Below are 72,089 nucleotides of genomic sequence, written 5' to 3'. Positions count from 1 at the left end.
TGAGGTTACATTCTGCGATGTCAGAGTGCTAATGAGACACGGGTTGTTCGGTTCGTTTGATTAGGCTAATTGCAGTTTGAGTAGAGTGAATGACTCCCGGGAATGGTTCTAATGGGTTCAAGATTTTCATGTAATAATTGAAGATTTTCAGGTTGTATTTTTGGCTAGAAACCGAGGTTTGAATTTGGAGGGTGTCAAGACTTATGCCATTTCCATATCAATTATGGGATTCTAAACCTCAATATCTAGAAGGTGAAGGTAATGGCTTTAGATTCGCAGGAAGTCTTTTCAGGGTAGGTATTTTGAATGTGGTGCTTTTGGGAATATCTAAGAAAGTATTCAACGGCTTATGGGCCTTAGATGTTGTGGTTTTATGCTTGGGTCTCCTGGGGTGAATCTGTGTTAAGGAATGGTGGCATTTTAGCAAAGAGAAGTATCAAGTTAAAGGTAAATCAGAAGGGACTTGGATAGATGGGATAGCTTGGTAGTAGGCTAGATCGGTATGGTAAGGATATGATTAGTTCCTTGGGTGCTTATGAGGTAATAAGTTTCTACAGGTGTTTCACAGTAATGCTCATGGGCTTAGTGGCATGCGTAACTTGGTTGAGTTAGAAGGATTTAGTCCTGACAGGTTTGTTTTTGTGCAAAAGGGAGTCGGGGAGTTCTTGATGATTTCTACCACAGTTAGAGGTGTATATTTTCCACGAGTGTGAGGAGCATGGGATGTATAGTGATTTTCTTCTAGATGGGCTCAATGAAAGTTCTTGGTTGGTGGAGTACATAATTGCTTGTGGCTCGGAAGGGATATGGAGTTCTCTTGTTATTCCAGGATGGTATGGTATATGCGGTATATTGTGGAAGATTGAGATTGCGTGGGTAAGGTTACGATTCAGTTCTGAAAGGAAGGTCACAAAACTCTTAGGCAGCGGGCAGCTTTAGATGATTAGAGAAATGAGCTTCAAATGATTAGATAAATGAGCTTCAGATGATTAGGGAAATGATCTTCAGATGATTAAGGAGATGGTATTGCTAATTGGAGTGATTTGATGAGGGTATATGTTTCATAAAAAGGCAATGTGATTAAGTTAATGGTACTTCGGTAGTTTTGCGGCACTCTCTTGTTAGATCGACTGTTGATATTCAAGTTTTCCCTGTGTCACAGAAGAATTTTAGAGTATCTCCCGTGGAATGATTAAGTGTTGGAGATATGGTATGTATTCAGACGGCGGAATTGGGATCAGGTATGATGATTCGTGTGCTATATAGAGTTGGAGACTGGGAGTTCTCATATTCAGGCTATGTTGTGGTTGTGGGTCATGTGTATCGGCACTGTGTAGTGACTATCGGGGTTTAGAGACCCGAGTGGATCTTTCATTGCTTGGTATAATAGATTTTATTAGGTACAGACTGGTTGTTTCAGCTTTGTGTCATTATAGGCGATTGCGCTAAGGCGGCGATGTTGGCTATGATGGGAATGCCACGGATTAAGTGGCGAGGTTCATCGGGTTATGCTCTAGTAGGGTGGTTTTGTATTTCGAAGACCCAGCGGATGGTTGGGAGGAATTGTCTCTCTTATTTGGGCTTTCATGATGGATGTCAGTGTAGAGACTCCTACCATTAATTTAGTTCTAGTGAGGATGGACTTTTCCGAATGTGTTTCCTACTACCGGGCATGTCGCTAGACATGGTTGGTTATTTCGATATGGATTTGGTACTAGGTACCGTATCGTATAGCATCAGCAGAGTTAACGGAGTTAAATGAGTTGAAGGAGTAGCTTCAGAGACTCCTTGAAAAGGGGTTCATGGGTAGGCCAATGCGGATGTGTGTTCTAATTTGAGTCGGCTTAGTTGACTCCGAGTTGTATTATTGAGGGATGTGTTGATTCGATTGTTGTTGAGATTATTCGTGACCTGGGGAGATCTATGAGTTACCCTTACGTGTTGCCAGGCGTTGGGATTGGTTGGTTACAAGCACATGTGGTGCGGTTTTAATTGGGGTCTCTCAGTAGAATTCAAGCGGGAAGAGTAATGGGTATTGTTCGGGGGATGGCTTATTGGTTGTGTCCTTTCAGGTCTGTGTAACGTTATGTCAATTACTTCGCAATAGTTATGACGAATTGCTTTGGTTCTTGAGATCAAATTGCACGTGGTTGTCGATTTTAAGCATAGTGGCTTGAGGTGTTTCATGTGGGCTAGTGTTTGGATGAGGTCGCGCATTGGGGAGACGTGTTCTGTTTCTATGATGTGAGACGTGTTCTCAGCCTTGTTTGTGGCGGTACTAGTGAGCTTGCGGTACAGCTCTTTCATTTGAGTCATTTTCATGATTTAGGTATGTTCGGATAATTGTTTATCGGTGTGCGGATTGCACAAGTTGTGGCTTTAGTCGGTATTGATGTGCCATGTCACCAGAGTAGTGTGTTGGATTAGATGAGATCGTTGGAATCTTTAATGAATATGAACGGATTTGGTTTCAGTATGTTGGAATGATAATGTCGAGGTTCGGCTCAGAAATTTGCTATGGTTTTTGCCAAAGGAGGAATGACTTTATGAATGGTTGATTTGAGAAATGGTTATGGCTTACTGCATGTTTTATTTATCATTGGCAGTATACGAAAGTGTTGGAATGAGACTTTAGTTGATAAGGGGTTTTCCACCAGTATTCGGTTGTTGTGTGCAGCTACTGTGATTAGAAGTTATCGCTACAAGTGTTTGGGTTATGTGGTATATCATATAATTGCACCTGAGGTTGCAGGTATGGGCTATTACAGCTGGTTTGGGTTTATTCAGAGTATATATGTGAGATTCTAATCTTGTGGATGATTCCAGGAGTGGAAATGTGGTTCTAAGGTTAATGGGTTAGGTTGGATTGTGAAATTTCAGTCACATTGTCTTATCGGACCCATGTGAGATAGGGTAGCGTGGGATCACCCCCGGGTATGGGCGTGGTAAGGTTATTCAACGATTGGTTGGCTTTTGGAACAACTCTGGGCACGTTCGAGGATGAACGTATGTTTAAGTGGGGGAGGATGTAATGACCCGATTGGTCGTTTTTAGCTTTTGCACTTTGTTCGTCAAGTTTCGGGCATGACTTGCCCTATGTGATGTATTACAACTTATGTAAAGCGTTGGTTTTGGTTTTCAGGGTAATCAGAATGAATTTAGAAGAACAGTTCTCAGTTTGAAGCTTGAAATTTAAATGTTTAACCAAGGTTTGACTTGTTTGTATATGATCTCGGATTGGAATTTTTATGATTTGGTTAGCTCCGTTAGGTGGCTTGGGACTTATGAGCGTGATCGGAATGCATTTTGCAAGTCCGTAGAAGGTTTAGGCTTGAATTCGCGAAATTGAGATTTTGGCTTTTTCTAGTTGATGGTGAAATTTTGATATAGGGGTTGGAATGGAATTCCGAAAGTTGCAGTAGCTCGGTTATGTCAATTGTGACGTGTGTGCAAAGTTTTAGGTCATTTGGATGTGGTTTGGTTGGGTTTTTGATCAAAAGCGTAATTTGGGAGTTCTTGAAATTCTTAGGCTTGAATCCAATGTGATTTTGGTGTTTTGATGTTGTTTTGGACGTTTCGAAGGTTGGAAAAAGTTTTAATGAGGTTATGGGTTATGTTAGCATGTTTGGTTGAGGTACCGAGGGCCTCGGGTGAGTTTCGGATGGTTAATCAGATCAATTTTGGACTTTGGACTTGGCAGTTTTTGCTGGTTTTGTGTTGCAGACAATTTGTTCTTCGCGTTCGCGGTCAGGGACTCGCATTCGCGAAGGGTGTTTTGCGTGATGATATTTTTGTTCTACATGTTCGCGAGGATGAGAACGCGAACGCGAAGGTGGAGGATTCATGTGCATCGCGGATGCGAGACTGGGGTCGCGTTCACGTAGAGGAGTGAGGTTGTTGGGCTGCCCAGGCCCATGTGCTATGCGTTCGCGAGAGTTGCATCGCGTTCGCAAAAGCCTAATGTGGTGAAGCATCGCGTTCGCATGGAATTGTCCGCGTTTGCAAAGGGAAAAGTGGTGAGGAAGTGAATTTGGTCTATGCGAACGCGAGAGGCCGGTCGCGTTCGCGATGAAGGTAATATTACCTGGGGCAGAATGTTTAAAAAGGTGAGTTCGCGATTCTTGGTCTATTCCCTCCATTGTTGAGCAATTTGGGAGCTTTTGAGAAAGATTGTAGAGGGAATCGAAGGGAAACACTGAGAGGTAATATTTTTTAACTCTATACTCGATCCTATGTTGATTTTTACTTGTTTAATCATGATATATGTGGAAATTAAAGCCAAACAATTGGGGAATTAGGCTTGAATTTGGAGAGTGTAAATTGGAAATTTGAGGGGGCAATTGAGGTCCGATTTTGATGTTCTTGGTATGTATAGACTCGTGAGAGGATGAGGATTCCATTGATGTTAATTTTGTCGGATTCCGAGAAGCGGGCTCGGGGGCCGGGTTTGAGCAATTTCGGAATTTTTGATGTAAAATAGATATTTTCTAGTGGGCTTCGTTCCCTTAGCATATTTTAATGGTTATGTACTGATTGTGGCTAGATATGGAGCATCCGTAGGTCGATTCGTGAGGGCAAAGGCATCGCGGACTAGAGTTTGGACCAGATCGAGGTGAGTAATGATTGTAAATGTTGTCCTGAGTATATGAAACCCCGAATTGCACAAAGTTGTGCTATATTGAGGTGACGCACACGCTAGATGACGAGCGTGGTGTCGTGCATTGTTGGGGATTGAGACTTAGTCCATCCCGAATGACTGTTTTACTGCGTATTTGATTGAAAACTATTTGTTATCATCGTGTTTTGGGTTGAATGCCATATTTGGGCCTCGTGCCAACTATTTGAACCCTTCGGGGACTTTTATTGATATTTCCTTACTGTTTTGACATTATACTTGAACTCAGTCCTGATATATTTCACTGTTTTCGTACTCAGCCACGTTTACTCTATTTTAACACTTAAATGATCTTTTAAATGATATTTTGGCTTGAGCAACATGTTTTACTGTTGTCCGAGTGGCTTATGTGATTTTTGACTGAGTAAGGCCGAGGGACTGTGTTGTGAGGATAATTTTGGGTAGGGTTGCACGCCGTAGTGGTGATACACTGATTTAGATTATGAGGCCAAGGGCCTGAGATATGTATGCCATGAGGTGGCTTGTTGATATGAGGCCGAGAGTCTAGAGATGATGCCACGAGATAGCTTGATATTGCGCTTGGGCCTTAAGGGGCCCCTCCAGGAGTCTGCACACCTCTAGTGAGTGCGGGTACCCATTGTGGTGTTAGATATAGCCCGAGAGGCTGGTGTTGTTCCGGGTTGTTGGCCGAGGGGTGGATTTGTTGACACTGTTCCCGAGGGGTGAACATTTATATGCTATCTTTCTTATTTGTCTACCATTTACCTGTTTAATTGTGTATTTATTGCCCGAGAGGCGGTTTTTCTGTGCTTATCTGTTCTAGTTGCTTTGCATTCAATTACTTAACTGTTAAAAAGTCATTTTTAAAGAACTTTAAACTGAGCTAAGATGCTTTAAGAGATTTCACAGCTTCATTGCTTTCTTACTTATTTTGTACTGCTTCTATACAACATGTTGATGCACTTTTCGTGATTTCTTATCGCCCAGTCTTTATTTATGATTATTACTCACTGAGTTGGAGTACTCACTTTACTCTCTGCACCTTGTATGCAGATTCAGGTATTTCTACACCCGGTATCGGGTATTGGTTGAGCAGAGGCAGAGTCATTGGAGTTTAGCAAGGTAGTTGCCCGACGTCCGCAATACTTATTTACTCCCTCTTGATGTTATTAGACTATATTTAGTATTTCTAGAATTTCCGTTGTGTTTTAGACCTTAGTAGATGCTCATGACTTGTGACACCCCGATGTCGGACTGTATCTATTTCCGCACTGTTCATTTAAATTTACATTATTCAATATCTGATTAATTAGAAAGGCTTAAATTGATCTATTAAAATTGTTGAAATGGATTTGGGGATTGTATCGGCTGGCCTTGTCTTCACGAGAGGCGCTATCATGACCAAGTCCAATTTGGGGTCGTGACAAGTTGGTATCAGAGCCTAGGTTACATAGGTTTCACGAGTCATGAACAGGTTTAGTAGAGTCTCGCCGATCGATATGGAGACGTCTGTATTTATCCTCGAGAGACTGTAGAACCTTTAGGAAAATCTTCACATTCTCTAGTTCTTTTCGTGCGTCCTTGATTCAACTTGAAAAGTAACTCTTTGAATTCCTTCCACGCGTTCGTATGCGCGCATGAGCACTCGGTATCAGATGTGCATCGATGGCTTGTGGTTCCCTGATCGAGGGGCAAAATGTGATCTCTGTATGTTGATGTTGGGCCAGTCTGGAGGACTCGAGGACAGATTTTTGCCTATAGCTTGAGCACCGAGGTGCTGATTGTGTGTACACGTGTTTTTGAACTGATATGTTCGGAAATGTCCCTATTAGCAGAAGGGATGGCTGGATGGCCATGCGATGAGTATGTTACGACTGCGAGAAGTGCCCATATGATTTGGAAGCGACGAAAAGTGTCTGCTGGAGGATAGAAGAACTACTATGTGCTTGATTTCTATCTTGATTTGAGGTATAGCCCAAGTTATGGGTGTGTGAAGAATCTTTTCATGTTTCCTAGTTGGGAGTGGAGTAAATTTCATGTTGCGGTCTGAGTTCAGACTCGGGAAGTTTAAGTGACTACGTAATGTTTATAATGGTGGGAGGTATGCAGAAATGTTAGTTTGAGGCAAAGCAGGTGGGTTATCTCCTGCGGAGTGTTCTCAAGTTTGTGCGACCCTTATATTTTCTGTTAGAAGATCTCATTTACAAGTGAAAGATATGTGTTGCAATTTAAATTGGGTTGCTTAAGAGAGTGGGTTTAACTGTTGCGAGAGTGAATGCGAGAATTGTAGAAAATTTAAAGTACTAGATGATCTGTGTTTTCACAAGCTTACAAAGGATTTGAGTTTAATCTCAATATGGTATTATGGCAGTAATAGAGTATACGCATTTTGAGTTATTGAGTGAATTGATCTATGGCTTTGAGCCAAGTGGGGGAGTTTGCTATTGATTAGTTAACTGCACGGTTATGTGCTATGTTGGTTCTAGTTGAGACGTACGGGTGAATCAGTTATGGCCTATGGAGATTGAGACCGAGGATGGTTTGAGTAAAGGAAAATTCTTAACAAAAGTTATACTATGCTTCATAGGTGTGTGAGAATCACGGAATGTCTTGAGTTGTTGTTGGTAAAGGATGCTCAGTGCATAGAGCAGGAAGTTGCTTGGTTGTACTGGAATGAGGTTACATTCTGCGATGTCAGAGTGCTAATGAGACACGGGTTGTTCGGTTCGTTTGATTAGGCTAATTGCAGTTTGAGTAGAGTGAATGACTCCCGGGAATGGTTCTAATGGGTTCAAGATTTTCATGTAATAATTGAAGATTTTCAGGTTGTATTTTTGGCTAGAAACCGAGGTTTGAATTTGGAGGGTGTCAAGACTTATGCCATTTCCATATCAATTATGGGATTCTAAACCTCAATATCTAGAAGGTGAAGGTAATGGCTTTAGATTCGCAGGAAGTCTTTTCAGGGTAGGTATTTTGAATGTGGTGCTTTTGGGAATATCTAAGAAAGTATTCAACGGCTTATGGGCCTTAGATGTTGTGGTTTTATGCTTGGGTCTCCTGGGGTGAATCTGTGTTAAGGAATGGTGGCATTTTAGCAAAGAGAAGTATCAAGTTAAAGGTAAATCAGAAGGGACTTGGATAGATGGGATAGCTTGGTAGTAGGCTAGATCGGTATGGTAAGGATATGATTAGTTCCTTGGGTGCTTATGAGGTAATAAGTTTCTACAGGTGTTTCACAGTAATGCTCATGGGCTTAGTGGCATGCGTAACTTGGTTGAGTTAGAAGGATTTAGTCCTGACAGGTTTGTTTTTGTGCAAAAGGGAGTCGGGGAGTTCTTGATGATTTCTACCACAGTTAGAGGTGTATATTTTCCACGAGTGTGAGGAGCATGGGATGTATAGTGATTTTCTTCTAGATGGGCTCAATGAAAGTTCTTGGTTGGTGGAGTACATAATTGCTTGTGGCTCGGAAGGGATATGGAGTTCTCTTGTTATTCCAGGATGGTATGGTATATACGGTATGTTGTGGAAGATTGAGATTGCGTGGGTAAGGTTACGATTCAGTTCTGAAAGGAAGGTCACAAAACTCTTAGGCATCGGGCAGCTTTAGATGATTAGAGAAATAATCTTCAAATGATTAGATAAATGAGCTTCAGATGATTAGGGAAATGATCTTCAGATGATTAAGGAGATGGTATTGCTAATTGGAGTGATTTGATGAGGGTATATGTTTCATAAAAAGGCAATGTGATTAAGTTAATGGTACTTCGGTAGTTTTGCGGCACTCTCTTGTTAGATCGACTGTTGATATTCAAGTTTTCCCTGTGGCACAGAAGAATTTTAGAGTATCTCCCGTGGAATGATTAAGTGTTGGAGATATGGTATGTATTCAGACGGTGGAATTGGGATCAGGTATGATGATTCGTGTGCTATATAGAGTTGGAGACTGGGAGTTCTCATATTCAGGCTATGTTGTGGTTGCGGGTCATGTGTATCGGCACTGTGTAGTGATTATCGGGGTTTAGAGACCCGAGTGGATCTTTCATTGCTTGGTATAATAGATTTTATCGGGTACAGACTGGTTGTTTCAGCTTTGTGTCATTCTAGGCGATTGCGCTAAGGCGGCGATGTTGGCTATGATGGGAATGCCACGGATTAAGTGGCGAGGTTCATCGGGTTATGCTCTAGTAGGGTGGTTTTGTATTTCGAAGACCCAGCGGATGGTTGGGAGGAATTGTCTCTCTTATTTGGGCTTTCATGATGGATGTCAGTGTAGAGACTCCTACCATTAATTTAGTTCTAGTGAGGATGGACTTTTCCGAATGTGTTTCCTACTACCGGGCATGTCGCTAGACAGGGTTGTTGATTTCGATATGGATTTGGTACTAGGTACCGTATCGTATAGCATCAGCAGAGTTAACGGAGTTAAAGGAGTTTAAGGAGCAGCTTCAGAGACTCCTTGAAAAGGGGTTCATGGGTAGGCCAATGCGGATGTGTGTTCTAATTTGAGTCGGCTTAGTTGACTCCGAGTTGTATTATTGCGGGATGTGTTGATTCGATTGTTGTTGAGCTTATTCGTGACCTGGGGACATCTATGATTTACCCTTACGTGTTGTGAGGCGTTGGGATTGGTTGGTTACAAGCACATGTGGTGCGGTTTTAATGGGGTCTCTCAGTGGACTTCAAGCGGGAAGAGTAATTGGTATTGTTCGGGGGATGGCTTACTGGTTGTGTCCTTTCGGGTCTGTGTAACGTTGTGTCAATTACTTCGCAATAGTTATGATGAATTGCTTTGGTTCTTGAGATCAAATTGCACGTGGTTGTCGATTTTAAGCATAGTGGCTTGAGGTGTTTCATGTGGGCTAGTGTTTGGATGAGGTCGCGCGTTGGGGAAAGTCTATGTGGAGGTATGATCGTTCGGGTTAGATTCATGTGTTCTGTTTCTATGATGTGAGACGGGTTCTCAGCCTTGTTTGTGGCGGTACTAGTGAGCTTGCGGTACAGCTCTTTCATTTGAGTCATTTTCATGATTTAGGTATGTTCGGATAATTGTTTATCGGTGTGCGGATTGCACAAGTTATGTCTTTAGTCGGTATTGATGTGCCATGTCACCAGAGTAGTGTGTTGGATTAGATGAGATCGTTGGAATCTTTAATGAATATGAACGGATTTGGTTTCAGTATGTTGGAAGGATAATATCGAGGTTCGGCTCAGAAATTTGCTATGGCCTTTGCCAAAGGAGAAATGGCTTTATGAATGGTTGATCTGAGAAATGGTTATGGCTTACTGCATGTTTTATTTATCATTGGCAGTATATGAAAGTGTTGGAATGAGACTTTAGTTGATAAGAGATTTTCTACTGGTATTCGGTTGTTGTGTGCGGCTACTGTGATTAGAAGTTATCGCTACAAGTGTTTGGGTTATGTGGTATATCATATAATTGCACCTGAGGTTGCAGGTATGGGCTATTACAGCTGGTTTGGGTTTACTCAGAGTATATATGTGAGATTCTGATCTTGTGGATGATTCCAGGAGTGGAAATGTGGTTCTAAGGTTAATGGGTTAGATTGGATTGTGAAATTTCAGTCACATTGTCTTATCGGACCCATGTGAGATAGGGTAGCGTGGGATCACCCCCGGGTATGGGCGTGGTAAGGTTATTCAACGATTTGTTGGCTTTTGGAACAACTCTGGGCACGTTCGAGGATGAACGTATGTTTAAGTGGGGGAGGATGTAATGACCCGATTGGTCGTTTTTAGCTTTTGCACTTTGTTCTTCAAGTTTCGGGCATGACTTGCCCTATGTGATGTATTACAACTTATGTAAAGCGTTGGTTTTGGTTTTCAGGGTAATCAGAATGAATTTGGAAGAACAGTTCTCAGTTTGAAGCTTGAAATTTAAATGTTTAACCAAGGTTTGACTTGTTTGTATATGATCTCGGATTGGAATTTTTATGATTTGGTTAGCTCCGTTAGGTGGCTTGGGACTTATGAGCGTGATCGGAATGCATTTTGCAAGTCCGTGGAAGGTTTAGGCTTGAATTCGCGAAATTGAGATTTTGGCTTTTTCTAGTTGATGGTGAGATTTTGATATAAAGGTTGGAATGGAATTCCGAAAGTTGCAGTAGCTCGGTTATGTCAATTGTGACGTGTGTGCAAAGTTTTAGGTCATTTGGATGTGGTTTGGTTGGGTTTTTTATCAAAAGTGTAATTTGGGAGTTCTTGAAATTCTTAGGTTTGAATCCAATGTGATTTTGGTGTTTTGATGTTGTTTTGGACGTTTCGAAGGTTGGAACAAGTTTGAATGAGGTTATGGGTTATGTTGGCATGTTTGGTTGAGGTCCCGAGGGCGTCGGGTGAGTTTCGGATGCTTAATCAGATCAATTTTGGACTTTGGACTTGGCAGTTTTTGCTGGTTTTGTGTTGCAGACAATTTGTTCTTCGCGTTCGCGGTCAGAGACTCGCATTCGCGAAGGGTGTTTTGTATGATGATATTTTTGTTCTACATGTTCGCGAGGATGAGAACGCGAACGCGAAGGTGGAGGATTCATGTGCATCGCGGACGCGAGACTGGGGTCGCGTTCACGTAGAGGAGTGAGGTTGTTGGGCTGCCCAGGCCCATGTGCTATGCGTTCGCGAGAGTTGCATCGCGTTCGCAAAAGCCTAATGTGGTGAAGCATCGCGTTCGCATGGAATTGTCCGCGTTCGCAAAGGGAAAAGTGGTGAGGAAGTGAATTTGGTCTATGCGAACGCGAGAGGCCGGTCGCGTTCGCGATGAACGTAATATTACCTGGGGCAGAATGTTTAAAAAGGTGAGTTCGCGATTCTTGGTCTATTCCCTCCATTGTTGAGCAATTTGGGAGCTTTTGAGAAAGATTGTAGAGGGAATCAAAGGGAAACACTGAGAGGTAATATTTTTTAACTCTATACTCGATCCTATGTTGATTTTTACTTGTTTAATCATGATATATGTGGAAATTAAAGCCAAACAATTGGGGAATTAGGCTTGAATTTGGAGAGTGTAAATTGGAAATTTGAGTAGGCAATTGAGGTCCGATTTTGATGTTCTTGGTATGTATAGACTCGTGAGAGGATGAGGATTCCATTGATGTTAATTTTGTCGGATTCCGAGAAGCGGGCTCGGGGGCCGGGTTTGAGCAATTTCGGAATTTTTGATGTAAAATAGATATTTTCTAGTGGGCTTCGTTCCCTTAGCATATTTTAATGGTTATGTACTGATTGTGGCTAGATATGGAGCATCCGTAGGTCGATTCGTGAGGGCAAAGGCATCGCGGACTAGAGTTTGGACCAGATCGAGGTGAGTAATGATTGTAAATGTTGTCCTGAGTGTATGAAACCCCGAATTGCACATCGTTGTGCTATATTGAGGTGACGCACACGCTAGATGACGAGCGTGGTGTCGTGCATTGTTGGGGATTGAGACTTAGTCTATCCCGAATGACTGTTTTACTGCGTATTTGATTGAAAACTATTTGTTATCATCGTGTTTTGGGTTGAATGCCATATTTGGGCCTCGTGCCAACTATTTGAACCCTTCGGGGAGTTTTATTGATATTTCCTTACTGTTTTGACATTATACTTGAACTCAGTCCTGATATATTTCACTGTTTTCGTACTCAACCACGTTTACTTTATTTTAACACTTAAATGATCTTTTAAATGATATTTTAGCTTGAGCAACATGTTTTACTGTTGTCCGAGTGGCTTATGTGATTTTTGACTGAGTAAGGCCGAGGGACTGTGTTGTGAGGATAATTTTGGGTAGGGCTGCACGCCGCAGTGGTGATACACTGATTTAGATTATGAGGCCAAGGGCCTGAGATATGTACGCCATGAGGTGGCTTGTTGATATGAGGCCGAGAGTCTAGAGATGATGCCACGAGATAGCTTGATATTGCGCTTGGGCCTTAGGGGCCCCTCCAGGAGTCTGCACACCCCTAGTGAGTGCGGGTACCCATTGTGGAGTTAGATATAGCCCGAGAGGCTGGTGTTGTTCCGGGTTGTTGGCCGAGGGGTGGATTTGTTGACACTGTTCCCGAGGGGTGAACCTTTATATGCTATCTTTCTTATTTGTCTACCATTTACCTGTTTAATTGTGTATTTATTGCCCGAGAGGCGGTTTTTCTGTGCTTATCTATTCTAGTTGCTTTGCATTCAATTACTTAACTGTTAAAAAGTCATTTTTAAAGAATTTTAAACTGAGCTAAGATGCTTTAAGAGATTTCACAGCTTCATTGCTTTCTTACTTATTTTGTACTGCTTCTATACAACATGTTGATACACTTTTCGTGATTTCTTATCGCCCAGTCTTTATTTATGATTATTACTCACTGAGTTGGAGTACTCACTTTACTCTCTGCACCTTGTATGCAGATTCAGGTATTTCTACACCCGGTATCGGGTATTGGTTGAGCAGAGGCAGAGTCATTGGAGTTTAGCAAGGTAGTTGCCCGACGTCCGCAATACTTCTTTACTCCCTCTTGATGTCATTAGACTGTATTTAGTATTTCTAGAATTTCCGTTGTGTTTTAGACCTTAGTAGATGCTCATGACTTGTGACACCCCGATGTCGGACTGTATCTATTTCCGCACTGTTCATTTAAATTTACATTATTCAATATCTGATTAATTCGAAAGGCTTAAATTGATCTATTAAAATTGCTGAAATGGATTTGGGGATTGTATCGGCTGGCCTTGTCTTCACGGGAGGCGCTATCATGACCAGGTCCGATTTGGGGTCGTGACAAGTTGGTATTAGAGCCTAGGTTACATAGGTTTCACGAGTCATGAGCAGGTTTAGTAGAGTCTCGCCGATCGATATGGAGACGTCTGTATTTATCCTCGAGAGATTGTAGAACCTTTAGGAAAAACTTCACATTCTCTAGTTCTTATCGTGCGTCCTTGATTCAACTTGAAAAGTAACTCTTTGAATTCCTTCCACGCGTTCGTATGCGCGCATGAGCACTTGGTATCAGATGTGCATCGATGGCTTGTGGTTCCCTGATCGAGGGGCAAGATGTGATCTTTGTATGTTGATGTTGGGCCAGTCTGGAGGACTCGAGGACAGATTTTTGCCTATAGCTTGAGCACCGAGGTGCTGATTGTGTGTACACGTGTTTTTGAACTGATATGTTCGGAAATGTCCCTATTAGCAGAAGGGATGGCTGGATGGCCATGCGATGAGTATGTTACGACTGCGAGAAGTGCCCATATGATTTGGAAGCGACGAAAAGTGTCTGCTGGAGGATAGAAGAACTACTATGTGCTTGATTTCTATCTTGATTTGAGGTATAGCCCAAGTTATGGGTGTGTGAAGAATCTTTTCATGTTTCCTAGTTGGGAGTGGAGTAAATTTCATGTTGCGGTCTGAGTTCAGACTCGGGAAGTTTAAGTGACTACGTAATGTTTATGATGGTGGAAGGTATGCAGAAATGTTAGTTTGAGGCAAAACAGGTGGGTTATCTCCTGCGGAGTGTTCTCAAGTTTGTGCGACCCTTATATTTTCTGTTAGAAGATCTCATTTACAAGTGAAAGATATGTGTTGCAATTTAAATTGGGTTGCTTAAGAGAGTGGGTTTAACTGTTGCGAGAGTGAATGCGAGAATTGTAGAAAATTTAAAGTACTAGATGATCTGTGTTTTCACAAGCTTACAAAGGATTTGAGTTTAATCTCAATATGGTATTATGGCAGTAATAGAGTATACGCATTTTGAGTTATTGAGTGAATTGATCTATGGCTTTGAGCCAAGTGGGGGAGTTTGCTATTGATTAGTTAACTGCACGGTTATGTGCTATGTTGGTTCTAGTTGAGACGTACGGTGAATCAGTTATGGCCTATGGAGATTGAGATTGAGGATGGCTCGAGTAAAGGAAAATTCTTAACAAAGGTTATACTATGCTTCATAGGTGTGTGAGAATCACGGAATGTCTGGAGTTGTTGTTGGTAAAGGATGCTCACTGCATAGAGCAGGAAGTTGCTTGGTTGTACTGGAATGAGGTTACATTCTGCGGTGTCGGAGTGCTAATGAGGCACGGGTTGTTCGGTTTGTTTGATCAGGCTAATTGCGATTTGAGTAGAGTGAATGACTCCCAGGAATGGTTCTAATGGGTTCAATATTTTCATGTAATAATTGGAGATTTTCATGTTGTATTTTTGGCTAAAAACTGAGGTTTGCATTTGGAGGTTGTCAAGACTTGTGTCATTTCCATGTCAATTATGGGATTCTAAACCTCAATATCTAGAAGGTGAAGGTAATGGCTTTAGATTCGCAGGAAGTCTTTTCAGGGTAGGTATTTTGAATGTGGTGCTTTTGGGAATATCTAAGAAAGTATTCAACGGCTTATGGGCCTTAGATGTTGTGGTTTTATGCTTGGGTCTCCTGGGGTGAATCTGTGTTAAGGAATGGTGGCATTTTAGCAAAGAGAAGTATCAAGTTAAAGGTAAATCAGAAGGGACTTGGATAGATGGGATAGCTTGGTAGTAGGCTAGATCGGTATGGTAAGGATATGATTAGTTCCTTGGGTGCTTACGAGGTAATGAGTTTCTATAGGTGTTTTGCGGCAATGCTCTTGGGCTTAGTGGCATGCGTAACTTGGTTGAGTTAGAAGGATTTAGTCCTGACAGGTTTGTTTTTGTGCAAAAGGGAGTCGGGGAGTTCTTGATGATTTCTATTACGGTTAGAGGTGTAATTTTCCATGAGCGTGAGGAGCATGGGACGTATAGTGATTTTCTTCTAGATGGGCTCAATGGAAAGTTCTTGGTTGGTGGAGTACATAATTGCTTGTGTCTCGAAAGGGATATGGAGTTCTCATGGTATTCTAGGATGGTATGGTATATGCGGTATGTTGTGGAAGATTGAGATTGCGTGTGTAAGGTTACGGTTCAGCTTTGAAAGGAAGGTCACAAAACACTTAGGCAGCGGGCAGCTTCAGATGATTAGAGAAATGAGCTTCAAATGATTAGAGAAATAAGCTTCAGATGATTAGGGAAATGATCTTCAGATGATTAAGGAGATGGTATTGCTAATTGGGGTGATTTGACGAGGGTATATGTTTCAGAAAAAGGCAATGTGATTAAGTTGATGGTACTTCGGTAGTATTGCAGCACTCTCTTGTTAGATCGACTGTTGATATTCGAGTTTTCTTGGTGGAACAGAAGAATTTTAGAGTATCTCCTGTGGAATGATTAAGTGTTGGAGATTTGGTATGTATTCGAACGGGGTAATTGGGATTAGGTATGGTGATTCATGTGCTATATAGAGTTGGAGACTGGGAGTTCTCATATTCAGGCTATGTTGTGGTTGCGGGTTATGTGTATCGGCACTGTATAGTGACTATCGATGTTTGGATATCCGAGTGGATCTTTCATTGCTTGGTATGTTAGATTTTGGATGTGATATCGGGTACAAACCGGTTGTTTAAGCTTTGTGTCATTTTGGGCGATAGCGCTAAGGCGGCAATGTTGGCTATGATGGGAATGCCATGGATTGAGTGGCAAGGTTCGTCGGGTTATGCTCTAGTAGGGTGGTTTTGTATTTCGAAGACCCAGAAGATGGTTGGGAAGGAATTGTCTCTCTTATTTGGGCTTTCCTGATAGATGTCAGTAGAGACTCCAACCATTGATTCAGTTCTAGTGAGGATGAGTTTTCCATATGTGTTTCCTGTTGTCGGGCATGTCGCCAGACAGGGTTGCTAATTTCGATATTGATTTGGTATCGGGCACCGTATCGTATGGCATCGGCGGAGTTAAAGGAGTTAAAGGAGTTGAAGGAGCGGCTTCAAAGACTCCTTGAAAAAGGGTTCATAGGTAGGCCAATGTGGATGTGTTTTTTAATTTGAGTCGGCTTGGTTGACTCCGAGTTGTATTGTTGAGGGATGTGTTGATTTGATTGTTGTTGAGCTAATTAGTGACTTGGGGAGATCTATGAGTTACCCTTACGTGTTGCAAGGCATTGAGATTGGTTGGTTACTGGCACATGTGGTGCGATTTTAATTGGGGTCTCTTAGTGGAATTCGAGCGGAAAGAGTACTAGGTATTGTTTGGAGGATGGCATATCGGTTGTGTCCTTTCGGGTCTGTGTAATATTATGTCAATTGCTTCGTAATGGTTATGATGATTTGCTTTTGTTCTAGAGATCAATTGCGCATGGTTGTCGATTTTGAGCATAGTGGCTTGAGGTGTTTCATGTGGGCCAGTGTTTTGGATGAGGTCGCACATTAGAGCAAGGCTATGTAGAGGTATGATTGTTCAGGTTAGATTCGTGTGTTCTCTTTCTATGATGTGAGATGGGTTCTCAGCCTTGTGTGTGGCGGTACTGGTGAGCTTGCGGTACAACTCTTTCATTTGAGTCATTTTCATGATTTAGGTATGTTCGGATTGTTGTTTATCGGTGTGCAGATTGTACAAGTTGTGGCTTTAGTCGGTATTGATGTGCCATGTCACTAGAGTAGTGTGTTGGATTAGATGAGATAGTTGGAATCTTTAATGAATACGAAAGGTTTCGGTTTCAGCATGTTGGAAGGATAGTGTCGAGGTTCGACTCAAAAATTTGCTATGGTATTTGCCAAAGAAGGAGTGGTTTCATGAATGGTTGATCTGAGAAATGGTTATGGCTTACTGCGTGTTTTATTTATTATTGGCAGTATATGAAAGTGTTGGAATGATACTTTAGTTGATAAGGGGTTTTCCACCGGTATTCGGCTATTGTGTGCAACTATTATGATTAGAAGTTATCGCTACAAGTGTTTGGGTTATGTGGTATATCATATAATTGCACCTGAGGTTGCAGGTATGGGTTATTACAGCTGGTTCGGGTTTTTTCAGAGTATAGATGTGAGATTCTGATCTTGTGGCTGATTCCAGGAGTGGAAATGTGGTTCTAAGGTTAATGGGCTAGGTTGGATTGTGAAATTTTAGTCACATTGTATTATCGGCCCCATGTGAGATAGGGTGGCGTGGGATCACCCCCGGGTCGTGGTAAGGTTATTCAGCGATTGGTTGGCTTTTGGAACAACTCTGAGCATGTTCGAGAATGAACGTATGTTTAAGTGGGGGAGGATGTAGCGACCCAACCGGTCGTTTTGATCTTTTGTACTTTGTTCGTCAGTTCTCGGGCATGACTTGCCATGTATGATGTATTACGACTTATGTAAATCGTTGGTTTTGGTTTTCAGGGTAATCGAAATGAATTTGGAAGAGCAGTTCTCAGTTTGAAGCTTGAAATTTGAAAGGTTTGACCAAGGTTTGACTTATTTGTATATGATCTCGGATCGGAATTTTATGATTTGGTTAGCTCTGTTAGGTGACTTGGGACTTAGGAGCGTGATCAAAATGCATTTTGGTAGTCCGAGGAAGGTTTAGGCTTGAATTGGCAAAATTGAGATTTTGGCGTTTTCCGGTTGATAGGTGAGATTTTGATATAGGGGTCAGAATGGAATTACGGAAGTTGCAGTAGTTCCGTTGTGGCATTTGGGATGTGTGTGCAAAATTTTAGATCATTCGGACGTGGTTTGGTATACTTTTTGATCGAAAACGTAATTTGGGAGTTCTTGAAATTCTTAGGCTCGAATCTGATGTGATTTTGGTGTTTTGATATTTTTTTGGGCGTTCCGAAGGTTGGAACAAGTTTGAATGAGGTTATGGGTTATGTTGGCATGTTTGGTTGAGGTCCTGAGGGCCTCGGGTTATTTTCAGATGGTTAATCAGATCAATTTTGAACTTTGGACTTGGCAGTTTTTGCTTGTTTTGTGTTGCAGACAATTTGTTCTTCGCGTTCGCGGTCAGGGACTCGCGTTCGCGATGGGTGTTTTGTGTGATGATATTTTTGTTCTATGCATTCGTGAGGATGAGAACACAAACGCGAAGGTGGAGGATTCATGTGCATCGCGGACACGAGACTGGGGTCGCGTTCGCGTAGAGGAGTGATGTCGTTGGACACCCCAGGCCCATGTGCTATGCGTTCGCGAGAGTTGCATCGCATTCGTGAAAGCCTGATGTGGCGAAGCATCGCGTTCGCGAAGGGAAAAGTGGCGAGGCAGTGAATTTGTAGACCTGGGCAGAATGTTTAAAAAAGTTTAGTTTGGGATTTTTGGTCTATTCCCTCCATTGTTGAGCAATTTTTGGAGCTTTTGAGAAAGATATAAGAGGGAATCGAAGGGAAACACTTGGAGGTAAGATTTTGGAACTCTATACTCGATCCTATGTTGATTCTTACTTGTTTAATTATGATATATGTGGAAATTAAAGCCAAAAAATTGGGGAATTAGGGCTTGAATTTGGAGAGTGTAAATTGGGAATTTGAAGAGGCAACTGAGGTACGATTTTGATGTTCTTGGTATGTATAGACTCGTGAAAGGATGAGGATTCCATTGATATTAATTTTGTCGGATTTCGAGACGTGGGCCCGGGGGCCAGGTTTGAGAAATTTCGGGATTTTTGATGTAAATTGGATAATTTCAAGCGGGCTTCGTTCCCTTAGCATATTTTAATGGTTATGTACTGATTGTGGCTAGATATGGAGCATTCGGAGGTCGATTCGAGCGGGCAAAGGCATCATAGGCTAGAGTTTGGACCGGATCGAGGTGAGTAATTATTGTAAATGTTGTCCTGAGGGTATGAAACCCTGGATTGCACATCGTTGTGCTATATTGAGATGACACATGCTAGATGACAAGCGTGGGGTCGTGTACTGATGGGGATTGAGACTTAGTCCATCCCGAATGACTGTTTTACTGCGTATTTGATTGAAAACTATTTGTTATCATTGTGTTTTGGGTTGAATGTCATATTTGGGCCTTGTGCCAACTATTTGAACCCTTTGGGGACTTTTATTGATATTTCCTCACTATTTTGACTTTATACTTGAACTCAGTCATGATATATTTCACTATTTTCGTACTTTTACGCGGCAATTCTTGTTGTCGAGTCATTTCGGAAGCATGCCTCGGGACTCCGAGGATGGGAAGTCACGACCGATTTTCCAACCTCGGGGCTCGTCGAAGCTCAACTCAGAAGAAACAGAGACCGGAGCCAGGACAGAGGGGGAAGCTCCCAAGGCACACGACTAAGTCTGACAGGGCCGGCCTATTCAGAGCCTTGAGGCATCATGTCAAGCCATTCCTTCTCCATACTTTGTAATTAATCTCCACATACTTGTAGCCGAGTCCCCTCTCCTATATAAAGGGGACTCACCCTACCTTGTAAGGGACTGATGTTGCTCCATTTCTCCACAAGTGCAATAATATCTCTCTCCCTCTCTCTCTCTCTCTTTTCTTTCTAGCTTGTTCGTCCTCACTGGCCCGAGGCCGCTTTAACTTATATCATCCTCTTACTTGTTCTTCAGTATATAGCTCAGTATTGGCCGAAACGAGCCTTGCTTAATTGTATCCTTAATTGTTATCCGGCGGGTCCTGCATCCGGGCAACAGGCCCCTTCGGTTTGATTACTGCCTCGTTTTAGCTCGCACTTCATCGTTAAACTTCACGTTCTTAGCATCATCTGCTCTAACAACTAGCTCGAGAATAGATCACGTATTTTTAGAATCCCACTAACAAATTTAATTGTTGTTACCATTTTCATGGTAAACAGTTTGGCGCCCTTCGTGGGACTAAAAATAATAGTGGTTATTTTCTTGCTGGTTTCATTGCACAAATACACATTATCTTTCATACTTTTTCTTGTCCAAGATCCTTTGATTTTAGGTTGAAATGTCCGGCTCGTTAAGCAAAGTCGAGAACGACTACCCCGAAAATCATGATGGAAATGGTGTGGCTGTTCCTGTGGCTGGCGCGATGCCGCAGTACCCCGATAGTGCATTTGGATCAATTCAAGCGGACGCGGGCTTGCAAGGCGCGCAACAGGTCGACGATGCCTCGCGCACCGATGGTAGCATACAACATATCGACCAACAGGAAGCTCAAAAAACCCCGGCCCGGGAAGAACAGGAAGTTAGTCTTCATGTTACTTTTGAAATGTTGCAGGCACAGCAGTTGGCTGTCACTCAGCTGCAAAGTCACCCGAAGAATCCCAGCGCAATAGCGCCGGAAACATCTCCCTACGCCGAGCGAGTACCCGGGAGATCAAGCAACAACGGATCGGTAACCGATCCCACCACAGTGAGGATGCTTGGAAATCTCTTCAAGAGGATCGAGTCAGGTTCGTGGAAGTTCTTACAGCAACAGTCTCCCGAGGAAGCAGTCCCGGAACTCGCTTCATGGAAATTCGGAACGCCGAAACTCCCTAGGTACGACAAGACCTTGGATCCCTGCGAGCGCACCACCGCTTACACGTGCTCATTAAAAGGCAGTGACCTCCTAAATGATGAGTGCAAGTCCGTCTCGTTGAGGAAGTTCGAGGAAACACTCTCGAAAGAAACCTTAACGCAGCGCCGCAGCCTGGCACATGTCCTCGCAAACATGCTTAGCATATTAGCAGACCCCTTCGCGGTAGCACACACCGATGTCATCGAAGCAGTAACAAAAGGGCTCGACACACCTGGGGCCAGACAAAGAGAGAGTGAAGCACCCCAGGAAGTCGCATCTCGTTCCCTGATAGGAAGAATGAGATCGCTCCCAGTTTCGGATGACTATACAACCCGGGCCTCCGCCCGAAGGTTAAACCAAACATGCCCGATGACTCCGGGACATTTCAAACAAAGCCTGATCAGATACCCAGTCGAGATCTGGTCAGATACCCGCACCCAACACCAGCCACAGAGCAGGGCCGTGGACAACCGTCTGGGAACTTCCTCGGGTTCGGTATGTCCAAACAGACTACCGACAAAGAAGCTAATGCCAAACAGATGGAGGTACCATCCATGCGCCGCGAATGGGAGGAACGACATGAGATGTAACCTACCTCGCAACGATAGAGAAATAGCTCGTGGGCAATATACCCGAGAAATCTCCAGTGGAACCAGATTCGACAAGGCACAGCCGGTAGGGCAACCCCGCTCAGCTGAGTACGATTTTAGCATTGCTTTACCAAACATTGTGATCACCTTAAATAAGAACGCCAGGCGACTCAGACCTATTCGACCAAGACCCCTTCAAATTAACCATAGCTCGGCGCAGGAATCGCAGGGCGCGCGTGGCTGCGGAGTTAAAAATGGCCACCGGCTCAAAAGAACGACAATCGTGCTATTCAATAAAAATCACCACTGAGTATCATGGAGCAGTCAGGCTCGAATCCAGCTCCAAAGGAGGAAGGATACCAGGAAGAATGAAGCTGACAAGCCACGACGTATTACCACGACAGTGAAAGGGCGGCGGCATCCTTCAAAGGTCCATAAAATGTAGAGTGAAAATGCTCGTCGCCGGGGAAACACGGGTCCGGGGAATATTCCAAAGGACACCTTTGCTTCCAAGGAAAGGGACGTTGAGACTTCGCCTGGACCTCGTATTGACGTTTGGCTACCCTCTCCCTCATTTGACGTATTCCAAATAAAACATGTGTTCATGAATACAGGTGGTTCAATCAATTATACCGATGATGTCAGACCAAAGCCAATAGGGAGATTCGGACTAACGAACCAAGTCACTCCCACATCTCAAATCTTTGACGGATTCCAAACATCGATCGCCACAACAATCAGGAAGATTTCTCCCTCTATACAGCCTGTCTCAGCTCGAACTGGAACACCGAGCCCATAAGGCACAGACGTCTTATTCAGATGACAACAGGCACGTTGCCCGGAGAAAACTTCGACCTCACTCCGCCAAAGGGATGAAACCCCACGACAAGGGTGGGACTAAAGTATTTGATAAGGAGCTGCACACGATGAGAGGAAATCCCTCACCATGTAACGCATCGCCGGCATCGACACCTCCGCCCTTAAAGGGATCAAAGGGTAAGCAGGACTGCATCTTCGGCCAAGCCTGGTTGAACGCAGCAGAAAGCTGTATTAGGGCTCGTGACTCAGAATGGAAGAAACATCCCGAACCTCGAAATCTTACCTACACATCCCGTGGTGAGGAAGAACTACTTCACTCCTTCATTTTTTTTTCACTAACCTATATGCAGGCAATCAGCCGGCGCATTCGAAAGTTCTAACTCCACCCGGAGATTCAAGGCCTTAGCAGGGCCCGTCGTGCTCTCTTCCCTCGATCGGACTTCGGACCCAAAGAGGGTCCTGCCAACAAGATTATTAGCGGAGCAGCGTACCCCCAAAGAGGGTCCCACCAGGGGATCTGACAAGATTACAGACCTTATTCTACAATTGGACGACGGGCGATGATCTTCTCTCAAGGGCACCATTCCCTCGGAAGGACCAAAAATAGTAGACTGAGTTTCAAGAGGGAACCTTGTAACGAATCAGATGGTCCGAAGAGCCGTACCTACACGGGCCGAGCTCACAACGACGAGACAATATGCATTTACAACATAAATTTACGCCAAGCAATGAAGAATATCTTTTTGGCATTTCGTACTTCGGAAAAGGGGATTTCAGCATACTCGCGCCAAGGGCCTCTCCGCTGAAGGCGTCCCAAGATACTCCGAGACTTAGCATCAGCAATTCAACACCCGCACGACCCCAGGGTCGGAATTCCGAGCTCAAAAAGCCCTCACAAGGCAATTCCGAGCTTATGAGGAGCGGTCTTCAAGCTTAAACAAACTCGATGACTCGGAGACTGTCATTAATCGCCATATGCTGGAAAACCCGAAACTGTAAGACCCCTAGCGGGCAGCCTTGGCGTAACCAGATCTATTCTACATTACATAAACTGTAAGACCTCAACAGGCATGACAAACTGTAAGACCTCAACAGGCATAAAAATCCCGAAGATTAGGTTATACGTCGCATTTGTAAGAATCCCTAAAAGGCATACCCTCAGCGTAGACACCTAAACTATCACTCGGGATAAAAAAATGGCTACGGCCAAACGCACATGACTATATACAAATGGCTGATACAGCCAAAATAACGCGACTCGGGGACGCTCGACTGTCGCTAAAATCGCAGGCCACTACTCCTAATATACTTCGGAAAGAACCAGTTAAAACAAGCTTCCCTCAACAGGCAAAAACCAACTCTGACCATGTCAGCTCCAAATCACAAAAGCATCGATTTCTATTGACCCACAAGCTATGAACCTTCCGAGGTGCTCAAAACATCACCGACAACGACTTGAAATCGAGGTTCTTCTAGAACTGATGATGGGTCAGGCAAAAATATTCCAAAAAACCTTAACGAACGGAAAACAAAGCCTACAAAAAAAACCACGGGCAAAAACAGTGTAAGATCCTTTGTCGCCAGCTAAGCAAGCCTCCGGGCCACATATTAAAAGGTCTCTACGACTATTGTCGCCAGCTAAAAAATTGACAACTTGAGGATTAAAATAAGCTCGAATCGTAACCCGATTCGGAGACTGGATCCAAAATAGTTAACTATGAAAGCCTCCGAGCCACATATTAAAAGGTCTCTACGACCAAACAGCGTAAGATCCATTGTCGCCAACTAAAAAATTGACAACTTGAGAATTAAAATGAGCTCGAATCGTAACCCGATTCAAAGACCGGATCTAAAATAGTTAACTATGCAAGCCTCCGGGCCACATATTGAAAGGTCTCAACGACCGAAACAGTGTAAGAGGCACTATCGCCAGTCTAAAAACCAGAGGTACTTAAGGGTCAATTAAAGCTCAAGTCGCAACATGACTCAGAGACTGGACCCGGAATAGTTAAACCGCAATATGTCTAAGGGCACGACATAAATGCCACTATCACTAGCCGAACGAATCTTTGGGCCGTGCGCCTGTAAGGTCACATCGATCCGGAGCACAAAAGGTCGTCATCATCCGCCCATGCAGGCAAGAAAGAGCTTGAGGGTCAATTGAGCAATGCGACTCAGAGGCTGGATCCAAAATAGTTGAAACGGCAAATGCCCAAGGGCAAGAATAAAAACAATTACTGCCTGACCGCGCGGGCATAAAAGATTCAAAGGCAAGAAGGCACAAGTCGAAGCCCGACTCGGAGACTAAGCCTAAAACAGCCGGGCCAAGCACGGAGGCCCCAACACCTGCTCACGTCAAGGATCACACTTAAGAGCCCCCGGGTCTATCCGACCAGTTCCGGATCAACGAGGATCCTGCCAAACACCAAAATCGTCCTGCCCGGTCGAAAAGCAATAACAGAAAAAAGGTACAGGAGAAATAAAGCTTCAAGTTTCTTCCTACATATTATATGCGCGAAAAGGGCGCATTCTCCATCTACAAGCATGCTTTACATATATAAAAAACAAAGCGACAAAACGGCGAAATCTACACTCCGCACTAAAGGGCTACAGCTTGTCAAATTTTCCCTCTGCGACGTCAGCAAGAAGTGACCAAGCGTCACGCTCATCCGCCCTTGCTCGAGCTAATTCTTCCGAGAGAACGAAACCCTGTGCACCTCCTCAAGTACCTCTCTCCGGGATCTGCAACGAACATACTCCTCGATCCTCTTCTCCCGATCGAGGGCACGCTTCAGCTCAGCTTGGGCATCAGCAATATCCTTCATACGAATCGCCATCTCTTGATCAGCCTTAGTCCGGCTTAGCGCCGCTTTAGCCCGGGCATCAATTATTTCAGCTCTGACCTTCAAGAGATCAGATTCGAGTTTCCCAATCATGTCCTCTTGAACTTTGACGTTATCATGAGTCAAGCAGAGTTGGGCCTCGAAGGTAGGGACCCTGGCCGAGGGCACTTATCTCCTCCAAAGCTTGAGCCTGCACTTGAGCCCTTAGCTCCCCACAAGCAACTCTGACGTGGTTGACGTCGCCTTTGAGGTACTCCAAGGCCTCCGCCTTTTTCTGCAGCAGATATAACAAAAGGGGTTAGCCTTAAGGTTAGAAAGGAGTGAAACACGTAATATAGGAGGTTACCTGCTCCATCAAATAGCTCTTATAGTTTGAGCTCTGCATCGCCTCATATTGCCAACGGGCCAACTCAGCCTCCTTCTCCTCGCTAAGGAGCCTAAGGGACTCGCCCTCATTTAGGATTTTCTAGAGCCTGGCCTCTTGACGAAGCAGCTCAGACATAAGCCCATCACAGGCCTGCGCAAGGAAAACTCAATAAAGGGAGGATCTAAGTCAGAATACACTCCTGTTGATCCTGCCTCTCTGGCCCTAGGAGAACCAACCTTGGGCAGAGCATATTCACTCGGAGGAACCGCCGCTCAGGAATTTGATACTCTGGGAACATCAGGTTCAGATGATGCCCTCTAATCAAATATTTGGGCCCGCCCAACGCCACTAAAAGCTCTATCACACCGCAGGTGCCGATCCCCCTTATCACTATCGTCCCTCGGCTCGGAGGCCGACGACTCCTTCTTCTCTTCGGAAGAACACTTCCTTATCCCAAAAAACTGCCCTATATCTGCAAACGGCGAATCCAGTACAAATGAAAGGGGAAAATATTACCCCGAATATACGAAGGCCAAGGCAAAGGCAACATATGCACATACCTTGGTATTTCACTCCCCATTTGGTACGAAATACAGCTCGCCACCTGCGCTCGTCACAGGTCGAATGGGTCGCCAGCTTCCGAACCCAGCCGGGCAGGTCGAGGACTTTGCCCGGCATCCACGAAGTTGCTGCAACAAGGGAGACAACATTATTACTCAACTAATTTTCGATATAAGAAAAATCTGAAAAAGCACCAGACGCCCCACACACGCGCATGATTCCACCTTTTAGGAAATGGAAAAAGCCCTGCTGGGATAATGTCAGCTGTCCGGACCCGGATAAATCAACTGGCCCACTCTTGGTCCCCGTCTTCTTCGTCATCGACAACAAAGGGCACAGACTAACGGCACCTCAGAGTTAGCAGGCCTTGATGATAAAAGGGCTGGTATAGCCTAACGAAGTGATTAAGCGTGAATTCGAGCCCAACCTATGTTACGCCCCGCAATATTACGTCAATATTATGTCCCCCAGTATTATATTACGACGATGATATGCCCTGCAGTATTACATTACGTTATGTTACGCTTCGCAGTGTTAAGTTGCGACAATGTTGCACCCTATAGTATTGTGCGTTGAATTTGTTGTAAGGTAATTGGCATCAGTCCACGGAAAAGATTATTTGGAGATTATAAGGATTGTAAGTGATAAGTAAACTCGTGAAGGTAAAAGGGCAAGAAAGTTAAAGAAAATGAATTTTCGTTCATGTTTGGCATGTTGAGATAAAATACGACTCAAGTTAAAATACTCGGTATTTATGGACTAATACCATTAAAGGTACCACATGGCCATGATAGTAAGGTGTACAAAATATATTAAAAGTGAGTAGAATTTATGTAATTTGAGATAGTTCTTAATTATGTGGGTAATTAGTTAATTATTGGATAATGTAATATTATCTAGTTAATTAATAATTAGTGGTGGATTAATTAAAGTATTGGGATAAAGACTAAAGCAAAAAGAGATCATTAATATTGGATGACTCTTGATCATTGTTGAATTAACGTGGCAACTTCTGAAATTATGTTGGCTTAGTCACCAACTTTGCAAAGCTTAGTCATTGATATCTCATTCTTTTAAAAGAATGGATGTAAAGTTGTTTAGCAAAAAAAATAACGTACAAAAATCCTTTACAAAGTCTTAAAAGGAAACATTTATCTTCTTCAACAAACTTTTACATTGTAAGTAAATAATTTCAAAATGGACATCAGCTTCAATCCATCAAGATCTCAACGAGATATAATGAAACCAAAAAAAAATTGAACGAGATTTCTTAGAACTTTAGCAATATGAGATTTTGCGAATCTAAAGGAGTTCGGTGCAACCTTTTCCAAGAATATCATACGGATGTTTCCCTACTCCAGGTATGTTAAGGCCTCCCTTCTTTCTTTTGGCATGATCTATACGATATGAACGAAACGTGCAAAGGCACAGACTCCATAAGTGACTCTACTCATAGAAGTAATAGAAATATCTATGTTCTTTAATTCCCATGTGTCATAATATTTTATCATCTATTCATGGGTCTCAGAAAAATACGAAAGTTGAAAAGATGTTACTTTATGATATTGCTCAAGAGGCAAAGTGGTCTTATGACCTTCCAAATGATTTTATTGACGTACTTTTCATGCATTGCATTCACGTTAATTGACCCATGACCAGATGGCGTTATATATGCGTATATATGTAAATATATGTATATGGGATATGGAAAAAGGTTACGGCATTATATATGCACCACCACCTGATCAGCTGGTATATGATGATGATGTTGCCCACAGTGGCCGAAATATAATTCAAACAGCGTTATATACGCATATATATGTAAATATGATTCAAATGGCGTTATATACGCGTATATATGTATGTATATATGTATATGGGATATGGGAAAGGTTATGGCAATATATACGCACCACCACCTGATCAGTTGGTATACAGTGATGATTTTGCCCGCAGTGGCCGATATGATATGATGGGATGCCCTCAGAGGCTGATGATGTTATGAAACATGTACCTATGCACGACATGACATTCATACGCATATGCATGACGCTAAAAGTAATTTATGATTTACAAAGTTATTCAGACTTACAAGTTGAGTCATGTACTCTATATGTCTTTCATGTCTCTTATGTATTTATTTATGTGCCTTACATACTCGGTACATTATTCGTACTGACGTCCCTTTTTCCTGGGACGCTGCGTTTCATGCCCGCAGGTCCTGATAGACAGGTCGAGAGCCCTCCATGTAGGCTATCATCTCAGCGGAAGATGTTGGTGCGCTCCACTTGCTTCAGAGTTGCTTGTTTGGTTAGTATGAGTTAGACGTATATTGTTTGGTATGGCGGGACTCTGTCTTGACCTTTATGATGTTTATGTATTCTTAGAGGCTTGTAGACATATGTCGTGTACGTGAAAGATTGTACAGCCTTGTCGGCCTATGTTTTGAGTTTATAAATGATTATGTTGGCCTATTGGCCCGTATGTCACGTGTATATGATGATGTAATAAGAAAGATGCATTACGTTGGTATTCGGTTGAGTAAGGTACCGGGTGCCCATCGCGGTCTATCGGTTTGGGTCGTGAAAAAACTAGTATCAGAGCAGTTCTGTCCTAGGGAGTCTACAAGCCGTGTCTAGTAGAGTCTTGTTTATGGGTGTGTCGTGCACCACACTTATACGCAGGAGGCTACAGGGCATTTAGGATTGTCACTATTTCTTCTTACTCTAGATCGTGTGGTAGAGCTCAGTTGCAAGAACTCAATTTCCTAAACTCTACCTTATTCATAATACAATGATGCTTACACCCAAAAAGACAGGTGGTAAGAGATATAGTTATGTGAGAGTTGATTCAGAGGAAACTCGACTTTGCATCATGTTTATGATAAGTAAATGTGAGGTCTCCAGCAGATTATGTGTGTACGAAGAGGTGTATGCCTCTTAGTAAGGATCTTGAGGAAAGAATACATATCCACCTTAATGGTGAAATACAATGAGAGATTTAGAAGGTAAATACAAGTGTCAATAAGTAAAAGAAGCAAGATGAAGGAGGGTACAAGGCGCCCAGTTAATGAAGGTTAACGGCGTTTATAATTGAGGCAGAGGAACAAGCTTTTTGAGTTATATTAAACAGTAATAAAGGTATATACAATTGGTCACACCCATTGCAGTTATGCCGTGTGGGGGCTAATAGGTATAGTTAAGATAGGGATGGGATATCAAGATCCGGTTGGGGTTAGAGTAACCCAAATTGGTAAATGGATTACTTTTATTTGTTGGCATTTCCGAAGGGTATTACAAATGTGCCAATAGATCTTTTTGTGAGATCCAGATGGTGCACCCTAGAATATTACGATTAGATGTGAATACTAGCATTCAGAAGATAGGCACTGAAATCCTGGATGGGATAAATATTACCTTAAGCATGGCTCTCATCCCTAGAAGAGCGAGGATGTTGAACAACCCAAAGAGCCATTGGATGGAGCAAAGGGAAGCTAAAAACGAACAAAATGTCGTATTGAAGTTTTCACAAGAAAAGGGATATGCAGAAATATTAGCAGAGTAATAAGAAGAGAGATAAGAAAGCATTATGAATAAGGTGTGATACATGGATGAAAATGGTAGAGTGTTATAAAACCTATAGTCAAATGAAGGAAGAGACGAAAGGTGATGGGCCTTAAGACAACGAAAGAGTATAGGCCATAAGGTTATATCCTCATTTCGAGAAATAAGTTCGTGACTCCAACGCGACTACCAAAGGGGAGAGTTAATCCCCAGAGTAACAGAAATCAGTATGGACTGGTACACAAGATAAACTAAAATATGAATTAGGGACTGAATGATTGGAAAGTACTTGGCATCGTGGGAATTTCATATTTCGTTCCGACGGTAATAGAATGGACCACAAAAGGAGATTCACGATGAATTAAGAGAATAGTCATTCATGGAGACGCTTCCCTAGAGCAAGCAATATGAGCAAAGTTAAGCTTAAGAGATTGTATGTGTCAATTACGCTAAGTGTCACCCTCGCGAGTAAGGGAATTTGTCATCCTTGGTACAGAAGAATTACCACAAGGCGAGTAAGGATCATTGATGTTGAGAAACGATGCCAAAAATGAAGAGGCAAAACATCTATAGGTAAATCCTCATGGCTTCAGCTTTTAGTACAACCCTAAAGGGGGGAATATGGAATAATGTGGCATCAAGCCAGAATTAAGTGGTTCTAGTGACTATGGAATGGTAAAGGAAGAACACGATAAATGAAAGAGGAATGAGATGGCACTTATCCAAATCTTACAGATACACTACGATTCAAGAATATTGTATAAGAACAACGTCAAGGAGAGGAAGTAAAGGTTCTTGCCTGAGCTGTTATTAATAAATAAGGAGCCAGTGCGAGACATAAGTTAAAACAAAGTAAATAACCCAAGAAAGATTACGAGGAATATTGATACGAGAATGGGCCAACGAGTAGTTAGTAATTGGTCAGCAAGATCCCAGTTATGGCTAAACAGGAGGTTACAGACGAGTCATCAGATCGTGTAAGATAAACATAGTAGAAACCAACATGGAGAATTCAGCCTCGCAGTAATATCATTATAATACATGAGATATATTCAAATAGGAGTCTGGGTAGTTGAAGGTACCGTATGAGTGTTGCGGGGATAAAAGAAAGTGCCACTGGGAAGGCAATCAAAATATCAATTCAAAAGCAATCCTACAAGTACAAGGGCACGGAGGTAAGAAACTACAGATAGTTATAGGCAAGGAAGGACATCAAAAAGTCTATAATAAGCTCAAAACTTTATGAGGGCCAAGGGTTCTCCCTAAGTACTACAACGAAAGACTAGCTGAGCAAACAAGGAAGAAGGCTTCAACTTAAGCACAACAACCTAAAGAGGAAATGGTCGTGTAACAACGGTCTCACAACAACATTATAAGCACTCCAAAGGAAAGTGGCACTTACCGTGACTAATAAACGGGAAGTAAAATTAAAAGTAATATTCGAGATCATATGAGTTGCCCGAAAACTCTGGCATGTGTGGGCACTAGGATAAGTTATGTATGGACGCAACAAGGGGGCAAAAAAACCAGGAAAAGTAATAGCTTACGTTGAAAGAAATCTATGATGAAACGAAAGAATTATTCGATCAATGATCCAGAGTTAGTGCATTATGGATACACTCAAGATTTTGGAGCATTATCCAGGCAGCATATTTGTTGACAATCATACAACCATATAAGACTCCGGTATAAGTTAAAAATAAAGAATTGAGCGTAGGGCATAGACAAAAGATTGAATTGTTAGAAGAATGTGTCATGGATATTCCATAATGCCCATGAAAGGCTAAGGTAATAACTGATACCATGAGCCATAGATCGGAAGATAGCTTAAGCCTACGTAAAGGCTAATTAGAAGGAAGAGGAAACTAAAGAATTACATCACACAAGTAAATCAGGAGTCTGATTATTGGACCTAAAAAAAATATAGAAGTTGTGCATGAGAACGTGACAGAATCACTCTTAATATCAGATTTTCTAGAGAAATAACACAACAACCATAATCTATAATGGCTCTACAAGGAAGCCAGTTAGAAGAAGTACCAGCCTCATAAGAAGTCGGTACGAAGCTCCCACCAGATTGTGTATGTACCAGAGGTACGAGTATTATAATAGAACCTAAAGTTATGGATATAAATTACACCTAGGTGGAAGGGAGGTCAAGAAAGAGATAGAAGATACGATGCGAGATTTTAAGGTAAGTAAGGTAAAGGTGAATAACGTACGAGATACTCAAAGACAGAATATGTGAATAGTCCATACTTCGGATAAAAGGTTAGAAGTGCTGAGATTCCATATCCAGGAATGATAGTGCCATCATTAGTAGCATATCTTCCAACCTATGGTCTAGGTATCGAAAAGCTTGACTAAGAGAGTAAAGAAGAATTAGAGACGATGCGATGTCTCGCTTGATGTTCCAAATGACATAAGGAAATCTATGATGCAGGCAAGTTGAAAGGTTGCAAGTAATATAAATATAGATGTGTAGGTCAAAAGTTATTGTATGGTGAAGCGATATAGTTCTATAAGGCAGGAACAAGGATAAGTATATGCGAATGGGAAAGTAACAAAATTGATAAGTCATCGGGATTAAGTCCATGAAAACAAGAGAGATAATGGTTTCTCTAAGTTATTGAAAGTTCAGTATAACCTGAATGAACTCGAAGGAGTCTATGATTAATAGCATTTAGAAAGAATGAAATGCTGACCTGGTAATAAAATGAGGGTATAATTGTGACAGATAAAGGATGACATTTGGGCCTTCGTTTAAATAATGATTTGAAAAAAAGATGAAAGAAGAAGAGAAGGAGAAAAGATTTCATCGACAGCACGAGATTAGGACACCCCCAATAAGGCGAATCACATTGAGACACTATGAAATATGATTATGGAAATCACTTCAAATATTCCTTAATGCAACGTAAGCCCTACCGGCAATGTATTACGTAAGAAGTTTCAAGTCTTCTAGTGGATGATTGTAGATCCACTTTGAGGTTAATCAACAACGGACAGATACAAGTTACAAAGTATGACATGATATTACACCATCCTTGTTAAGATGAACGGTAATGAAGGAGCATTAAAGGACTAAGATTTATACATATGGAATAAGCAACGAGAGTAAGCTGGGATTTGGTAGCAGACCTCAGCAACGATAAATCAAAGTAAGAGTTATGGTATAATATGACTTACCGAAGTGCAGTAAGTCATATAGATGGATAACTAGGTCTATGAAATAAGATATATCCTTATTAGCAAGTTCTACAAAGAACCGAGCGAGGAACTTCAGTACACATATAGATGCCTAGAGAGGCATCCTATTAAGCATTGTAAATATTTACAAAGTAAGTCCTAGAGATTGGCTAAAAGCTTAAAGGAAAAAGGAAAAAGGAATCGCGTAAAAGCACTTACAAATCTAGGGTCATACAGGCTGCATGACAGGAGGTAACAACAGTTGCAAGATTAGGAAGATTTCGGCCACAGGTCATGATATGAGCAAAAAGACTAAAGGGGAAATACCCTAGATTTTGGATTTATTCACAGAACAACTGCTTAAATGGCAAGAAGAGTAATAAGGTATTCACAAGAGCTATAAGTTACGGAAATGACAAGAGTATCAATCAACATTCGAGGACGAATGTTCCAAAGAGGGGAATGATGTTACGCCCCGCAATATTACGTCAATATTATGTCCCCCAGTATTATATTACGACGATGTTATGCCCTGCAGTATTACATTACGGTGATGTTACGCTTCGCAATGTTAAGTTGCGACAATGTTGCACCCTATAGTATTGTGCGTTGAATTTGTTGTAAGGTAATTGGCATCGGTCCACGGAAAATATTATTTGGAGATTATAAGGATTGTAAGTGATGAGTAAATTCGTGAAGGTAAAAGGGAAAGCAAGTTAAAGAAAATGAATTTTCGTCCATGTTTGGAATGTTGAGATAAAATACGACTCAAGTTAAAATACTCGATATTTATGGACTAGTACCATTCAAGGTACCACATGGCCATAATAGTAAGGTGTACAAAATGTATTAAAAGTGAGTAGAATTTATGTAATTTGAGATAGTTCTTAATTATGTGGGTAATTAGTTAATTATTGGATAATGTAATATTATCTAGTTAATTAATAATTAGTGGTGGATTAATTAAAGTATTGGGATAAAGACTAAAGCAAAAAGAGATCATTAATATTGGATGACTCTTGATCTTTGTTGAATTAACGTGGAAACTTCTAAAATTATGTTAGCTTAGTCACCAACTTTGGAAAGCTTAGTCATTGATATCTCATTCTTTTAAAAGAATGGATGTAAAGTTGTTTAGCGAAAAAAATAACGTACAAAAATCCTTTACAAAGTCTTAAAAAGGAAACATTTATCTTCTTCAACAAACTTTTACATTGTAAGTAAATAATTTCAAAATGGACATCAGCTTCAATCCATCAAGATCTCAACGAGATATAATGAAACCAAAAAAAAAATTTGAACGAGATTTCTTAGAACTTTAGCAATATGAGATTTTGCGATTCTAAAGGAGTACGGTGCAACCTTTTCCAAGAATATCATACGGATTTTTCCCTACTCCAGGTATGTTAAGGCCCTCCCTTCTTTCTTTTGGCATGATCTATACGATATGAACGAAACGTGCAAATGCACAAACTCCATAAGTGACTCTACTCATAGAAGTAATAGAAATATCTATGTTCTTTAATTTCCATGTGTCATAATATTTTATCATCGGTTCATGGGTCTCAGAAAAATACGAAAGTTGAAAAGATGTTACTTTATGATATTGCTCAAGAGGCAAAGTGGTCTTATGACCTTCCGAATGATTTTATTAACGTACTTTTCATGCATTGACACATGACCAGATGGCGTTATATACGCGTATATATGTAAATATATGTATATGGGATATGGGAAAAGGTTACGGCGTTATATACGCACCACCACCTGATCAGCTGGTATATGATGATGATGTTGCCCACAGTGGCCGAAATATAATTCAAAAGGCGTTATATACGCATATAAATGTAAATATGATTCAAACAGCTTTATATATGCGTATATATGTATGTATATATGTATATGGGATATGGGAAAGGTTATGGCGTTATATACGCACCACCACCTGATCAGTTGGTGTACGGTGATGATTTTGCCCGCAGTGGCCGATATGATGGGATGCCCTCAGAGGCTGATGATGTTATGAAACATGTACCTATGCACGACATGACATTCATACGCATATGCATAACGCTAAAAGTAATTTATGATTTACAAAGTTATTCAGACTTACAAGTTGAGTCATGTACTCTATATGTCTTCCATGTCTCATATGTATTTATTTATGTGCCTTACACACTCAGTACATTATTCATACTGATGTCCCTTTTTCCTGGTACGTTGTGTTTCATGCCTGCAGGTCCCGATAGACAGATCAAGAGCCCTCCATGTAGGCTATCAGCTCAGCGGAAGATGTCGGTGCGCTCCACTTGCTTCGGAGTTGCTTGTTTGGTTAGTATGAGTTAGACGTATATTGTTTGGTATGGAGGGACTCTGTCTTGACCTTTATGATATTTATGTATTCTTAGAATTTTGTAGACATTTGTCGTGTATGTGAAAGATTGTATGGCCTTGTCGGCCTATATTTTGAGTTTATAAATGATTATGTTGGTCTATTAGGCCCGTATGTCACGTGTATATGATGATGTAATAAGAAAGATGCATTACGTTGGTATTAGGTTGAGTAAGGTACCGGGTGCCCGTCGCGGCCCATCGGTTTGGGTCGTGACAGCCTACTCCGCAAAGAACCTCATCATCAACACCATTCACCAAAACGATAGATGAATATGTGCCATAGTAACCCAATACTTCAAGCAAAAATCAAGCACAACCCTATCAAGGGGGCAAATGCGAAAGGGTATAGGTATATGCTCAAAAATCCATTAGTGGAGTCTGTAATACCCTCATCTGGAGAAAGCACCTGCAGTGTTACCCCCTCGATCCACCCGCACTATCTCCTCACCATCTCTAGGTGTTCCTCTATTATCAAGAATGCCATTTTAGAGCGGACTCCCTCGGTTCCTGAGGGCTGGGAGAACTACCCCTCGTTCCCTGCCGGACCGGCCCCAAAGTGGTTTCCATGACTATGGTAAAACTAACAGGTCAAAGAAAGGGCGTGCACCAACACTTTTTGCGCCTGAAGAGATGAAGTACCCTATGCCAAAGCAGGAAAGCGACTATCTAAAAATAATGAGGTCTTGCGAAGAAGCCGAAGCCACCCCACATATATGCGAGAAGCAGCAACGACTCGCCTACCCGATGCGAGCCATGGGAAGCCGACAACCTCGATACAAATCGACAGATTGATACCTGGTCCAGATAGAATCCTTCAACGAGAAGTCAAGACCCGAGGGGCCGTCCATATTATCTCCAAGCTCGAGACAGCATCCTACCTCTAGGATCCCCAACCCAAAGAAGTAGGACTTCGGGAAGTTTTTTAATACCAGCACTCGACGCAAGGGAAGTACCTGGTCTAGTGATTCCCTCTTTCTAAAAAGAGGAATAAATACAGGAAGCTCCGATCGCGAAATCTCCACGAAGGTCCGAGGCAGAAAGCAACTCCTCAGTAGAAGTCTATCCTATACGCTTTAAAAAAAGGGGGAGGGGGCTAGCTACATCAAGATCAAAAGGGACCCTCGGGTACCCGAAGGCTCCGGAATTTGATGCATTATCTCCATACAACTCGGAGGGCCTCGGTAGCCCGGGTCTATCAGATCAATCCGGGATTGGTCCGAAGTACGACGATGGGTTCGAATGAGAGCCATGTCGATCGGCAGAGGATCGAAAAGAACGCGCGTGCCCAAGTCAGATATCAGCAGTCAACGAATAAAAGAAGGCATTCAAAGGGCCTTGAAGAACATGAGATCATACAAAAACAAAGAAAAGATCAAAAGTTGAAGTCAATGGAGTATATTCATATTCATAAAAAAATCCATGTACAACAGCCCTCGAGGGGACACTACATACAATTACAAAAGCCTACAAGAGTCTACACCTAAAGCGGATGAACAGAAGGATGTACATGTGAAGAAACTCGGGCGCCCGGTCCGCCCTCGAGGATCCATCTCCATTATCAGCATCCCCGAGTGCCGCACCGTCGAGCACGTTTCCTTGAGGGTGATTCCTTCGACCTCCACCTCCCATAGGTTCCTAGCTCGACGGCCCGACTCCCCGTCCATCATCACCTCGGGCCAACAACAGCAGCCACAATGAACATGTTAACGACCACAGCAGTAGCGGGACAGCATGGTTATGCTCGACGAAGCGAAGCCCCAACAAAAGGCCATGACACAGTCTAAGGAAATTCCTCCAAACGGCCTTAAGGTCATGAGCCCCTAGCATGATGTTCAAGGATGAAAGAAGATGATAAGAAGAAATAGGCAAGCAAGCCATCAGAGGCACTGGGATAGGAAAAGCAAAGCCAAGGCACCCCCATTTATAGGGGGTTACGACACGGTCATCTAGGGTTTGGAAAATTGACCGACGGGCGCAGTCAATGCATCCATGGAAAACTGAACCGATGGCGGTACTTTCACCTTGGGAAGCGAGAATCAGGAGTACAATGAATGAGGTCGAAAAGCACGAGTATGTGGATGTCCGGTTACCGCAAAGTTGACGCCAGGAGTCGCATCATCAATATGGCGTCGCCGAAAGAAGCTCGAGGAGTCGAGTGTCAAAATCATTTCCCATCACTTCATTATGGAAAATGCGGTGACAATCTATACACGGCAAAATCAGAAGACTTGATTTCTCGCTGTCGAGTCATTTCGGAAGCATGCCTCGGGACCCCGGGTATGGGAGGCCACGACCGAGTTCCCGACCTCGGGGCTCATCGAATCCCGACTCAGAGGAAACAGAGATCGAATCCAGGACAGAGGGGGAAGCTTCCAAGGCACACGACTAAGTCTGACAGGGCCGGCCTATCCAGAGCCTATGTTGAGGCATCACGTCAAGCCATCCCATCTCCATACTTTGTAATTAATCTCCATATACTTGTAGCCGAGTCCCCCCTCCTATATGCACCCTACCTTGTGAGTGACTGATGTTGCTCCATTTCTCCACAAGTGCAATAATAGATATATATGTGTATGTATGTGTGTGTCTATATATATATATATATATCTTTTTCTTTCTAGCTTGTTCGTCCTCACTGGCCCGAGGCCGCTTTAACATATATCGTCCTCTTACTTGTTCTTCAGTATATAGCTCAGTATTGGCCGAAAAGAACCTTTCTTAATCGTATCCTTAATTGTTATCCCATTCCCGGCTGCCCCCGATAGCTCAAGCCCGACTCAAATCCGACCCCGAGGTCCTCTCCGACCAGTCCTGCATCTGGGCAATAGGCCCCTTCGATTTGATTACTACCTCATTTTAGCTCGCACATCATTGTTAAACTTCACGTTCTTAGCATCATCTGCTCTAACAACTAGCTCAAGAATAGATCACGTATTAGTTGAATTCCATTTACAAATTTAATTATTGTTACCATTTTCACGATAAGCAGTACTCAGCCACGTTTACTCTATTTTGACTGAGTAAGGCCGAGGGCCTATGTTGTGAGGATACATTTGGCCCGGGCTGCACGCCACAGCGGTGATACACTAATTTTGATTATGAGGCCGAAGTCCTGAGATATGTACGCCACGAGGTGGCTTGTTGATATGAGGCCGAGAGCCTAGAGATGATGTCACGAGATGGCTTGATATTGCGCTTGGGCCGTAAGGGGTCTCTCCAGGAGTCTGCACACCCCCAGTGAGCGCGGGCAACCATTGTGATGTCAGATATAGCCCGAGGGGTTGGTGTTGTTCCAAGTTGTTGCCCGAGGGGCGGATTTGTTGACACTGTGCCTGAGGGGCGAACCTTTATATGTTATCTTTCTTATTTGTCTGCTATTTACCTATTTAATTGGGTATTTATTGCCCGTGGGGCGGTTTTTCTATGCTTATCTGTTCTAATTGCTTTGCATTCAATTGCTTAACTGTTAAAAAGTCATTTTTTTAAAGAACTTTAAACTGAGCTAAAATGCTTTGAGAGATTTTACAGCTTCATTGCTTTTTTACTGATTTTGTACTGCTTCTATACATTATGTTGATGCACTTTTCGTGATTTCTTATCGCTCACTCTTTATTTATGATTATTACTCACTGAGTTGTAGTACTCATTTTACTCCCTACACCTTGTGTGCAGATTCAGGTATTTCTGCACCCGGTATCGGGTATTGGTTGAGCAGAGGCAGAGTCATTGGAGTTTAGCGAGGTAGCTGCCAGACGTCCGCAACACTGCTTTACTCCCTCTTGATGTCATTAGACTGTATTTAGTATTTCCAGAATTTCCTCTATGTTTTAGACCTTAGTAGATGCTCATGACTTGTGACACCCTGATGTCGGGCTGTATCTATTTCCACACTGTTCATTTAAATTTACATTATGCAATATCTGATTAATTATAAAGGCTTAGATTGATCTATTAAAATTGTTGAAATAGATTTGGGGAGTGTGTTAGCTGGCCTAGTCTTCACGAGAGGCGCCATCACGACCGGGCCCGGTTTGGGGTCGTGACAGTGAAGTTGTTGCTGCACCATTTAAAGCCTCCTCACCAACCCCAATGTTTAGACTAGCACTTGCTTCAATGGTCTCATCCCCTTTATTAAAGGTTGAACCAAATTCCTCTACACCTATGTGCTGGACATATACTTCCAAAATAGCTCCATTTTGTAAGAACTGCGCAATTCTTGAAAGCTCCTTGTCATTGTTTATATTTTCTATAATGCCACAGTTAGGTGGCCTAACACTAAATGTGCAACTGCTGTTATACCCCAATTCTTTAATATAGTCCACCAACTCAAAATAAGATAATGTATCAACATCAACATTCGCATATTATGTTATTACCCCACTCACATATCTTGGTTCCCTACTTTCAACCTTAAGACCCCACCATGAAATTCCAAAATCACAAATATAAACACACCCATACCTGAATACAAATAAAAGGGAAAAGGTAAATTCAAACAAATCCCCAACAACAAAATTATTCTGTCGAAAATAAGGAAGCACTAAAAAACTTACCACCAAGAACACATCAAAGTAAAAATACGAAAAATCAAAATATAAGTATCCTAATCAACATGCAAACCCCTCGGTTTCAAAATCAAAATCTCATAATTTTTTACAGTGACCGATTTTTTACAAAACCCTAAACTACCAAAGATCAATTGAAGACGGTAAAGAACTAACCTTTAGTCTTGGATTGTGACGAATAAATAGATAATAGTTCTGCGCTGACCTTGATTGTAACACCACAGTATCAAATTAAATCCTAGATTGTAACTCCCTACTGAAATTGAACAAAACAAACCATAAAAACAAAGATTACATACTTCTTTACATTATGTTAGAGCCGATTTTGCAATAGAATAAAGAAAAAACTATGATTGGAGTGATTTTATGGAAGGAATCGAAGAGAGGGATTGAGAATTTGCTTTGGGACCGTCAAAAATGGGAGAGTATGAAGGGAAATAATGAAATAGGGTCGGGTTTAATTAATGAATGGGTTTAATTTAGTTTAGAATAAAAGGGATCTGATAAAATAAAAGGGAATTGGGTGGGGCCTATTAGCGCGTGTATACACCGATAGTCTTATAGATGGGGGTCGGGTTTAATTGAGCATATAATATTAAACCAATAATGGTAAAAATAAGTTCGGGGGTAATAGGACCCTCGAAAAGAAAAGGTGTGTAGTTGGTAAATTGGTCATAAAATAGGGTGGATTTTATGCCTTATCTCTTTATTTTATTTGTTTGACTTTAGGGGTCACAAATGGCCACCCCTTACAATACACTATATTTAATTAATTAACGTAGAAATTTGAGTTTGAATCGACCAAAAAAAGTTCCAAAGGCTGAAGCAGCCTTATCCCTTTTATCTTTTTTATGTATTGAAAATGGATACTTTAATTTATATTGCAGGTTCATGGCTCAAGAGCAACATGGACACTTCCGAAAAACCAAGTTAGTGTGTGGATTTCTGAAGAGGTAACGAGCCAAATAAAAAGAACTAAAAAAGAAAGAAATTAAGAAAGGGCATTATCCAAAGATAGTACTCCACTTATTTAAGTATGAATATTTCTAATTATTAGTTTACATGGCCCTTGAACTGGTTATTGGAAATCCCACATGGTAGGGAAACAGTACTATAAATAGTTGTTATTACCATCCGTGTATTTTATATGGTTATGGCAAGTTTATTATTTCATTTTTAGGCTATTGAATTTGTTTTACTATAAAAGATACACGTTATTTTTAAAAGTTTTCTTGACATGACAGTGTTGATTATCCACATCAGTGGGTAGTATGGTACTTGTATGGTTGATCTTGGGCATAATTGTATATATGTTTTAATATTACTTTTCTCATGTTGTGACCGTTTTTTGGTGCTATTTTACGGCTAATATGCCTAACTTATATTAATTATTAATTTTTATAATAACTGATTTGTGTATGGTGGTTTAGGACTTTTGGATACAAAAATAGAATAAAAATATGCTTAAGTTAAAAGAATAAAGTGTGCAAGCTTTGCTTGCAACTTAGCATGCGGAATGGAGAGCCAACAACCTTAGCAGTGAAGTTTCAGGAAGGCCTTCACCTTAACATTCATACCTGGGGCCAACAGCGTTAGGGGAATGAGGTTTTGATGTGAGGCATCCACCCTAGCATCCACTGCTAGGAAATTCAAGCTGAAGTGGACGTGAAGTATTTAACTTAGCATCAATCCCTAAAGTTGATTCCGAAAAGGAAAAGGAGAATTTTGGCATACGGCTTTTGGACACAATATATAAAGGAAAAATGCAGCTTTTAGGTCATCTAACACACTTGAAAGCAGAGAGAAGCCATCAAAGATTTCGAAAACCGTGGAATTCATCTTAAGTTCTTCTTTTTCCCTTATATTACTGATTTTTATGTATTCTTGGAATTTAATTGAGATTGTTACCGTGATGATGTGTAGCTAAACTCGTTTATTCTGGGGTTAAGTTTTTACATGAATGTTAATATTCAGAGATTTTTTTGACGATTTAATTTTATCATATCGGGTTGTTTATTCATATCTTGAGCCTAATTATTTTACTGCATAGCTAACAATAAAATATTATATATGAATCTTGAGTTAAACTTGAAAGAGGTAATTCTTGATTGCAATAGGATTGAAGAGAGCGCGATCTTGAACATAGTCATTGGGGAATTGATTTGTGAATACTGATAGAAGTATACATATTTGTCGTGTTTAGCTGATTGTGCAAGATTGTTAATGCGTTCTTTTTATCTCTAATCTCCTAGAAATATTGGGTTTAGAATAAATTGAATAGATGAGTGTAGAAGTTGTTAAATTTCTAAGAATATTATTGTCCTTGCAGGTTAACAATCCAGATAAATCAATAAGTCGAGTCAATAGAAGAAAACGACGGAGGAGAAGGATGAGGAGAACTGCGACTGAAGTTGTTTAAAAAGTGGGTGCAAGTTAAAACTTTTAAAAAAAATGAGTATAGGTTAAATGGGGACGACCAAATTGTTACAACCCATATCCACATGTGTTAGTTCATGCCATATATTAGTTAACATAAATCCAAGAAGGAATTATCTTTTAGATGATAAGAAGTCAATCCTATTGGTCTTAAGTGATACAAGAGTGTATAAGGGTGATTAACCAGTATTAGAAGTTAAACGAATCAAGGATGTTGTAACTCGTATTTTCAAGTAATCTAGCGGTGCTTAATACACTCAAGAGGTCATTTATTAAGTTATTTTAATCATATAATATCCGTATCATAAGTCTTGAAGTCAAACGAGTTATGAAACAAAAGTCGACAAAAGTTGTCGCAACTTAGGTTCATAATTTTACTTAAACATTGGGTCAAATGTTTCTAATCTTTTCTCATAATTTACAAGGAATTACGGGGTGATCTACCAACCAAATTAAAGATCTAGGAGTCTAGTTTCTAACGCATTAAACCGTTCATCGATACGATCTTGGAGTAGAGAGATATTTGTATTTTCGCGAGACTGCGTCAAGCACCTCTCTATGGGGCCTACTAAGTCGGTTTAAGATATTTGGGCCTATATAGGATGACTCCAACCCGTTTTAAGTCATTTCTTTTCACTATTTTCAGACCTTAGAACCCTAGGAACATCCTCTCAAGGTTCTCTCAAGATTCAAGACCCAAAAAAAGGGCAAACAACACAAATCAAGTGTCGGGAATTCCGTGGCGCTAGTAAGTCTCTTGTTCTTCTTGTTGTTGCTCATTTTTGTGTCGTTCTAGCTCATGTGGGAGGTTGTTTTAAAGGGTTTATGTTCTTTAAATACTCCCTCATGTTCTTAATATCAATCCTAGGTGATTTCAAGCCTTCTAAAGTGATTCTAGTGCCGAAAAACACTAATTGATCGCTAGTTTCGCTTTTTTGTTGTTGTGGCAGCATTGGAGGGATATTTCTTGGAATTTTAAGGTCAAATTGGAGTTGTTATTTCTGTATAAAGGTAAGGAACGTCTTACGCTATATGTATTTAAGATTATCCAAGTTGCAGCTAAGCCATTGAAGCTAGAACTTGTGAAATATATATCGAAAGGCTTGGAAGTAATGTTATTGTTTTGTGGACTATTTTGCGTTGTTGTTGGGATGCGTATTTTACTACTATCTTTTGGAGTTTTGGAGGAGGAAGGGTGTGGAGAAACACCATATATATGTAGGGTTATGGTCTGATAGTTATTCGTAACATTTCCAGGTTGTTTGACACGACTACGGTGGTCGTCGTATGTATGGAGTGATTAGGCTGTGTGTGAACTATTTTGGGAGGCTCAATATGTTTATTATTGATGTTGTTTGGGATGTTTGGTGATTGTTTTGAATGGTGTGAGGTCATATATATAGGGGAGGTGTTGTCCATTTCATCGTAAAATAGGTTGTGGTCGATACATAATAGTTATGACGCTTAAATGATAACGATAGTATCGTTTCTCTTATTGTAGAATAAAGAGTTTTGACAATTGCATAGCTTGAGATTGGGGTAGTATATACAAGGTATGTGAGGCTATCCCTTTCCTTCTTTTGCACGACTCCGATTGCACATAATGTAATGAATGATCTTCCAAGATACTCTACTCTTAGAAGCTAGCAGTACTTACATTGTTTTCCCTCTTATGGAACGATTGATGTTAATGTTGCTTTTCGTAGTCTTATGTTATCAATGTTGTTGGTACTTCCTGATTCTTATAAGGTTCATAGTGAAGAGTTAGTCCTAATAACGTGTACAGAGGATACCGACCTTACGTCACTCCGAAAGGTTTAGAATGTGATTCCATGAGTCGAGCATGCATTATATATATGTATCTATTTTACTCTACCGAGCCACGCTATAGTTGGCCGGGTACGGCACCTATTGTGCAACCACTGATCAGTTGGGTTTTACCGAGCTCCACCTGGCCGGGTACGATTCTACCGAGCCTATTATGGCCGGGTACGATATGATGATGATGATGCCCACAGAGGCGAATGCTTTAAAGGTTTATGTATTTATACATATGTATCATGCATTTCATGTAAGTAGCCCTCAGAGGTACTAAGATGTTACAGGTTGTATATTCTCTATCCTTGCTTACATTACTGATCGTATTTATGGTTCCTTGCCTTACATACTCAGTACTTTATTTGTACTGACGTCCTTTTATTTGTGGACGCTGCATGTCGTGCTGCAGGTCCTGATAGACAGGCAGGTGCAGCTCCCCACCACAGTAGACTGTCCAGTTCAGCGGTGATTGGCGAGATCCCTTCTCCGGACTTGCCTTGGTCTTGGTATGCAATTTTTGTTATAGACATTATGGGTATGTCGGGGCCCTGTTCCGGCTATGTTGCAACACTTATGTTCTTTTAGAGGCTCATAGACAGGTGTCGGCTCATGTATAGTTTGGTATGCCTTGTTGGCTAGTTTTTGTTGTATAGTCTTTCATAGTAGCGTGGTAGCTCATAACTTATATGTAGTTTCTTGATTGTCTGGTCATCCCCTGCTATGTATGTTCATGCCGTCATATTTTATTGCTGGTTGTCCATGATCTAGGTCTACCATTTATATTGATCTCTTTAGCCTTAAAAGATAATAATGAAGGTTAGATGAAATGTACGTTGGTGCTAGGCAAGTATGGTCGGGTGCTAGTCATGGCTCTTCAGTTTGGGTCGTGACAAACTTGGTATCAGAGCAAGTCTGTCCTAGGGGTTGTCTATGAGCCGTGTCTAGTAGAGTCTTGATTATGGATGTGTAGCGCGCCACATTTATAATCAGGAGGCTACATGACATCTAGGGTTGTTACCTTCTTCCTGAATCTAGATCGTGCGTAGAGTTGAGTCGTAAGTGTTTGTCTCTAATATTCACCTTGTTTTTTTCAGTGATGCCTTCGACTAGGAAGCAAACGATTAGTAGACGGCTTGATACAGCAGCGGGAGAGGGTACCAATCAGGTGCCCCAAGTCAGAGCAGGACAAAGTGAGGCTCAAAGTGAGATGCCCTCTCATACCTCATCTACTCCATCTCCTCCAGAGGATATTAGAAGGCACCCAGCGCCTCCAGTTCCTCCGTCTGGCACTCCAGACCAGGATATGCAGAGTGCTTTGCAGTTATTGACTAGCTTGGTAGCTGCTCAGGCTCAGAGGCAGAATATAGGTGCTGCTGAGAAACCAGTTAGTACAAGAGTTCGTGATTTTATTAATTTAGACCCTCCAGTGTTTACCGGATCAGACCCCAAGGAGGACCCACAGACTTTTATTGACCAGGTTCATCGTACACTTCGGGTTATGCATGTTAGTGATACAGAGGCAGTAGAGTTGGCTTCTTATCGGCTACGGGATTTAGCGGTTCTCTGGTATGATAGTTGGGAGAGATCCAGGGTCCGAACCCTCCTCCAGCTGTGTGGAAGGAATTTTCTGAGGCCTTTCTTCGTCACTACATGCCAGTTGAGATACGACGAGCTAGAGCTGATAAGTTCTTGAACCTTAGACAAGGTAATATGAGTGTGCTAGAGTACAGTATGCAGTTTGATTCTTTGGCAAGGTATGCTCCCCATATGGTGGCCGAGATGAGTGATAGGGTGCATATGTTCGTGAATGGGTTGGTACCACATCTAATAAATGAGTGTACGACAGCCTCCTTGGTGGAGGGCATGGATATTTCCCGTATTCAAGCTTATGCCCAGACCCTAGAGGATCGTAAGCGCCAGCAGAGGGCAGTTAGGGAGCAGGATAGAGGCTAGCATAAGAGGGCGAGATTTGCAGGGTATTCTGATGACTTCAGAGGCCGCATCAGGCCACAGTTTTCGAGGAGTTCGGCGCCACCTGTAGCTAGTGCTCCTCCACAGTTTTAGAGGCCTCGATATGATCGATCCTATTCTGGTCCAGGTCAGAGTTCGCGGGCATCTGGCTCGCAACATCACAGGGATACTAGTCAGATGAGACCCCCAACACCACATTGTGATCAGTGCGGCAAGGCCCACTTTGGACTGTGTCGTCGAGGTTCTGATGCATGCTATTCGTGCGGGTAGCCTGGCCATATGATGCGGGATTGTCCTAATAGAGGAGGTGATGGTATGGCTCAGCCGACTGGATCTGTGTCTGGTTCTTCCTCATCAGTTCGACCTCCAGCATGGGGTTTTTAGCAGTCGACAGGTCGTGGTAGGGGTAGAGGTGCAGTGCCGAGTTCGAGTGGTGCTCAAAATCGAACCTATGCTCTAGTAGGTCGACAGGATCTCGAGTCGTCTCCAGATGTTGTTACAGGTATTATATCTGTGTTTTCTTATGATGTATGTTGATTGATCCGGGATCTACATTATCATATGTTACACCCTTTGTGGCTAATAAGTTTGGCATGGAACCTGAATTGATAAGTAAACCCCTCACGGTATCTACTCCGATAGGAGATTCTGTGATTGCTAGAAGGGTATATAGAGGTGCACTATGATGATTTGTAGTCGTCAAACCTCGGCAAATTTATTTGAGTTAGAAATGGTTGATTTTGATGTGATAATGGGAATGGACTGGTTGGCCTCATGCTATGCAAATGTTGACTATCGTACGAAGATGGTTAGGTTCCAATTTCCGGGTGAACCCGTCATTGAATGGAAAGGGAACATTGCTACACCGAAAGGTAGGTTTATTTCATATCTTAAGGCAAGGAAAATGATCTCAAAAGGTTACATTTATCATCTCGTTCGCGTTAGGGATGCGGAGGCGAAACCACCTACTTTACAATCAATCCCTGTGGTTAATGAATTCCCAGATGTTTTCCCAGATGAACTCCCGGGCCTTCCTCCTGAAAGGGAGATTGAGTTTAGCATTGATGTGTTGCCTGACACTCAACCGATCTTTATTCCTCCATACAGAATGGCCCCGGCAGAGTTGCGAGAGTTGAAGGTGCAGTTGAAGGACTTGCTAGATAAGGGCTTTATTAGGCCTAGCACTTCACCTTGGGGTGCACCAGTCCTATTCGTGCGGAAGAAAGATGGGTCATTACGGATGTGTATCGACTATCGACAGTTGAATAAGTCTACTATAAAGAACAAGTATCCACTTCCAAGAATTGATGACCTGTTTGACCAACTCCAGGGTGCCAAGTATTTCTCTAAGATTGATTTACGTTCAGGGTATCATCAGGTGAGGGTTAGGGAGAAAGATATTCCAAAGACGGCCTTCCGGACAAGATATGGGCACTTTGAGTTCTTGGTGATGTCGTTCGGGCTAACAAATGCCCCAGCAGCTTTTATGGATCTCATGAATACTATATTCAGGCCCTATCTTGATGTGTTCGTGATTGTATTCATTGATGACATTCTAGTGTATTCTCGTTCGGAGGCGGAACATGCGGGCCACTTGCGGATAGTATTACAGACGCTTCAGGATCGTAAGTTATATGCTAAGCTCTCCAAATGTGAATTCTGGCTGAACTCAGTAGCATTCCTTGGCCATGTGATATCTGATGAGGGTATTAGTGTCGACACTCAGAAGATCGATGCAGTAAAGAATTGGCCGAGACCTACAACACCATCAGAAGTCCGCAGCTTCCTAGGGCTAGCAGGATATTATAGGCGGTTTGTAGAAGGATTTTCCTCTATATCATCACCATTGACTAAGTTAACACAAAAAGCTACCAAATTCCAGTGGTCTGACACTTGTGAACGTAGTTTTCAGGAGCTGAAGAATCGATTGACATCTGCACCAGTGCTCACTCTTCCTGAAGGAACATAAGGTTATGTGGTATATTGTGATGCCTCAGGTATAGGTTTGGGGTGCGTATTGATGCAGCGGGGGAATGTGATTGCTTATGCATCAAGACAATTGAAGAAGCATGAAAAGAATTATCCAACCCATGATTTGGAATTGGCTGCAGTAATATATGCTTTGAAGATATGGCGGCACTACTTATACGGCGTCCATGTTGACATCTACACAGATCACAAGAGTTTACAATACATCTTCAAGCAGAAAGAGTTGAATTTGAGGCAGCGTAGGTGGCTTGAATTATTGAAAGACTACGACGTCGAGATATTGTATCATCCCGGTAAAGCCAATGTTGTGGCAGATGCTCTCAGCCGTAAATCAATGGGAAGCTTAGTACATATTGAGGCAGGTAGATGGGGGTTGATTAAAGAGCTTCATCAGCTAGCCAATATGAGAATCAGATTGTTAGACTCTGATGATGGAGGTGTTACTGTACAGAATACATCAGAATCATCTTTGGTAGCAGAGGTAAAAGCACGACAATATGAAGATCCTATCTTAGTACGATTAAGAGAAAGCATTCAACAGTGTAAAAGTATGGCTTTTGGGATCGGAAAAGATGGGGCACTGAGATACCAGAGCCGATTGTGTGTGCCTAATGTGGCAGGGTTGCGAGAGAAGATTATGAATGAGATTCATCAATCCCGATATTCCATCCATCCCGGCTCGACAAAGATGTATCATGATGTCAAGGAGCAATATTGGTGGGATAATATGAAGAAGTCTATTGCAGAATTTGTAGCCCAGTGTCCCAATTGTCAACAAGTAAAGATAGAACATCAGAAACCCGGTGGATTGCTTCAAAATATAGAGATTCCGACCTAGAAGTGGGAGGTGATTAATATGGACTTTATTATTGGATTACCTCGCTCTTATCATAAGTTTGACTCCATCTGGGTGATAATTGATCGACTTACAAAATGTGCCCATTTTCTGCCAGTGAAGACAACTTACACAGCTGAAGATTATGCAAAGTTGTATATCAGGGAGATTGTTAGGCTTCATGGTGTGCCCATATCTATTATATCAGACCGAGGAGCTCAATTTACGGCTAACTTTTGGAGGTCTTTCCAGAAGGGTTTAGGCACACAAGTAAATCTCAACACTGCATTTCATCCGCAGACTGACGGACAGGCTGAACGTACCATTCAGACACTAGAAGATATGCTACGAGCATGTGTTCTAGATTTTAAGGGGAATTGGGATGATCATCTTCCACTCATAGAATTCGCCTATAACAATAGCTACCATTCCAGTATTAAAATGGCCCCATACGAGGCACTATACGGGAGGAGATGTAGATCACCAGTTGGATGGTTCGAAGTCGGTGAAACAGAATTATATGGGCCAGATTTGATTCACCAAGCTATTGAGAAGGTGAAAGTGATACAGGAGCAATTGAGGACGGCACAAAGCAGGCAAAAATCTTATTCTGATGTCCGACGTCGTGATCTAGAGTTTGAGGTTGGTGATTGGGTTTTCCTGAGGATCTCACCAATGAAGGGTATTATGCGTTTTGGGAAGAAAGGTAAGCTGAGTCCAAGGTATATCGGGCCGTATAAAATTCTTCGACGGATTGGATAGGTTGCTTATGAGTTAGAATTGCCATCCGAATTGGAATTTGTCCACCCGGTATTCTATGTATCTATGTTGAGAAAATGTATTGGAGACCCTTCTCGAGTCGTCCCTATCAAAGATGTACAAGTTACAGAGGACCTATCATATGAAGAAGTGCCAGTGGCGATATTAGATCGGCAAGTCCGCAAGCTGAGAACAAAAGATGTAGCTTCCGTCAAAGTATTATGGAGGAACAAAAATATGGAAGAAATGACATGGGAAGCAGAAGAGGAGATGAAGTCTAAATACCCTTAATTATTCTAGAATGAAGATAACAAGGATGTTGGTGGAAGACAGGATACATTGGAAGGTGAAACGGCTCTATGAGGTAAGCAATAATTTGAGAATACTCCTCCTTAATACAAAACGGTGATATGTAGATAATGTAAATACGCATAATACTTTGTGTAGCCTTGTGAAGCCATATGTCGGGCTTAATTACATGCAAGTTTTGCTAGTGACCATTTTATAGGGGAAAATTGATCGGAAATTTCCATTGGAATCCACGATGATTTAAACTTCCCATAAACCCTTACATTCGAGGACGAATGTTCCTAAGGGGGGAGGGTGTTACAACCCATATCCACATGTGTTAGTTCATGCCATATATTAGTTAACATAAATCCAAGAAGGAATTATCTTTTAGATGATAAGAAGTCAATCCTATTGGTCTTAAGTGATACAAGAGTGTATAAGGGTGATTAACCAGTATTAGAAGTTAAACGAATCAAGGATGTTGTAACTCGTATTTTCAGGTAATCTAGCGGTTCTTAATACACTCAAGAGGTCATTTATTAAGGTATTTTAATCATATAATATCCGTATCATAAGTCTTGAAGTCAAACGAGTTATGAAACAAAAGTCGACAAAAGTTGTCGCAACTTAGGTTCATAATTTTACTTAAACATTGGGTCAAATGTTTCTAATCTTTTCTCATAATTTACAAGGAATTACGGGGTGATATACCAACAAAATTAAAGATCTAGGAGTCTAGTTTCTAACGCATTAAACCGTTCATCGATACGATCTCGGAGTAGAGAGATATTCGCATTTTCGCGAGACTGCATCAAGCACCTCTCTATGGGTCCCACTAAGTCGGTTTAAGATATTTGGGCCTATATAGGATGACTCCAACCTGTTTTAAGTTATTTCTTTTCACTATTTTCAGACCTTAGAACCCTAGGAACATCCTCTCAAGGTTCTCTAAAGATTCAAGACCCAAAAAAAGGGCAACACAAATCAAGTGTCGGGAATTCCGTGGCGCTAGTAAGTCTCTTGTTCTTCTTGTTGTTGCTCATTTTTGTGTCGTTCTAGCTCGTGTGGGAGGTTGTTTTAAAGGGTTTATGTTCTGTAAATACTACCTCATGTTCTTGATATCAATCCTAGGTGATTTCAAGCCTTCTAAAGTGATTCTAGTGCCGAAAAACACTAATTGATCGCTAGTTTCACTTTTTTGTTGTTGTGGCAGCATTGGAGGGATATTTCATGGAACTTTAAGGTCAAATTGGAGTTGTTATTTCTGTATAAAGGTAAGGAACGTCTTACGCTATATGTATTTAAGATTATCCAAGTTGTAGCTAAGCCATTGAAGCTAGAACTTGTGAAATATATATCGAAAGGCTTGGAAGTAATGTTATTGTTTTGTGGACTGTTTTGCGTTATTGTTGGGCTGCGTATTTTACTACTATATTGTGGAGTTTTGGAGGAGGAAGGGTGTGGAGAAACACCATATATATGTAGGGTTATGGTCTGATAGTTATTCGTAACATTTCCAGGTTGTTTGACACGACTACGGTGGTCGTCGTATGTATGGAGTGATTAGGTTGTGTGTGGACTATTTTGGGAAGCTCAATATGTTTATTATTGATGTTGTTTGGGCTGTTTGGTGATTGTTTTGAATGGTGTGAGGTCATATATATAGGGTAGGTGTTGTCCGTTTCATCGTAAAATAGGTTGTGGTCGATACATAATAGTTATGACGCTTAAATGATAACGATAGTATCGTTTCTCTTATTGTAGACTAAAGAGTTTTGACAATTGCATAGCTTGAGATTGGGGCAGTATATACAAGGTATGTGAGGCTATCCCTTTCCTTCTTTTGCACGACTCCGATTGCACATAATGTAATGAACGATCTTCCAAGATACTCTACTCTTAGAAGCTAGCAGTACTTACATTGTTTTCCCTCTTATGGAACGATTGATGTTAATGTTGCTTCTCTTAGTCTTATGTTATCAATGTTGTTGGTACTTCCTGATTCTTATAAGGTTCATAGTGAAGAGTTAGTCCTAATAACGTGTACAGAGGATACCGACCTTACGTCACTCCGAAAGGTTTAGAATGTGATTCCATGAGTCGAGCATGCATTATATATATGTATCTATTTTACTCTACCGAGCCATGCTATAGTTGGCCGGGTACGGCACCTATTGTGCAACCACTGATCAGTTGGGTTTTACCGAGCTCCACGTGGCCGGGTACGATTCTACCGAGCCTATTATGGCCGGGTACGATATGATGATGATGATGCCCACAGAGGCGAATGCTTTAAAGGTTTATGTATTTATTCATATGTATCATGCATTTCATGTAAGTAGCCCTCAGAGGTACTAAGATGTTACAGGTTGTATATTCTCTATCCTTGCTTACATTACTGATCGTATTTATGGTTCCTTGACTTACATACTCAGTACTTTATTCGTACTGACGTCCTTTTATTTGTGGACGCTGCATGTCGTGCTGCAGGTCCTGATAGACAGGCAGGTGCAGCTCCCCCACCACAGTAGACTGTCCAGTTCAGCGGTGATTGGCGAGATCCCTTCTCTGGACTTGCCTTGGTCTTGGTATGCAATTTTTGTTATAGACATTATGGGTATGTCGGGGCCCTGTTCCGGCTATGTTGCAACACTTATGTTCTTTTAGAGGCTCATAGACAGGTGTCGGCTCATGTATAGTTTGGTATGCCTTGTTGGCTAGTTTTTGTTGTATAGTCTTTCATAGTAGCGTGGTAGCTCATACCTTATATGTAGTTTCTTGATTGTCTGGTCATCCCCTGCTATGTATGTTCATGCCGTCATATTTTATTGTTGGTTGTCCATGATCTAGGTCTACCATTTATATTGATCTCTTTAGCCTTAAAAGATAATAATGAAGGTTAGATGAAATGTACGTTGGTGCTCGGCAAGTGTGGTCGGGTGCTAGTCATGGCCCTTCAGTTTGGGTCGTGACAAAAATGTTCTTGATTCAATAAATTAGAATTTGTTTGATTTAGTTTATAATTGATCACAAGTTCTACGAACGATACTCTGCTCACTCTTTATTACATTATTGACCGCGTATACTTGAGTGTGCGAGGCAACAATAATCTTCGGCTATACTTACCTCATAAGCTAGCTTTTGGGATTGAGTTAGACCCAAAGTTCATTTCTACTTCTCCTGCCAAGTGTTGGAGCATATCAATTGATTGGTCAAGGATTTTTTTTGGGGGTCTGGACCGGGCGTGAAGAATTATTAAATGTGTTACCGTTATTAATTATGATTTAAACAAATATTCGACAATTGGTGTTACGATAGAGATGTTAGCTTCAAGGTTTCACGTATTAAATTTGATGATAACAAACCAATATAAAGTTAAGAACATTCACTTGTGATAATCTTATTTTTGTACAGATTTATTCAAGAACGAAAATGCTAGTAAAGATCCAAACAAATATGGGAAAGAGAATATCATGTGAAAAATTTATCAAGGAAGATTATTTTCAGAGATTTAATCTCCAAGCGTCATAGAAGGAATAATATTTGAAAGTGAAAATTCAAATATTGAATGGCTTACTATAATATTAGAAGAAAAATCTATGGAAATTATGGATGTAAAGCTCTTCAACATCTTGAAAGGAAAGTTGCTCAAATCATGGAGAAGATATATTATTTTATGGAAGGAAGATACTATATGGAAGAGATATTACAAGGCAAGGAAGAATATATTTCTTATGGAAAGAAAATATATTATGAGTATAGTATATTCTCTATTATAGAAAGAGATTATTTTTCAAGATCAAGAAAAGAGTCAAAGATATATTGAGATCTATCAAAAAGGAAATATTTTATTGGAATAAGACAACATGGTTTATTTTAGGGAGCAAATCTTTTACACCAATCAAGGAAGTCTATTAAGAAAAGGAAAGAGGAGTTCTACGGAAGGAACACTATATAAAAGAATATTGGAGGGTGCATATGTCAAGCCACAAAAATATGATCAGTACCTGTTCAAAAGGAAGCAATGTAACAAAGGAAGTTCCAATGTCAAATTATCCACAAGGAAATAAATGGCATTAACATGTACTCAACAAAATTAGTTAAGCAAGATTTTGTGAGCAATTACAAGAAAGTAGCAGGTGTCATGGACTTACACTCAGAAGGCAAGAAGTACAAAGTGTCCAAGTTCAAAGGATATTTTCAAATACTGTCATGGCAATTTATGGAAGCAAATAATATTAGAAAAGGGCATGATCAAGACAAAATATGGAGTATTAATTGACAAACACTACTATCAGCAACCAAGGAAGGATTCAATCAAGAAAGGAAAACAAATATTCTTGAAGACCCATTCACAATGATCAAGAGAATCATTTCTAAATATCCTTGGGTTACACAATAGCCAGAAGATGTTGAAAGGCTAAAAAAGGAGATCTACAAAGGAATTATCCAACTACAAGTTCTTTATTCTACTCTTAACAAACATTGTAATTCATTTTATTAGATTTACTGTGTACACAAAATAGAGAAGAGAGACAGAAAAATATTGGAGAGGTAGTGTATCCGAGAGGTAGTGTCATTGTTCGTTTCTTTGGTGAACGAGTGAAAACCAAAGGGTCGTTGTTGGTGAGCGAGTGAAAACCAACTCTTGTTCGTTGTTGGTGAGCGAGTGAAAACCAACTCTTGTTCGTTGTTGGTGAGCGAGTAAAAACCAACCCTGTCAACGTTGGTGGAGACCGCTGAAAACTACAAAGGTTGTACTCAATTCAATTTACAAAGAGCTCTAAAAGATAACACTCTTGCAATCCAAGAGGACTGGATTAGGATACCACATTGGTTTCGAACCAGTATAAAATTTATGGTGTCATTAACTTTATCGCTCTTATATTATATTCTGTTCCTTTACTATTTATTTTGAGTAACACTTGTTTAAATCAAAAGGACTAAGAGTTCTGTGCAGGCTGTCTCTGCATAAGTCGACTAGGTATAAGGAGTAGTCGACTAGAAATTTAAAAAGGCTACATTTCACCCCCTCCTCTTATACTTTCAATTGGTATCAGAGAAGAACTCACATCTTTATTTTTTTTGCTTAACAGCAAGTGAGAAAAGATTGATGAAAGGTCATCAAATTGTTGGAACCGTACTTCAAGGGGGATACTCAACAAGAAGGCCATCGTACTTAAATAGTCAATACTATAGCCATTAGAAAGAAAGAATGAAGGTTTATGTTCAATCAATAGATTATCGAGCATGTCCAGTTATTCAGAATGGACCAAGACCTATTCTGAACGATAGTGATGGGAAGAAGCTTGTAAAAAGGGCATCCATATTTGACTACACAAAAGAACAGTTGGATATTATGCAAACAAATGCTAGAGAAATCAACATGCTCTATTGTGCGATTAGTGAAGAAGAATATAAGAGAATATCCACATATGAGATTGCTAAAGATATATGGGACAGATTAGAAAATATCTACGGGACGCCAACAAAGTTAAGGAACTTGAATACATCTTGAAGAATATGAAAATGGTGAAGATCGAGAAGACTTGAACGCGATACCCAAGACGAGAAAAAGGAAGAGTATAAAGAAGTAGAATAGAAAATCTCAATCCATCCAGAATCATCAAAAGAATCAGAAGAATAAGGTTCAACAACAAGAGAACATATGTTGCTACAAATGTGGTAAGGTGGACATATGAAATTAAAACGTCCCAGCCTCAAGAAGAAAAATCATAGAATCTCAACTTGGAGCGATGAGGATGATCAAGAAGAAATGACAAACATATGTCTTAAGAAAAGAGAAGAAACTGACGAGGCGTGCTTTAATGTTATTCTACATTGTGATATCAAGAAAAAGAATCACAAATCTTGGAGCGACGAGGATGAATCTGAAGAAGAAACCAATCATGAAAGAATAGAGAATCAATGTTTCATGGCAATGGGAGAAATTAACAAGGTATGCCCACTCCTATTACGTATTGCGATAAATGTGATGAATTGCAGGATGATATGGAATTAGTTCTCAATGACCTTAAGAAAGTTCTAAATGAATATCATAAGTTGAGGAAGGAGAAGAAGAATTGGGAAATCCAACTTGAAGATTATAAGAAGTTGACACATGAGAAGAAAGATTGGGAGATCCAACATGAAGAGTATAACAAGTTGAGAAATGAAAAGAATGAGTGGGGTTTTCGGCTTAAAGAATATCTGGTGGAGAACAACTTACTTCAAGAAAGAATTTTGAGCTTCGCAAACAAATAAGCCGCCTGCACAAATTCCCCAGCCACTGCATTGATCGATCAAAGTCGTTTCCTTGGCTTAACAGTTATAAGTCGACTGAAAAAGGGATCTACTGGTAAACTTTCTACTTTGAACAGGTTGATAGAAGAAAGCTCCAAGTAAACAATAAGGCAGCTGCAGATAAACATTCTTTTTCTCATATTACATGTCATTATTGTGGCAATTCTGGACATAAAGTATTTACATGCAATTATGCCAAAAGTTATATTAGATCAAAATATGTTTGGATACCTAAACAGTTACATGCATCTTGAATTACACAATCCACTAACCATGAAGGACCCAAAAAGATTTGGGTACCAAAATAAATTAATTTATCTTGCAGGAATTCTGAGTCCAGCCGTACAAAGGGATAAATGACATTTTGCATAATGGATGGTCAATGCACATGCTTAAAGATGTTTCAAAGTTCATACATACTCTACAAATGATGAAGGAACTATTACATGTGATGGTAAAGCTTAAGTGATTGGTATCACTAAAGTTTATTCAAATTCCTTCGGATGCTTTATAAGGTGATACGTATCTAGTAATATTTTTTATGATATGTACAATTACATATTGCTTGAGTTGACTAGCTCCAACATACTACTATTATGTTTAGTGTTAATCTTATCCTTCACTTAGAGATTTGAATAAGAACGAATATCTTGCTTAAACCATGCCATTTGTATAAGCATTAGGATAAGCAAGCATGCATGCATGCATGCATTCCTTTCATGTAGTTGTGAGCTTAAGATAATTTGTGAAGAGAATTACTTCTTATATCCATTCTCTTAGTGAAAGTTTCAATATTTCATTCAAATATGAGAAAGTTGTTTAACCCAATGATGACAATTTATGCAAAAATGATGCTTTCTTTCCAAGTCTGCTTTCAACTGAGGAGTCAAACTAAAGATGTAAAAGATCGTGCTTGTTGCAAGAAAATGTCAAATAGATACTATTAAGACACACATCGATGATCACTGCAAATGCATTATTTTCTTATTAAAAAATATGACCTATGCAAAAGTAAGGATAAATCCTTACTTTTGCATAGGTCATATTTTTTAATAAGAAAATAATGCATTTGCAGTGATCATCGATGTGTGTCTTAATAGTATCTATTTGACATTTTCTTGCAACAAGCATGATCTTTCACATTTTTAGTTTGGCGCCTCAGTTGAAAGCAGACTTGAAAAGAAAGCATTATTTTTGCATAAATTGTCATCATTGGCTTATATGTGCTTTAATATTTTCGTTGGATCTTATCTTGAATGAAATTCTGTCTGAGCTATGGGAAGGAAGAAAAATCAATTTTTTGGTTATCTTATTTCCTTTGGTTGCAACTGTCTTGGTGAGACTCTTGACATATTTCTTATTCATTAGTTGTAGAGAAATATCATCATGCGCATTTTTCTTTATACTAATATTTTTCTGATCAAATTGTGAAAAAGGATGGAGAACTTACAGTGGATAGCTTGAAATAAATTGCTAGTGACACATCTATACTAGTTGAACTACAAAGTCATGAAGAAACATTAAACGATGAATGTTGGATTCTAGTAATACAAGATTTGTTGAGCGAAGCTGAAAGAATCAACAGTATGGAAATCCAGTACCAAGCAAATAGGCTGCAATCATGGATATCTAAAGATAGATAAGATTAGTAAGATTTTGAAAATTATGTGTAAACTTGTAGCCCAAGGTTTCATAACAAGAAGGTTTATTTCTGTCACGACCCTAAACACATACCCGGTCGTGATGGCGCCTCTCGTGAAGACAAGGCCAAGCGACACATTCCCAATTCATTTTAAAGCAATTAAAATAATACAAATTAACTCTTGAACATAATAATAATCCCAAAATAAGGTGAAATGGTACAATTGCAGAATAGACATAGCCCGTCATCGGGGTGTCACCAGTCATGAGCATCTAATAACCGATTAAAAGTAGGAACAGTCTACATAGTCTATTACAGAACTAAAACAAGATAAAGTAATATAGAGGAGAAGCACTGGGTTGCGAATGCCAAGCAGCTACCTAGTGAATCTCCGAAACCGCCTGAGCTGGAAGAAATCAACACTCGCTAGTGGGACCTGAAGCGCCCGAATCTACACACAAGGTGCAAGAAGTAAAGTGAGTACTCCAACTCAGTGAGTAATAACAATAAATGAAGACTGAGCGATAAGAAAACATGTAAAAACACAACAATATGCTATAAAGGAGCAGTGTAAAGCCAATAACAAAGCAATGAGACAGTGAAAACATTTAAAGACACCTTAGTTCAGAATAAGCTTCTTTAAAACACCTTTTTAACCGTTAAAAATTAAATGAAAAATAGCTAGAACAGATAAACACATAAAATTCGCCCCTCGGGCACAATGTCAATAGAATCAGCCCCTCGGGAAATAACATGGAACAACACCAGCCCCTCGGGCTATATTACATATCACACTGGGTTTCTGCGCTCACTGGGGGTGTACAGACTCCGGGAGGGGCCTCATACGGCCCAAGCGCAATATCAAGCCATCGCGTGGCATAATCAATAGGGTCTCGGCCGCATATCAAGCCATCTCGTGGCGTACATCTCAGGCCCTCGGCCTCATAATCATAATCAGTGTATCACTACTGCGACGTGCAGCCCGAACCAAAGTATCCTCACAACACAGGCCCTCGGCCTTACTCGGTCAGAATCTATAAAAAGCCACTCGGGCTCAGTAAAATATGATGCTCAGCCCAAAATATCATTTAAATTACTAAAACATAGTAAATATGGCTGAGTTATGAACGCAGTATAATATTGCATGACTGAGTACAGATATAAAATCAAAGCAGTGAGGAAATAGCAGTAAAAATCCCCTAAGCATCCAAATAGTTAGCACGTGGCCCAAATATAGCATTCAACCCAAAACATGATGATAGCAAATAATTTTCAATCAAATACGCGGTAAAACAGTCATTCAGGATGGACTAAGTCACAATCCCCAATGGTGCACGACCCCACGCTCGTCATCTACCGTGTGCGCCACCTCAATATAGCATAACGCAGGACAACATTTAAAATCATTACTAACCTCAATCCGGTCCGAACTCTAGCTCGCGATGCCTTTGCCCCTCGAATCGGTCTGAACCCGCGTCGAATCTATCCAAAATCAGAATCACAACGTCAAAATATGCTAAGGAAACGAAGCCCATGCGAAAATAATCAAATTTCAACTAAATCCCGAAATTAAATAAAACCCGAACCCCGGACCTACGTCTCGAATTCAATAAATTTTACATCAATAGATTCCTTATCTCCCCACGAGTTGATACATATCAAAAGTCCCAAAATTTGACCACAAATGGCCCCTCAAATCCTCACTCAAAGGTCTCCAACACCAAGCCCTAATCCCTCAATTTTCTTCCTTAATTTCCACTAATACTATGATTAAACAATGGAAAAATGATCATAAACTCAAATAATGAAGCTCAGGGAACTTACCCAACTGATTCCCTTCGATTTTCCCTTGATTTCACTGCCTTAGCTCGCTTCCCAACTTCAAAATGAAGAACTTAGCAAAATTTCATGAAGGAAACATTATATACTTTCTGGCCCAGGGATTCCGCACCTGCGGCCCTTTAACCGCTTCTGCGGTCTTGACCACCGCACCTGCGGTTCCAATTAAATGTCCAAAGTCACATCTGCGATCAAATAATCGCACATGCGCCATCGCAGGTGCGCTCAGCACTCTGCATCTGCGGCTCCTGCCCTTCGCATCCTTGACCGCATCTGCATTCCTTTCTCCACATCTGCGGCATTGCACCTGCGGTCCCCAATCCGCTGGTGTAGAAACAATAGAAACAGAAAAATCTGTAGTTTCACCAAAACTCCAAACTCTCTGTCAACCATCCAAAATCACCCCGAAGCCCCCGGGACCTCAACCAAAAGCACAAACATATCTCATAACCTTATTCAAACTCGTTCCAACCTTCGCAACGCTCAAAAAACATCAAAACACCAATATCACATCGAATTCAAGCCTAAGATTCCAAAATCTTCCAAAATCTGCTTTTGATCAAAAAGTTTATCAAACCACGTCCGAATGACCTAAAATTTCGCACACACGCCCCCAAATGACATAACGGACCTACTGCAACTCCCGAAATTCCATTCCGACCCCTATATCAAAATCTCACCTATCAACCGGAAAACGCCAAAATTCCAACTTCGCCAATTCAAGCCTAAATCTACTCCGAACCTCCAAAACTCATTCCGATCACACTCCTCAGTCCCAAATCACCTCCCGAAGCTATCCGAACCATCAAAACTCACATCTGAGCCCTCTAACACCTAAGTCAACGTCCGATTGATATTTCCAACTTAAGCTTCCTCAAAAGAGACTAAGTGTCTAAAACCTTACCAGAACCTCTCCGAACCCGAGACAACTAACCCGATAACACAAAATACAACTGAACAAGGCAATAAGAAGCAGAAACGGGGGAAATGGAGTGGTAACTCATGAGACGACTGGCTAGGTCGTCACATCCTCCCCCTCTTAAAAAAATGTTCGTCTTCGAATGAGTCAAGAAACATACCTGAAGCCTCAAATAGGTGAGGGTATCTGGCCCGCATCTCCCGCTCGGTTTTCCAGGTAGCCTCCTCCACGGGCCGACCTCTCCACTGCACTTTCACTGAAGGTATATCTTTTAATCTCAACTTTCGAACCTGACGCTCCAAAATAGCTATTGGCTCTACATCATAAGTCAAATTATCATCCAATTAAACCGTGTTGAAATTCAAAACATGAGATAGATCACCAATATACTTCCAAAGCATAGAAACATGAAATACCGGATTCATACTCGACAAGCTGGGTGGCAAAGCAGGCTCATCAGCCACCTCCCCAATCCTCTGAAGCACCTCAAAAGGCCCAATGAATCAAGGACTCAATTTACCCTTCTTCCCAAATCTCATAACACCCTTTATGGGTGAAACCTTCAACAGAACCTTCTCACCAACTTTGTAGGACACATCCGGACCTTCCTGTCAGCATAACTCTTTTGTCTCAACTGTGTTGTACGAAGCCTCTCCTGAATCACCTTCACCTTGTCTAAAGCATCCTGCACCAATTCTGTCCCCAATAGCCTAGCCTCACCCGGCTCAAACCAACCAACTAGAGATCTACACCGCCTCCCATATAACGGCTCATATGGAGCCATCTGAATACTCGACTGATAGCTATTGTTATAAGCAAACTTTGTGAGTGGTAGAAATTGATCCCATGACCCTCCGAAATCAATGACATAAGAATGCAACATGTCCTCTAATATCTGAATAGTGCGCTCGGACTGCCTGTCAATTTTAGGGTGAAAATCTGTGCTCAACTTAACTTGAGTACCCAACACTCTCTGTACGGCTCTCCAAAACTGCAAAGTAAACTTAGTACCTCTATCTGAAATGATGGAAACCGGAACACCATGCAAACGAGCAATCTCTTGGATATAGATCTCTGCCAACCGCTCTGAAGAATAGGTACTATACATAGGAATGAAGTGCGCGAACTTGGTCAGTCGATCCACAATCACCCAAATAGCATCGAACTTCTTCAAAGTCCGTGGAAGTCCAACTACAAAATCCATAGTGATCCTCTCCCACTTCCACTTTGGAATATCTATCCGCTGAAGCAAGCCATCCGGCCTCTGATGCTCATATTTCACCTGCTGACAATTGAGACACCGAGCTACAAATCCCACATTGTCTTTCTTCATTCTCCTCCACCAATAATGTTGTCTTAGATTCTAATACATCTTTGCGGCACCCGGATGAATGGAATACCGCAATCTATGGGCCTCTTCCAGAATCAACTCCTGAAGCCCATCCACATTGGGCACACATAATCGGCCATGCATCCTCAACACCCCATCATCACCAATAGTCACATCTCTAGCATTATCGTGCTGAACTCTGTCCTTAAGGACAAGCAAATGCGGATCATCATACTAGCGCTCTCTGATGCAATCATATAAGGAAGACCGAGAAATCACACAAGCCAATACCCGTTTGGGCTCCGAAATATCCAACCTCACCAACCTATTGGCCAAGGCCTGAACATCAACTGCAAGACATCTCTCCCCAACTGGAATATATGCCAAACTCCCCATACTTACCGCCTTTCGGCTCAAAGCATTGGCCACCACATTGGCCTTCCTCGGATGGTACAATATAGTGATATCATAATCCTTTAGCAACTCCAACCATCTCCGCTGCCTCAAATTGATATCCTTCTGCTTGAACAAGTGCTGGAGGCTACGATGATCAGTAAACACCTCGCAAGACACACCATACAAATAATGCCTCCAAATCTTCAATGTGTGGACTATGGCAGCCAGAGAGGTAGTTCTTCTCATGGGGATTTAACTGGCGGGAAGCATAAGCAATAACTCTACCCTCCTACATCAACACACACCCAATGCCAACTCTCGAAGCATCACAATATACTGCATATGAACCTAAAGTTGATGGTAAAACTAATAGTGGAGACGTGGTCAAAGCTATCTTGAGCTTCTAAAAGCTTTCCTCACACTCATCCGACCATACAAGTGAAGCACCCTTCTGAGTCAAGTTGGTCAAGGGTGACGCGATAGATGAAAATCCCTGAACAAACCGATGGTAATAACCCGTCAAACCAAGAAAGCTGCGAATCTCTGTAGTTGAGGACGATCTGGGCCAACTCTGGACCGCCTCTATATTCTTCGGATCAACCTGAATACCCTTGCAAGACACCACGTGCCCCAAGAAAGCCACTAAACTGAGCCAGAACTCACATTTGGAGAACTTTGCATAGAGCTTCTCCTCCCTCAATCTCTGCAATACAACTCTCAAATGCTCCGCGTGCCCCTCCTGACTACGCGAGTACACCAGAATATCATCAATGAAGACAATCACGAACGAATCAAAATAAGGCCGAAACACGTTGTTCATCAGATGCATGAACACTGCTGGGGCATTGGTCAGCCCGAAAGACATAACAAGGAACTCATAATGACTGTATCTGGTACTGAAGGTAGTCTTAAGAATATCCGAGTCCCTGATCTTCAACTGGTGATAACCTGAATGGAGATCAATCTTGGAGAACACTCTCGCTCCCTGAAGCTGGTCAAACAAATCATCGATACGAGGCAAAGGATACTTGTTCTTAATTGTTACGTTGTTCAACTGCCTGTAATCAATGCACATCCTAATCATTCCATCCTTCTTCTTCACGAATAGAACAGGCTCACCCCAAGGAGACACACTAGGCCGAATGAACCCCTTATTAAGGAGTTCCTTAAGCTTCTCCTTTAACTCCTTCAACTTTGCTGGTGCCATACGATACGGTGGAATAGAGATGGGATGAGTGCCCAGCACCAAATCAATACCAAAATCAATATCTATGTCTGGTGGCATGCCCGATAGGTCTGCAAAAAATACATCGGGAAAATCCCTCACAATTGGAACAGAATCAATGTTGGGAGTCTCTGCGCCGACATCCCTCACAAAAGCTAAATATGAAAGACAACCCTTCCCAACCATACACTGGGCCTTGAAGAATGAAATTACCCTACTAGGAACATAATCAGTCAAACCTCGCCACTCGATTCGTGGCACACCCAGTATAGCCAATGTCACTGTCTTAGCATGACAGTCCAGAATAGCACGGCACGGAGATATCCAATCCATGCCCAAATAATATCGAAGTCTACCATACATAATAATAACAGATCCACTCGGGTCTCCAGACCCCCAATAGTCACCATACACGACCGGTACACACGGTCTACAACAATAGTATCACCCACCGGCATAGATACATGAATAGGTAAAACAAGAGACCCACGAGGTGTATCCAAATAATGAGCAAATTATGATGACACATAAGAAAAGGTGGAACCAGGATCAAATAATATAGAGGCATCTATGTGGCAGACTGAGACAATACCTGTAATAACAGCATCAGAAGAAATAGCATCGGGTCTAGCTGGAAGTGCATAGAAACAGGCCTCACCACCACCTGATCGACCTCCCCCTCTAAGGCGGCCCCTAGCTAAATGCGGTACCGCAGAAGTGGATATTGTGCCGCAGATGCGGAATAACTGGGCAGAACATATAAGTTATTTCATTTTGCGAATTTGAGCTATTTCACCATTTTTGACTTCGGCTTGGGAGCTTCTTGGGCGAATTGAGAGAGGGATTTCAAGAGAACTTCACTGAAGTAAGGAATTTGGACCTAAAACTCGTTCCTATGCTATTATTTCATGGATTAGAGCTAGAAATTATGGAAATCGAATGTTAAAATTGGGGAAACTAGGGCTTGGGAACTTAGGCCTTTAATTGAGGATTTGAAGGACCATTTGGGGTCGGATTTGAGAACTTTTGATATGTATGAACTCGTGGGGAGATAAGAAATCTATTGATGTAAAAATTATTGAATTCCGAGATGTGGGCCTGGGTCAGGTTTTGGTAATTTCGGGATTTGTGCCCTTTATTGATTGTTTTCGCTTGGGCTTCGTTCCCTTAGTATATTTTGACGTTCTCGTTCTGATTTTGGATAGATTCGACGTGTGTGGAGGCCGATTCGATGGGAAAAGGCATCGCAAGTAAGAGATTAGACCGGTTCGAGGTGAGTAATGATTGTAAATGATATTCTGAGGGTTTGAAACCCTGGATTACACATCATAGTGCTATCTTGAGGTGAGGCACACGTTTGATGACGATCGTGGGGTCGTGCACTTTTGGGAATTATGACTTGGTCCGTCCCGATTGATGATTTTACCGCGTATTTGATTGAGATCTATTTGTTATCATTATTATTTGGACTGAATGTCATATTTGGGCCTTGTACCAACTATTTGAACCCTTTGGGGGTTTTTACTGGTATTTCGTCACTGTTTTGACTTTATACTTGAACTCAGTCATGTTATATTTCACTGTTTTCGTACTCAGCCATGTTTACTCTATTTTAACACTTAAATGATCTTTTAAAGGATATTTCTGGGCTGAGGAATATGTTTTACTACTGCCCGAGTGGCTTGTGAGAATTTTTGACTGAGTAAGGTCGAGGGCCTATGTTATGAGGAAAACACTGATATTGATTTGAGGCCGAGGGCCTAAGATATATATGCCATGAGGTGGCTTGATTGATATGAGGCCGAGGACCTAGTTTTGATGCCACGAGATGGCTTGATATTACGCTTGGGCCGTAAGGGGCCCCTCCAGGAGTCTGCACACCCCCAGTGAGCGCGAGTACCCATTGTGATTTGAGATTGAGTCCGAGGGGCTGGTATTGTTCTATGTGATTGCCCGAGGGGATGGTACTGTTCTGATATGTTTCCCGAGGGGCGGATTTATCGATACTGTGCTTGAGGGCGAGCCTTTATATGTTTACTTTTCATAATTAACTGTCGATTACCTGCTTAATTATTGAAAAAGGCTTTTCATGAAACTACATTGAGTTAAAGGATTTTACCTATCTTTCACTAGTTTACTGTTTTTAAATAGTTTTACTGCTTCATTATGGAATGCTTTGTGCCTTATGTGATTTCTTGCTTTCAGTTTTTATTTACATTTGTTACTCATTGAGTTGGAGTACCCAATTTACTCCCTGCACCCCTGTGTGCAAATTCAGGCGTTGTTGATCCTGCCAGTGCAAGTTGAGAGCTCACGACGGACATTCGGAGTTCAGAGGTAGTTGCTTGACGTCTGTAGACCCGTGTTTCTCCCACTTTGTAATTTCTATCTCCATATCAGACAGTTTGTAATAGTTTATAGACTTCTCAAACTTGTATTAGAACTTGTAGATGCTCATGACTAGTGACACCTCGGTATCGGGCTGTGTTGGGTTGTTCTTCCGCGTATTTATGATATTATCTGCTACTTTGGATTATTTATTCATGTTTCGACTGTTTCTAAATGCTTAATTGTTAATAAATTAGAAAATGGGAAGTGTCGGCTGGCCTTGTCTTCACAAGAGGAGCCATCACGACCGGGTCCGGGTTTAGGGTCGTGACAAGTTGGTATCAGAGCCTAGGTTACATAGGTCTCATGAGTCATGAGCAAGTTTAGTAGAGTCTTACAGATCGTTACAGAGACGTCTGTATTTATCTTCGAGAGGCTGCAGAACCTTTAGGAAAAAAATTCATATTCTTGAAGTTCTTATCGTGTGAACTTGTTGATCCGAGTGTTAAACTTCTTTTGTTCTACTCTCTATCACAGATGGTGAGGATGTGCACTACTGGTTGGGGTGGACGACCCCCAGTACCACCAAATATGGCCACCAGAGGCGAGGACGCAGCCGTGGTCATGGTAGGGGCAAAGTAGCTAGAGCAGCACCTGTAGATCCACCAGCTGCCCTAGTTCAGGATCAGGTCCTAGTTATGGACGCTCCTGCAGCACCAGTTGTGCCCATTGTGATTCCGGGTCTTCAAAAGGCCTTGGCTCAGATCTTATCAGTTTGCACTGGCCTGGCTCAGGTGGTTTCAGCCACTACAGTCGCAACTACTTCTCAGGCCAAGGGAGAAAATTAGACTCTCGCCGCTCACACACCTGAGCAGGTCGTGCAGGGACTTCAAATACCAGGGGCGCATCCAGCCTAGCCGGTTGCAGCTTCTTAGGACTATGTAGTTCCTGCTATGCCGGAGGATGAGCAACGTAGGTTGGAGAGGTTTGGTAGACTGCAGCCTCCGACCTTCAGTAGTGTAGAGGGCGAGGATACCCATTATTTCTTAGATAAGTGCTAGAGGATGCTTCGTACAACGGGTATTCTGGAGACCAGCAAAGCGACTACTTATCAATTTTTGGGAGCTGACTTTACTTGGTGGGAGGCTTTTGAGAGGCGTAGGCCTGTTGGTGTAGCACCCCTTACCCGGCAGCAGTTCTTCGTTCTCTTTCTGGAGAAGTATGTGTCGCAATCTCGCAGAGAGGAGCTGCGTAGGCAGTTTGAGTAGTTGCATCAAGGGGAGATGACCGTGTCGCAATATGAGTTTGAGGTTCTCTGAGTTAGCTCGTCATGCCATCTGGTTGATCTCGACAGATAGGTAAAGGATTAGGAGGTTTGTTGATGGCCTCACTTATCAGCTTCGCATTCTTATGACCAATGAGAGGGTGACTGGTGCTACTTTCGAGAAGGTTGTGGATATTGATCGTGAGATTGAGTCTATTTGTCGCCAGGAGCGAGAGGAGAGGGAGGCCAAGAGGCCTCCAGGATCTGGTAGTTATAGTGGTGCTCCTTCGAGGGGTCAGTTTCAGCACGGCAGAGGCCGTCCATTCAAGCATGCTTAGCCTGCTCGCCTAGGTTATCGTAGGGCATTGTCGGGTCATGGTTATCATGGTTACCAGCAGGGCCAATCGTCACTTAGTGCCCTTCCAGCTCAGAGTTCGACCTGTACTCCATTAGTTCAGGGCTCTTCTATGCCGAGTGCATCTGCTAGTCACTCTGGTGCGAGAGGTTGCCTTCATTCCCCTTCTCCAGCACCTAGGAGTTGTTATGAGTGTGGTGAGATGGGTCACATGTGGAGGCAGTGTCCTCGTCTTTTTGCTAGTTCGTCCCAGCATAGGGGTCAGTCATTGGCTTCAGTGCCAGTTGCTTCATCACTACCCGCCCAGCCAGCTAAGGGTGGAGGTCAGTCAACAAGGGGTCACCCCAGAAGGGGAGGTCGATTAGGGGGCGGTCAGGTCCGTTTCTATGCACTTCTAGGAGACCCGATGCTATTGCTTCAGATGTTGTCATTCAGGTATTGTTTCAGTCTGCCACACAGATGCCTCTGTATTATTTGATCCCGGTTCCACCTTTTCTTATGTGTCCTCGTATTTTGCTCGTTATTTGAGTACGCCTTGTGAGTTCCTTGCTTTACCTGTTCATGTATCTACCCTAGTGGGCGGTACTGTTGTTGTAGACTGTGTGTACCGGTCATGTGTGGTGACTATTAGGGGTCTGGAGACTTGAGTGGATCTATTATTATTGAGCATGGTGGATTTCGATGTCATTTTGGGCATAGATTGATTATCTTTGTGTCATGCTATTCTGGACTATCATGCTAAGACAGTTACATTGGCTATACCGGGCATGCCAGGGATCGAGTGGCGAGGTGTGACTGATTATATTCCCAGTAGAGTGATCTCATTCTTGAAAGCCCAGTGTATGGATGGGAAGGGTTGTCTTTCGTATCTAGCCTTCATGAGGGATGTCGGTGTTGAGACTTCCAGTATTGATTATGTTCCAGTTGTAAAGGATTTTCCCGATGTGTTTCCAGCATACCTGTCGGGCATGCCACCAGACAGGGATATTGATTTTGGTATTGACCTGATGCCGGGCACTCAGCCCATTTCTATTCCGACGTATCGTATGGCACCAGCGGAGTTGAAGGAGTTAAAGGATCAGCTTTAGGAACTCCTTGATTAGGGGTTCATTCGGCCTAGTGTGTCACCTTGGGGTGCGCCAGTTCTATTTGTGAAGAAGAAGGATGGCACTATGAGAATATGCATTGATTATAGCAATTGAACAAAGTAACAATTAAGAACAAGTATCATTTGCCTCGCATTAATGATTTGTTCGACCAGCTTCTGGGAGCGAGGGTGTTCTCCAAGATTGATCTCCGTTCCAGTTATCACCAGTTGAAGATCAAGGATTCAGATATTCTTAAGACGGCTTTCAGGACCTGATATGGTCACTATGAGTTCTTGGTGATATCTTTTGGGTTGACCAATGCCCCAGCAGCATTCATGCATTTGATGAACAACGTGTTCCGGCCTTATCTCAATTCATTTGTCATAGTCTTCATTGAAGATATTCTGGTGAATTCCCGTAATCAGGAGGAGCACACGGAGCATTTGAGAGTTGTATTACAGATATTGAGAGATGAGAAGCTTTATGCAAAATTCTCTAAGTGTGAGTTTTGGCTCAGTTAAGTGGCTTTCTTGGGGCACGTGGTGTCCAGTGAGGGTATCCAGGTTGATCCGCAGAAGATCGAGGTGGTTCAGAGTTGGCCCAGACCGTCCTCAGACACAGAGATTCACAACTTTCTTGGTTTGGCGGGTTATTATCGCCGTTTTGTTCAGGGATTCTCATCTATCGCATCACCCTTGACCAAGTTGACTCAGAAAGGTGTTTCATTTGTATGGTCGGACGAGTGTGAGGAGAGCTTTCAGAAGCTCAAGACAGCCTTGACCACAGCTCCGGTGTTAGCTTTGCCATCAGCTTTATATTTATATACCGTGTATTATGATGCTTCAAGGGATGGAATTGGTTGTGTATTGATGCAGGAGGGTAGAGTTATTGCTTATGCTTCTCGTCAGTTGAAGCCCCATGAGAAGAACTACCTCGTTCATGATTTGGAGTTGGTTGCCATAGTTCACACGTTGAAGATTTGGAGGCATTACTTGTATGGTGTGTCTTGTGAGGTGTTTACTGATTATCGTAGCCTCCAGCACTTTTTCAAATAGAAGGATCTTAATTTGAGGCAGTGGAGATGGTTGGAGTTGCTTAAAGAATATGATATCACTATATTGTACCATCCGGGAAAGGCCAATGTGGTGGCCGATGCTTTGAGCCGAAAGGCAATGAGTATGGGGAGTTTGGCATATATTCCGGTTGGGGAGAGACCTCTTGCAGTTGATGTTCAAGCTTTGGCCAATCGGTTCGTGAGATTAGATATTTCGGAGCCCAGTCCGGTATTCACTTGTGTGGTTTCTTGGTCTTCCTTATATGATCGCATCAAAGAGCGCCAGTATGATGATCCGCATTTGCTTGTCCTTAAGGATAGAGTCCAGTGTGATGATGCTAGAGATGTGACCATTGTAGATGATGGGGTGTTGAGGATGCAGGTCCGGATTTGTGCGCCCAATGTAGATGGGCTTCGGGAGTTGATCCTTGAGGAGGCCCACAGCTCGCGGTATTCCATTCATCCTGGTACCGTGAAGATGTATCAGGATTTGAGGCAGCACTATTAGTGGTGGAGAATGAAGAAAGATATTGTGGGATTCGTAGCTCGGTGTCTCAATTGCCAGTAGGTGAAATATGAGCATCAGAGACCGGGTGGCTTGCTTCAGCAGATGGATATTCCTGAGTGGAAGTGGGAGAGGATCACTATGGACTTTATTGTTGGACTTCCACGGACTTTGAGGAAGTTTGATGTTATTTGGGTGATTGTGGATCGGCTGACCAAGTCCGCGAACTTCATTCCTGTGTGTACTACTTATTCTTCAGAGCGATTGGCAGAAATCTATATTCGGGAGATTGTTCATTTGCATGGTGTCCCAGTTTCCATCATTTTAGATAGGAGCACTCAGTTTACTTCACAGTTTTGGAGATCGGTGTAGCGAGAATTGGGTACTCAGGTTGAGTTGAGCATAGCTTTTCACCCTCAAACGGACAGGCAGTCTGAGCGCGCTATTCAAATATTGGAGGACATGTTGCGTGCTTGTGTCATTAATTTTGGAGGGTCATGGGATCAGTTTCTGCCGCTTGCAGAGTTTGCTTATAACAACAGCTACCAGTCGAGTATTCAGATGGCTCCATATGAGGCTTTGTATGGGAGGCAGTGTAGATCTCCAGTTGGTTGGTTCGAGCCCGGTGAGGCTAGGCTATTGGGGACCGACTTGGTACAGGATGCTTTAGAAAAGGTAAAGGTGATTCAGGAGAGGTTTCGTACAGCACAGTCGAGGCAAAAGAGTTATGCAGACAGGAAGGTTCAAGATGTGTCCTACATGGTTGGTGAGAAGATCCTGTTGAAGGTTTCGCCCATGAAGGGTGTTATGAGATATGGGAAGAAAGGGAAATTGAGTCTGCGGTTCATTGGACCTTTTGAGGTACTTCGGAGGATTAGGGAGGTGGCTTATGAGCTTGCTTTGCCACCCAGCTTGTCGAGTGTACATCTGGTATTTCATGTTTCTATGCTCCGGAAGTATATTGGGGATCCGTCTCATGTTCTAGATTTCAACACGGTTGAGTTGGATGATGATCTGACTTATGATGTGGAGCCAGTAGCTATTTTGGGTCGTCAGGTTCGAAAGTTGAGGTCAAAGGATATAGCTTCAGTGAAAGTGCAGTGGAGAGGTCGACCCGTAGAGAAGGCCACCTGGGAGACCGAGTGGGAGATGCGGAGCAGATATCCTCACCTGTTTGAGGCTTCAGGTATGTTTCTTGATTCTTTCGTGGATGAACATTTGTTTAAGTTGGGGAGAATGTGACGACCCAGCCAGTCGTCTCATGAGTTACTACTCCATTTTCCCCATTCCTACTTTTTTATGCCTTGTTTATCCGTGTTTTGTGGTATGGGGTTGGTCGGATCGAATCCGGAATGATTTTGGTAAGGTTTGAGACACTTAGTCTCTTTTAATAAAGCTTAAGTTGGAAAAGTCAATCGGATGTTAACTTATGTGTTGGAGGGCTCGGAAATGAGCTCTAAGGGTTCGCTTAGTTTTGGGAGGTGATTTATGACTTAGGAGCATGATCGGAATGAGTTTTGGAGATCGGAGTAGATTTAGGCTTGAATTGGCGAAGTTGATATTTTGATGATTTCCAATTAGTAGGTGAGATTTTGATATAGGGGTCGGAATGGAATTCCGAGAGTTGCATTAGATCAGTTGTGTGATTTGGGATGTGTGTACTAAATTTCAGGTCATTCGGACGTGGTTTGGTTGGGTTTTTGATCGAAAGCGGAATTCGGAAGATTTTAGAAAGTTTGGCTTGAATCCGAGGTGTTTTGGTTGATTTGATGTTGTTTAAGGTGTTTTGAAGATTGGTACAAGTTTAAATAAGGTATTAGGATATGTTTGTACTTTCGGTTGAGGTCCCGGGGGCCTCGGGGTGATTTCGGATGGTAGAAGGGAAGTTTGAAACCTTGTTGCAACTGCTGAACTTTGTTTCTTCTGGTATT

This window comes from Nicotiana tabacum, chromosome 11 (assembly GCF_000715075.1).
Source record: "Nicotiana tabacum cultivar K326 chromosome 11, ASM71507v2, whole genome shotgun sequence".
NCBI lineage: Eukaryota > Viridiplantae > Streptophyta > Magnoliopsida > Solanales > Solanaceae > Nicotiana > Nicotiana tabacum.
This window is presented reverse-complemented; position numbering follows the sequence as displayed.